General features: G+C 37.0%; 1 protein-coding gene across 2 annotated transcripts; it reads left to right on the top strand.

Annotated features, from left to right (window-relative positions):
- The first annotated feature begins 36,793 nt into the window (after positions 1-36,793).
- LOC115964089 lies at positions 36,794-59,516 on the top strand. 2 transcript variants are annotated; one of them, XM_031083404.1, is made up of 9 exons: positions 36,794-36,934; positions 37,481-37,517; positions 37,616-38,887; positions 42,846-44,211; positions 52,778-53,057; positions 53,740-53,847; positions 53,939-54,217; positions 55,497-55,640; positions 58,828-59,516. In XM_031083404.1, exons 3-9 carry the CDS (start codon positions 37,693-37,695, stop codon positions 59,014-59,016), a joined length of 3,561 nt encoding a protein of 1,186 aa, XP_030939264.1. In that variant the 5' UTR covers positions 36,794-36,934; positions 37,481-37,517; positions 37,616-37,692; the 3' UTR covers positions 59,017-59,516. The 2 variants fall into 2 exon arrangements, with proteins under 2 accessions (XP_030939264.1, XP_030939265.1); XM_031083405.1 differs by having other exon boundaries at positions 36,816-36,934; positions 37,632-38,887.
- Positions 59,517-62,570: the final 3,054 nt, after the last annotated feature.

Raw genomic sequence — 62,570 nt, 5'->3', positions numbered from 1 at the left:
CTGTCCAGCTTGTAAACAGTCAAGGACATTCCAATAGTCAAGACAATTATAAAACCAATGTGAAGAAGGCCATTACAAAAATCAAGGAGGCCATTAACATTAATTAAAATCAACTTAATACAAGTTCCAGCTGGTAACAAAATATTAAGCTACCATCTATTATTAAGCTACCCTCCTGTACAAAATAACTCTAGCACATCCTGCTTACAATCTTGGACCATGCATAAAGGACTAGCTCTCAGTAAACCTCAATGCATCCATATACCTTGATGCATTCGTAGTAGCTCTCAGAGTCTCATCAGTGATTGTTCTTTCTTTTTTCTGACTTTGTTGAACCCCTACAGTTGTTTCTACTTGGAGTGGAAGTGGTAGCATTAGAGTTGGGTGGTGCAAAAGGAACTTCTACTTCACTGGTGGTAGGTGGTGCACTTATCTGATTTGGTTCAATAGTGGGAGGTCCACCACTTGGACCACCCTCACACCCCTACAAACAGCAAAAACAAGATAATCAAAACTACAACATGGTTTACCAAAAAAAAAAAAAAAAAAAAAAGAACTACAACATAAAATAATAATAAATTTTTATATTTATTTTTTTGGGATAAGGATGCAATAAATTTTTTAATGACTGACACTTTCACATGGTAACAAGTTTACACATTGACTTCCTTGACTCATGAAGATAAAATAGAAAAGCACCAACCAACAGTCAATGACAAAGCCAATAACAGTCAAACAATAGTTATAAAAATAGCAAAAGTGTAAAAGCAGAACCAGAGGCACGACAAAAAAGGTGTCAATGTTGAGATTTTGTGGTCCCTAAAAAGGTGTCAAACACACAAGAGAGTTAGAGAGAGAGGGTAAACACCTTTCAAATCGGAGGTCTAAGAGGAAGGCTTTATCTGAATTCCTCGCTTCTCCAACGTTTTCCCTTGAGAAATCCTAAATACTGAAAGTACACCACATTTTGGTCAAAAATTTCAAACAAATGTGGCAGAAATTTTAAAACTTCAACAAATTGAGATATCACCATTACCCAGTAGTTGTGTTCCTCAAATTTTGATTCGTCCCTTCAAAAGTAACGGGCCAAAATTGGGAATTAAGCCAATTTTCCTAACTATATAGTTAGTAGGCATGGTCTCAAAAGTATACGTGGGGCCCAATAATTTAAGGGCCAAGCCCAATTGCTCCTGGGAAGTCCGAAGGCCCAATCCGAGGAGAGCTGTGGCCCAAGCTCTACAATACAGAGTACAAAATAATTTTTGGGAGGCAGCCGAGAACGGTTCAGTCCTCGGCAGATCCTGAATCCCACCGAAATAAAGGGGTAAAACAGGTATAGAGACGAATTCGTGAGGAGATCCAAAATATCTTGGGGAAGTTATCCTTACTACCCTTCCAGATAAGACCCAACACATGACAGAGCCGTACTCTGCAGCCTTATCAACCATACCCAACAATTCTGGGATTAGACTGATGGGACAAATGTCAGTCTTGTATAGATTGACCCTACACGTGGACGAAGGACAATCAACACGGACGAGTATAAAAGAAGAAAGTAAGTAAATCTAAAGGGGATCCCAGCCTACCCCCAAAAAGAGAAGGATCACATGGGGGAGAACATCTCAACAACACCGGACTTCACTGAAGAAAGTCCGTCGTTGGAGAACCGGGGAAAGGCCTCAATGGTCCTCGGATCAACTCCGAGGAGTCCCATCCCATAGGGTACGACGTCTTAGGGCTTAAATGTTCAAGCCCAACTCCTTTTTCTACCTGAATTCCTCTAAAACCAGGATTGGACATCGCCCCGTGACCAGCGGCTAGCTTTTTAAGCCCACTCTCTACAAATCATATTGTGAGGGATCTTTCGTACACGAGCCCAACATCCTTATTGGGTCGCCAGAGAATTGTGTCCTTATAATTGGCACCGTCTGTGGGGAAGCTTGCGCGTTGGCGCAGGTGGCGGTGGAGTCAGCTCTCTAGCAAGCAGAAATTTCTGGGATTTCCCCCGTCTCCGGCGACATATAGTTGTTGCTCCGACGTAAGCTTCTGCTAGGGGCTACGCCTCGCAGTGCTAAGGGCGCGGGCGTCTCTAGGGGCTTCCAGCCTCAGGCCAACTGTCCCCGCCTTGGTGTAGGGGCTGGTGGTTGAAAAATAAAACAAATAAAAAGATCACAAGTTTTGGACAGAACCAAGGCCTTGCATGGTCCTCGGACTCAAGCCTATGGGGAAACCAAGTACATAAAAGAAATCTTACAAGTTTTGGACAGAACCAAGGCCTTGCATGGTCCACAGACTCAAGCCTATGGGGAAACCAAGTACGTAAAAGAAATCTTACAAGTTTTGGACAGAACCAAGGCCTTGCATGGTCCTCGGACTCAAGCCTATGGGGAAACCAAGTACATAAAAGAAATCTTACAAGTTTTGGACAGAACCAAGGCCTTGCATGGTCCACGGACTCAAGCCTATGGGGAAACCAAGTACGTAAAAGAAATCTTACAAGTTTTGGACAGAACCAAGGCCTTGCATGGTCCTCGGACTCAAGCCTATGGGGAAACCAAGTACATAAAAGAAATCTTACAATTTTTGGACAGAACCAAGGCCTTGCATGGTCCACGGACTCAAGCCTATGGGGAAACCAAGTACGTAAAAGAAATCTTACAAGTTTTGGACAGAACCAAGGCCTTGCATGGTCCTCGGACTCAAGCCTATGGGGAAACCAAGTACGTAAAAGAAATCTTACAAATTTTGGACAGAACCAAGGCCTTGCATGGTCCTCGGACTCAAGCCTATGGGGAAACCAAGTACATAAAAGAAATCTGACAAGTTTTGGACAGAACCAAGGCCTTGCATGGTCCTCGGACTCAAGCCTATGGGGAAACCAAGTACATAAAAGAAATCTCACAAGTTTTGGACAGAACCAAGGCCTTGCATGGTCCACGGACTCAAAGCCTATGGGGAAACCAAGTACATAAAAGAAATCTTATAAGTTTTGGACAGAACCAAGGCCTTGCATGGTCCACGGACTCAAGCCTATGGGGAAACAAAGTACATAAAAAGAAATCTCACAAGTTTTGGACAGAACCAAGCCCTTGCATGGTCCTCGGACTCAAGCCTATGGGGAAACCAAGTACATAAAAAGAAATCTTACCAGTTTTGGACAGAACCAAGGCCTTGCATGGTCCTCAGACTCAAGCCTATGGGGAAACCAAGTACATAAAAGAAATCTTATAAGCTTTTGGACAGAACCAAGGCCTTGCATGGTCCTCGGACTCAAGCCTATGGGGAAACCAAGTACATAAAAGAAATCTTACAAGCTTTGGACAGAACCAAGGCCTTGCATGGTCCTCGGACTCAAGCCTATGGGGAAACCAAGTACATAAAAAAAGAGATCGCAAGTTTTGGACAGAACCAAGGCCTTGTATGGTCCTCGGACTCAAGCCTATGGGAAAACCAACTAAAAAAAAAAGGAAGGAAGAAACTACTATGGCATATAAACCTCAAAATCCATCCGAAGAGAACTTTTCGTTAACAGTTGGGCCAACCCTTTAATTGCACGGGTTCCCCTGGTCTGCCCTCAAATCCCCAGTGCCAAAGGGGCTGATACGATACGGCACAGTATGTTACCCCAAGGGCACGATCCAAGTCCGTCGCTGCGCGGCTGCTCTCTCGAATATTCGTCTAGCGTGCATCACGCAACGCTCAGCAGCTATCTCGGTTAGTTCCATGAATTCAATCTATTGAGGATTACCATGGTTATACTTGATAATATTTGTGAAGTTTAAACTAATAAGGGTTTGTATTAAAGTGTTCTTCCGCCCAGAGTATTGTTAAAGGCAGGCTTAGACTTAATATTCAGACCCAAAGTGGTTGTTGCAAAAAAAGAAAGTATGTATAAAGAAATAAACGCATCTTTTATTAAGACAAAAGAACAGTACAGTGTACAATAAAAGCTGAAACCAAATTACATTAGGGTTAACTGCGTAAGCAAAAGAAAAGTACAAAAGAGTAAAGATGATGCCGAGGAGATATCTCAGAGGAGAGGTTGGCTACTGTTCCAAGATGTCGTCTAAGGAAACTATTCCTCGACGCTTCTACATGCCCATAACTCAGGCAGCCAAAGAACCTGACCTCAGGCTAACACCATCTACAGAAAAGATGCAGGGAGCCGGAAAGTTGGGAAGCCCCCGCAGAAATTTGCCTGCTACAAGGCAGACGGCGCTGATGGCGGAAATTCCTTCTTCGGGCATACCAAAAATCTGGCATGACCAGAACCTGCTTCGGATTTTGACTAAAAGAGGGAGAAACATCCTTTCCCCTCTCTCGAACTGAAATATTCTCTTGGGTCTACGCCTCCTTGGCCCGTACCTCACTATCTGGAGTCTTAGGAAGACACGGCGCTTTTGTGGCGGAGAGAGCTCCTTTGCCCCAATCCTCACCTCAAACATGATGTACTAAGAGAAGAGACTGAAGAATTCGTGAGAAGATAAAGCAACTTTCTCTCCTATTTATTTAAAAGATGAGGTGATGGCATTTAATTCACGCAGCGTCCCAAGGAACGCTACAGACAAAATGTCTCCGGCTCGATTTCCAATGCCGTCTACAACCCTGAGATTAAAGGAGCCTCATGAAGGCGCACCTCGAATACTGGGACGCCAAAAAGTACCGCGTGACCAAAGACTACGGAAATGCCTCTAAATCTGTGGGCCTAATAAATTCGCGGCCCAGGCCCGTTCTGCATGGAAGCCCACGGACTATGGCCCACACCAAGGAATAACCGTTATCGAGGACAACTTCCTGCTCGGCAACTTATGAGACACCTGAGGAAAGACAGGTGCAAAAAGAAAGAGGGAGGGCATAAAGTTTTGGACAGAACCAAGGCCTTGTATGGTCCTCGGACTCAAGCCTATGGGGAAACCAAGTACAAAAAATTATTATTATTACAAGTTTTGGACAGAACCAAGGCCTTGTATGGTCCTCGGACTCAAGCCTATGGGGAAACCAAGTACAAAAAATTATTATTATTACAAGTTTTGGACAGAACCAAGGCCTTGTATGGTCCTCGGACTCAAGCCTATGGGGAAACCAAGTACAAAAAATTATTATTATTACAAGTTTTGGACAGAACCAAGGCTTGTATGGTCCTCGGACTCAAGCCTATGGGGAAACCAAGTACAAAAAATTATTATTATTACAAGTTTTGGACAGAACCAAGGCCTTGCATGGTCCTCGGACCCAAGCCAAGGGGGTAAGTATTACTTTTTATTGGTCTGCCTTATTATGCCAAGCACTTCCATTAAAGTTATGGCAACATCTTTTTATTATTAAGTATTTTGGTCTTAGTCGTCATTGATTTAGATGCTATATGATTGTGCCGAGCGGCGCTTACAAATTTATAAAACAGAGACAAAACATGCAAAATGAAATAGAAACAACTTTTATTAATATGAAAAATCATTACAATGTACAAAAAGGGGCTTCAACAAGCCTATACAAAAGAGGGGCTGCCGAAGCAGCACTAACATCCACAGTACAGATAAGCAAACGGTCAAGCGCCTTTTAAACTTGTCTTCAAAGTCTCTCCAATCTCTGCCTCACTGTTGCTCATACTAAGAGAAGAACTCACTTCAAAAAAAAAGAGAACGAAGAAGAAGGAAATAGTAAGGAAGAAATCAATGAAGAAGATGAAGGACATGAGTAAGAGAAGGAGGAGAAGAAGAGGGGGAGAAATGAAAGGACAAAGAGAGGAGCAAAAGAGGGAGAAGGACAGCACCAGGGCGGAACTGGTGCTGGGAAGACTATAAGAGGAAGACGGAGGAGGGCACCAGTGAGCAAAGAGAGGGATAAGCAGAAGCACTTCGCCCCTGCCTCAGCCCTGACTCCTAACACACCGGTGCCATGTTAGGTACGCTCGTGAGGAGCCGAGTGGTGCTGATATTGGGTGTTCTCGACTCAGTCACGCCAAGAATTCGACATGACGAGCCCCTGCTTCGGATTTTGGCTGAAAGAGAGGCGGGACAGATCTTAAGTCTGCGCCACCCTTGCCCCGATCGAGCCATTTCAAGCTTTATCGGAACATGGTGTTTTGAGGAGGGGCATGGTTCCTTCATCGTTCGTTATGGTAGGCATGTACTGATATGGTGCATAACAAACGGGCTAAGCAGGCGCTAGAGAAGGCTACGGGTTTCAGATCTCAGAAGGAAGGAGAGCAGTCTGCACGAAAGTGATGGCCTCCTGCTTGCCTTCTTATAGGAAGGGCAGAACGGAGGGTATTAAATGCCCTCAAGTTTCCCAAAGGAATCTGAAGAAAAAAGAGGCGTCCGTTCCATTTCCCCACCTTATCAGATAAGCCGCCGGACATAAATGAGCCTCGTAAAGGGGATTCATTAAGGGCGCGTCTGGGACAGCCAAGCGGCAGGAGTAGATCACGAGTAGATTAAACGGAATCCCTTGAAAACCGGCTAACTTCCTGAACAGGTGGAAAACCGCTCACATAAATGCGGGGTTGAACTAAATAAGCCACATTAAGGGCCCGGGTTCGCCAAAACCCTCCTTCCCAACCCGAAAGTCGGATAGAAGGGTTTTGAGGGGCTATTGTGGGGCCCAATAATTCATGGACCAGGCCCATTTGCCCTTAGAGAGTCCAAAGGCCCGAGCCGAGGAGAACTGTGGCCCGAGCTCTACAATGCAGAGCACAAAACAATTTTTGGGAGGCAGCCGAGGACAGTTCAGTCCTCGGCAGATCCTGAATCCCACCGGAATAAAGGGGTAAAACTGGTATAGGGACGGATTTGTAAGGAGATCCAAAATATCTTGGGGAAGTTATCCTTACTACCCTTCCAGATAAGACCCAGCACATGACAGAGCCGTACGCTGCAGCCTTATCAACCATACCCAACAATTCTGGGATTAGACTGATGGGACAAATATCAGTCTTGCAAAGATCGACCCTACACGTGGACGAAGGACAATTAACGCAGACGAGTATAAAAGGAGGAAGAAAGTAAATCAAAGGGGAGAGCCCATCTGACCTCCGGAAAAGAAAGATCACATGAGGGAGAACATCTCAACAACATCGGACTTCACTGAAGAAAGTCCGTCGTTGGATAACCGGGGTAAGACCTCAATGGTCCTCGGATCAACTCCGAGGAGTATCATCCCATAGGATGCGACGTCTTAGGGCTTAAATGTTCAAGCCCAACTCCTTTTTCCTACATGAATTCCTCTAAGACCAGGACCGGCCACCGCCCCGTGACCAACGGCTAGCTTTTCAAGCCCACTCTCTACAAATCATATTGTGAGGGATCTTTCATGCGTGAGCCCAACATCCTTATTGGGCCGCTAGAGAATTGTGTCCTTACAGTTTGTGTCTGTAGCATTACTCTAATATATTATATACATTAAATTTTATCTAAGTTTTGGCTATATAATATAATACTCCATTAACTTCCTATTAAAAAAAAATACTCTATTAACTTTTTACCCCCCCTTTTTTTAGAATCAAACCTTTTACCTATTTTTGGTTAAACTTCCATATACTTTTTTTTTTCTAGAAACAAACTAACTATTACACGCACATACTTAATTACACTCTCTTATCAAACTCAAACACATTACTTAACCCAAAGTACCACTGCAAAAGGAAAAATTATTAAGTACTCCCGAAGTATCATAAATGCATACCCCATCTCACATAATTGTGGGTCCCACTAATTAAATTCATGGTGGGACCCACAATTCATGTAAAAGGGCAGAGTACGTATTTATGGTACTCCGAGAGTAAATAATTTTCCCTACAAAAGGGCCTAACTCTTGTAGTAGTAGAGTGTATACTTTTTTTTTAGAGATGCAACGTCTACAACATTTTTACAACAAATCACAGGTGATTAGTTGTTATTGGTTCAAATTTGAAACAAACACTAAGATTACTTTTTTCCCTAACAATAACAATCAGTAACAATTTGCCAGTTAAGATTTGTTGTAAAAATGTTGTAGACATATCATTTCTCCTTTTTTTTAGTAAGTTTTTAAATCAGTTCTAAAAGGTAGGGCCTATAAATGTGCAAAACATTTTTTGTACAAAGTTTCATAAATTACTTCCATATTTGTGCCACATCTAAAGAAGTAAGTCTTATTTTTTTAGGGAAAAAAGAAGTTAGTCCATACTTCAGGACAATGTCATTTTGAATTTTAGACCGATTATTTATAATATTATTTTATCGCAACACATTATAAATTTATAATAACACTTTAAAAAGTTATTTTTTAAAAATTAAAAAAATAATATGATGTGACAAACAATTTGTATTGTTGGTGCACAAGTAGTTATAATAATAATAATATAAAATCAAATAATTAAACATTAAAAAAAACAATTAGCATTGTTGGTGCACATGTGGTTATAATAATAATATAAAATCAAATAATTAAACATTAAAAAAAACCACCTAAGCTTTTTAATGAAAAAGAAAAAGAAAAAGTCATTAGATTTAAATTTAAAAAACTTAAAAATTATTGGAAAGAAAAAAATTAAAGAAAATGAATTAAAAAAATCTCAATTTCTTTTATTTTCTTTTGTATTCTTGCACAGTTGCACTTTCTTATCTACCAAACACATTACCCATTGTAAGTGTTACAAATGTATGAGGCAGGTAATTTCTTAGTCCTTTACCGATACTTGTAGATTCAAGGGTACAAGAAAAGAGACACCCTTTGCGGCACAAATTGTAGCAGGAAATTCTATTCAAAACAAGAAACACAACAATCTAATCGTGACTTTCATTGCGCACACATTAAACAAAAGAATGAAGTTAATAAAATAACAAAAATGGTTCTTCTCCGGTTCACATTTTGTCCATGTGCTTACTCACACATGAAGCAACCCACCCATTTGGGAATCCCATTGTTCTAACCTAAAACACCACCACTGCCGTCACCACACTCCCACCACAACCACCACCACGATAAATTATGAGGTTCGATTGGTTCTCATTCGTCCTCCCAACTAATAAAACGTTGTCACTTATAAAAATGTGACATTACTTCGTGATTTTTTTTTTTTTTTTGTATCTTTTGTGCTGCTTAGGAAGCTGATATACATATTTACATAGGTGATATTGTTTCATTGGTTGAAATGACCACTTTAGCAGCCCTCCTAGTAGACTTAATAATATCTCAACCACCACCACAAAGACCCTCAAATCATGGTAGTCCCCACCATTACCTGGCTCCACTTGCGTTAGATCCGCCAAAACAACAGCAGAGACAACGACAATGACAACGCGAGGCTGCTACGTTGTGATGAGGGCTGAGGCGTTGAGGAAGAAGACGGAAAAAAGGGAGTGGGGTTGTTGTTGCATTGGTACTTGGATGACCAAATTGTATTAATCTTATCATCCTGGCTGAATGTATCCATCATTAGTTGATTTTGCTAATAAAGGTTCAATAAGCTTCTTCTATAAAAAAGAATTTAAAAAAAAAAAAAAGATGCTTCTTGTTGGATATGTGTATGGTTTTGACAACTGTGTGAATCTGTGATTACTGTATGGTTTCAGATAACTGTGTTGCTTCCGGTGTAATGTGTTTGGTAGCTAAGAAAGTGCAAGAATACTAAAAGAAAATTATTTTCTTTAATTATTTTCTTTCAATTAAAATTTTCAGATTTTTTTATAAAAAAATTTGAAATTACTTTTTCTTTTTCACTAAAATGCTTAGGTGGCTTTTTGAATATTAATTATTTGATTATATATTATTTTTTTTTTTTTTTATACAAGATAGAAATTCTACTCTAGCCTAATCTAAGTGTATATGTGTGTGAAAACTCCCTACATCCTATACCCCGGCCCTTACTCCCTACACCTCACAAGCACTTATACCTATGGAATGATCATCACACCAAGGGTGTGCGGTGGTATTATATTATTATTATAACCAATGTGTGCATCAACAATATAAACCGTTTGTCAAATAAGTATTTTCGTTAATAAGTTATTGGTAGGGATCAAATTGATTGCAAGTTTAAAATAACAGTAACTAAATTAATTGCTATCAAATTATAGAGACCAAATTGACCATGACTTTAAAATATAAAGATTAAAATGGTATTTTCGCAAATCAGTTACATCTTTCTAAACATTTATTTTTTGAAAACACTAAAAAATAACTTCTTTTTTCAATGCTTCCAGTCATTTTTTCGGTGTTTGGTTGACAACTATTAGTTGTGTATGTCACTTGATCTTACTGGCCATTAGCTTAATCGCGTATGTTGTGATATCTATGAAGATTTTTATATGGTCATGAATCATGATGTGTCTTTGTTTCTCAAATGGTAGATTGCACTTTTGTGCAAATATTCGGAAGATGATCCCGATGTCAATTTGGCGAGAATAATGGTAAATCCGTAAATATGTCTTTATCATCATTGGCGTATTACCCTTAACCGTTTGATTAGTGGAAATATCATATGTCTCTTGTTATTGCCATCTATCATTTGTATAGTGGGCAATTTCTTTTTTAAATGATGAATAAAAAATGGACAAGGGGCAATATAAGTTGGCGTCTTTCACTTTAGTGAGCATGAGTCGAGAGCATAAAGTTTGTTCCTAAACCATGACCATTAGACCAACCACCTCCGGTGGTGGTATGTTATAGTGGGCATTTTAATATCCCATTTGTAAGTTAGATTTTGCAGTTGAATCCTCACAATCTTCAATTAGCCCAAAAATAAATAAAAAGTTACTATCATTTTCTCTTTTTTTTTTTAATTTTTTTTTTAAGATAGAAATTATACTCTAACTTAATCTAAGTACATATGCGTGTGAAACTCCCTTTTGGAGACTTGAACTCCAAATTTTACCCCCACTCCTTACCAATACTTATACTTGATGGACCGTTATTGGTTCCTTTTAGATATTATATCACAGCTAATTATTATCATATTTACTTATGATTAGAACAACCTACACCTGTTTTGCATATTTTGTAGGCCGATGGCAGGCAAGTGGTACTAGACTGCTAGTGGAAATATCATGAGACTACCAGTTGATAAATGCAGTCAATGGACCCTCAGATTTTGCTTTCTACTTTCCAGATCCATTTGACTAAAATTTACAATTGAGGTTTTTTTTTTTTTTTTTTTTTTTTTTTTTTTTTTTTTTTGAATTGAACTAATATTTGCATTTGTTTCTAAAGATTTTGCTTTGAAAGGGAACTAATTTGGATTACCTTCCACTAAAAAGGAAAGCTTTTTTTTTTTTTTTTTTTTTTTTCACTCTAGTGCTCTAGTTTTAAGTTTTTAGTGTCTTTCATTTGCTGGTTTGATAATCATGTTAAGTAATGCCTTAAAACTTGAGTTCTAGTAGTGGGCATTTTAGTTGGCCTCGAACATGCTTCTTAAAATTATTCTCATTTTCTTTTTAACATGTTTTCCAGATTGCTTCTTCACTTAGAAGATCTGGAATGCCTAGAATGGCAATGCTGGCTGGGCCTTCTGCAGTTCTTTTTGTAGATGATATTGAAGAAGCATTGATAACCACAAACAATATGGCTCCGTCCTTGTCTAGGATTCCCTAGACGTTTCGGGAACTCTTTTCTGATAATTTTTGAAGTGTTTTAATGTTAAAAAAAAAATGCTTGTAAAGTGTCAAAATCTTAAAAAAAAAAAAAAAAAAAAAAAAAAAAAAAAAACCAAAAAACCTGTCAACACTAGTGTTAATAGCATACTCAATAGTTCTTATTGCTACAATAACTATGAATTAATCAACTTGATAAATAAAATAATTATGAATTCACATTGATTTCCATCTTAATTCTCACATACTAAATGTCGCCAATAAAATAGTAATTAAAGAACATAATAATATGGTGACAAAATAGAAAACTCAAAGAAAACTGATGAGTCAGAAATTTACGAACGTTGTTAAGATGATATCGTCATTAACCAAGAGACGATGTTAGGCATTTATTACGCTCATTGATGACAACACGTAACGAACGGAGCAACTGTCACAAAATGAGTTGTGAACTTCAGACAAAGATTTTGTAATGCACTAGCCGTTGAACATAAATACATCAATTTATTGCCCATTGATTAGGCACATAACTATAAAAGAGAAGGTAACAAAAGTTAAAGGTACACACAAATAATCTACCAAAATCACTCTCTAGTTTATTTCTCTCTAAAATCTTTCTCCCTTACTAACTTATGCACCGGAGGCGGTTTTACTAACGTCATACCGGCGTGTTACTCTTCCAACCAGTTCATTTTGCAGGTTTTCCTCCAACAAAGACAACCCCAATCATAGCTTCGTCCATCCGCTACGACGAGGAGCTCAAATGTTGGTTTTTTGCATCATCAGTTTGGTATCATCTGTGGGGATGCTAATCATTCAAGCCATCTTTTCTAATGAAAAAAGAGTTCCTCGAAGTACGAGATGGAAACAGAAACTACACAACAACCAAAAGTTGTGCAACAACAACAAATCCAAGCCCTCTTGGCTAATGTGGAAGAGTTGATTCGCCAGAATGAAGAACTGTGAAAGATAGTGGAATCCCAAAACGCAAAGCGTCAGCGACCAGATGAAAACCAAAATGAAGAAAAATCAAACTCTCAAGCCAACAAGCGAGATAGGACCTCAAGAGAAGATTCCACCAAGATGGAGAATGAGCTTCGCAACATGAGGAAGGAGATGGACAAACTAAAAAGTGCTATGAAGGACAAAGGCAAAGAAAATTTGGATGGGATGATTTGAAGGACAGACTCACCATTCACTACCGAAGTACTGAACCGTCCCCTCCCACCGAAATTCCGTCTCCCACAGTTGGAGTCGTATGATGGTTCCAAGGATCCCTTGGATCACATCGAATTATTCAAGACACTGATGCTATTGCAGATGACCCTAGACAAGGTGATGTGCCATGCATTCCCAACAACACTAAAGGGAGCAGTCAGAGTATGGTTCAGCAAGATACCCCTTGGAACTATTGCAAATTTCGAATAAATCAGTAAGGGTTTTGTTCGTCATTTCATTGGGGGGCAAAGACACAAAAAGCCAACTAGCCATCTTCTCAACATTCAACAAGTAGCATAAGAATCACTAAGATAGTTCATTATCGGATTCAATAAGGAGCTACTGCAAGGAGACGAAGCTGAAGATCAAGTCATCTTAACAACTTTTCAAGCAAGGTTGCTACTCGGGGATTTCTTCTTTTCAATCACTAAAAGTCCACCAAAAACAGTCGCAAAGTTGCATTGAAAAGCTCAAAAGTACATGAATGCAAAAGACGCGATGCTCATAAAGGAAATGAAAGGAAAGAGGAAGAGAGACGAAGGAACAAGCAGCAATCACGATAAGAAGAAAAAGACACAAAGTGTTGGGCAGACACAAGGAAAAAGAAGAAACTTCTAGATAAGAAGCCAAAGTTCACCAACTTTAGATCTCTAATAATGCCAATTGAGCAGGTCCTTATGCAGAAAAAGGACTATCCCTCCCTGCAATGGCCGAAGCCAATTAGTACCCCAATAGAAAGAAGAGACAATAGCAAGTACTATAGGTTCCACTAAGACCACGGGTATTATACCGATAAGTGTAGGCATTTGAAAGACCAAGTGGAGACTTTAATCCGATAAGGAAAGTTATAGAAGTACGCCAGGAAGATGGAGCCCCACAGATACCAATAGAAGGACGATCAGGATAGAACTTAGGGAGCAGGAGATAGCAAACCTCGTGCAAGAGAGATAAAGACGATCTTGAGAGGACTAATAGCAGGCGGAACACTGAAGTCCCTGAAAAAAGCCTATGGGAAAGAAATAAACAGTGTCCATTCGCCGCTCCCTCCAATGAAGATGCCAAAGAATGACGAGCCTGATATTGTTTTCTCAAAGAGAGATGGTTGCAGCATCAGGCAACCCCATGACGATCCACTAGTAATCATGCTCAGAGTAGAAGAATTCAACATCCACCGGGTGCTCTTGACAACGGAAGCTCAGCAGATATTATCTACTTGCCTCCGTTTCAGCAGATGAAACTGGATAAGAAAATGATTAGGCCTTTCACCTCTCCTCTGGTAAGCTTTACTGGGAACAAAATCGTCCCTAGGGGTATCGTCACTCTAACCGTAATTGCATGCACTTACCCAGCATAAGTCATCAAGGAAATTGATTTCCTCATAGTTAACTGCCCTTCAATGTACAACAACATCTTGGGAAGACCTACACTTAACAGGCTAAAAGCAGCAACGTCAACATATTACTTGAAGGTAAAGTTTCCAACAGCCCACGAAGTAGGAGAAATTAGAGGAGACCAAGTTCTGCAAGAGAATGCTACCAAGCTGCCTTAGCTTTTAGGGAGAATCACACGTGGGTGATCAACGAGCTAGAGCCCATCCCCGAACCGTCAAAAACACCACAAGAAGTTAAGATCGTCCCAAGAGATTCAACGAAGGTATTGAAGATAGGATCAACATTCCCAACTCCAAAGAAAGAGAAGATGATTTCCTTCTTAAGGGGCAAACCAAGATGTTTTCACCTGGAAACATGAGGATATGCCTGGAATTGATCGGAAGATCATACAGCATCATCTTAAAGTCAACCCAAAATGCAAACCTGTACAGCAGAAGTGGAGAATATTTGCACTAGAGCACAACAAAGTTGTAACTGAAGAAGTAGAAAAGCTACTAGAAGCTGATTTCATCAAGGAAGTCTTCTATCCAAATTGGCTAGCAAACGTGGTAATGGTGAAGAATAGCAATGGCAAATGGAGAATGTATGTCGACTTCACAGACCTAAACAAAGTCTGCCCAAAAGATAGCTTCCCCTTGCCGAGGATTGACCAACTAGTAAACTCAACTACTAGACACAAGCTCTTAAGTTTCATGGACACATTTTCTAGATACAACCAGATTCTTATGGAGGAAGACGATCAAGAGAAGACCTCGTTCGTTACCAACTAAGGGTTGTACTGCTACAAAATTATGCCATTTGGACTAAAGAACGTAGGAGCCACCTACTAAAGATTGGTGAACCGTATGTTCTCTCACCAGATTGTAAGGAATGTGGAGGTGTATGTAGACAATACACTGGTGAAAAGTAAGGACAAAGCCAACCACTTGGACGATCTAAAAGAAACCTTCAGCACACTACGTAAGTACAATATGAAACTAAACCCTACAAAGTGTGTTTTTGCTATTGCTTCAGGAAAGTTCTTGGGATTCATGGTGTCCTAACGAGGTATAGAGGCAAATCCAGACAAAGTGAAAGTAATAATCGAGGTCAAATCACCAAAAACAGTGAAGAAGGTGTAAAGCTTGACAGGAAAAGTTGTAACCCTAAACAGATTTGTCTCTAGGGCAATGGACAAGTGCATGCCATTCTTTAAGGTATTGAAAAAAAATCTTTCAATGGACTGACGAATGCGAGGAAGCCCTTGCCAAGTTAAAGGAATATTTGACGTAACCACCTCTGTTAAGCCCCTCGGTGATGGGAAATAAGCTATACCTCTACTTAGCAGTATCCAACAGAGTAGTAAGTTCGGCACTGATCAGAAAAGAAGGGAACATCCATAAGCTAGTCTATTATACCAGCCAAGCATTCCAGGGAGCAGAAGCAAGCTACCCAAGGATGGAAAAGATAGTTTTCGCATTATTGGTCGCCTTCAGAAAACTTTGTCCTTACTTCCAAGCACACCCCATCGTCATCATGACAGACCAACCCATAAGAAAGACGATGAACAAGATAGAGGCAGCAGGACAACTCATTCAATGGGCAATTGGGCCAATTTGACATTAAATATCGGCCTTGAGCAACAATCAAAGCTCAAGTGCTAGTGGACTTCATTGCAGAATTCAGTTACCCCTGTAAGGAAAAAGAACCCCCCATGGAAATATGGACGATCCAAAAGGATGGGTCAGCCACAAAGAAAGTGGGAGAAGCAGGAGTAGTTCTCATATCTCCAGAAGGAGAAACATTGAAATATGCAGTCAGATTGCAATTCCTAGCAATAAATAACGAGGCAGAATACGAAGCACTACTAACAGGGCTAAGTCTAGCAAAAGCTCTAGGAGCAAAAAGTCCCATCGTCCAAGCTGATTCTCAACTAATAATTGGGCAAGTGAAGGGAGATTATGAAGCCAAAGAAGAAAGAATGCAGAAGTACTTGAAGATCGTCCAACAACTATCACAACATTTTGACAACCTAGACTTTATGCAAATCCCTTAGGCCAAAAATGCAGAAACTGACTTCCTAGTAAGATTGGCTTCATCAGACGACTACAATGTGACCTCCGAACTATGTATAAAGATAAAGGGGCAACCAAGCACAGAAGGTGAGAGAGTTTTGAAGATAAAAGAACAAGACGAGTGGGTGACTCCCATCGTCCGTTACTTGAAAGAAGGATGGCTCCCTAAAGATAAGGTGGAAGTAAGGAAGATACAGACCAGGGCAACCTGCTTCGTCGTCATTGACGACGTGCTGTACATACAAGGATATTCATTCCCCTATCTAAGATATGCCAGCTAAAAAGAAGTGGATTATTTGCTCCGCGAGATACATGAGGGAATCTATGGAAATCACGCTGGAGCAAGATCTTTAGCAGGAAAGGCGCTCAGAGCAGGATATTACTGGCTAACTTTACAGAAGGATGCATACGACATCGTCAAAACATGCAATAAGTGTCAACGCTTCGCAAATGTCCAGACTAGACCAGGAGAGACGATGACACCCATATCTTCACCATGGCCCTTCGCCTAATGGGGAATTGACATTATGGGCCCATTCCCTCTAAGGAAGAAGCAACTTAGATTTCTGATCGTTGCAATTGATTACTTCACAAAATGGGTAGATGCAAAAGCAGTGACGATGATAATAGAGGCCAAAGTCACAAATTTTGTATAGAAAAACATCATTTGTAGGTTTGGAGTCCCACGTGTCATTATATTAGACAATGGAAAGCAGTTTGACAATCCCAAATTTCGAAAATTTTGCCAGGACTTAGGGGTCAAGAACCACTACTCTTCTCCAAGACTCCCTAAGGCCAACGGCCAAACAGAAGTGATGAACAGAAGCTTACTCAAAATTATCAAAACTCGGCTTGAGGGAGCAAAGGGGGCATGGCCTAAAGAACTACAAAAGGTTCTCTGGGCATGTAGGACGAGCACAAGAGTTCCAACAAGAGAAACATCATTCAGACTAACATTTGGCACTGAGGCTGTCATACCAGTGGAAGTGGGACTGATGAGCTTCCAAGTCAAAACTTATGAAGACTAGAAGAACCAGCAGGAGCTTAACAACAACCTGGACCTAATTGACGAAGTCAGAGAAGAAGCTATGAAGCGAATGACCAAACACAAAGAAGCAATGGCCAGATACTACAACAGAAAGGTTAAGGTAAGAAGGTTCAACACAGGAGACCTCGTCCTTAAGAAGGTATAGCAGGCAACAAAGGACCTATCCCAAGAAAAACTAGGACCAACCTGGGAAGTCCCTTACGAAGTAATCCGTCACTCCAGGGAAGGTTCCTACTACCTAAAGTCTTTAGACGGCTAGGAATTGCCTCGACCATGGAACATAGAACACTTGAAGAAATACTACCATTAAGGAATACTTTACATTTCAAGTTACTTAGTCTTCATATCAAGTATGTACGATTGTTATTACTTTCGTCATTCATAGATCAATAATATGTGAAAGCACTATCCATGAGTACTTATCAATGATTATCCACGAGTTATTTATCAGTATTTGCAACACCTAGGAGTTATCCTTGGGAGACGTCCTAAGGCTCTGTCATTAAAATTTCAAATCAAAAGCTATCCAACACAGCCAACGGCGTCATAGCCATCAACATTGTTAATACAAAACTATTAAAGTCAACTAAATCGGAGCTATTTAAACACAGCTAATATGATCGTCATTCAAGCACGAATAAACAAAACAAAAAAAAGGTTAACCTAAAGACTCTCCAACACCACGACTTTAAGTCACGAGTACAACGCAATATCATCATTCAAACATAACTCAACAAAATGCTGTTCAAACACAGCTAAAAAATACTAACACAACTAAGATCGTCATTCAAACATGACTCAATGAAAAGTTGTTCAAACACAGCTAAAAAATACTAAATTGTTCAAACACAACTAAGATTGTCATTCAAATATGACTCGACAAAATGCTGTTCAAACACAGCTAAAAATTACTAAGTTGTTCAAAAACAACTAAGATCGTCATTCAAACATGACTCAATAAAAAGCTATTCAAACACAACTAAAATATATATATATATATACACACCAAGTTGTTCAAACACAACTAAGATCGTCATTTAAACATGACTCAATAAAAGATGTTCAAACACAGCTAAAAAATACTAAGTTGTTCAAACACAACCAAAATTGTCGTTCAAACATGACTCACTAAAGAGTTGTTCTAACGCAACTAAAGATAAAGCGTTGTTCAAATACAAGTTAAGTGTAAAAAGTTGTTTCAGCACAACTAACATCATCATAAAAGGTTGTCTAAACACAACCAAGCATAAAAAAAGGTTGTTTATTATGGCTAAAGCATGAAGTCCATAAACCTACCTATCATTGTCAAAGAAATTGTTTAATTGCCCAAAATAACAGGCCCAAAGAAATTGTCCAATTGCCCTAAATAACGAGCCCAAAAGAGATATTGTTCTTGCCTTACAAAAAAAAAAAAAAAAAAAAAAATTCTGGAAAGAAAAAAACATATAAGTTACTACTCATCAGGGACAGGGTCTGTAAGGGAGCTCCTTTTCAACATCACCCATAACTAGGCCAGAAAGGTCCAAGTCGGGGTGATGCTTTGCCAACCACTTCCTAAGAAGGTCGAAGCCTTCCACGTAGTACTCACATAACTCATTAGAGTACTCGTCGGAGTTTTTGAATTCCTTCATCGCCGTGGCCCCGACCTTCAGCAATTTTAGCCCTAAATCACCAATTTGCTTGTCCTTTAGCTTGCAAAAACCTTTTACCACTTGCAGGCTCTTCTCCAAGGTTGTCACACTTTCTTTGTCATTTTCAGCTTCGACAGTAAGAATGACAACCTTGTTCTTAAATGTCTCATTCTCAACAGAAAAGGATTTAATCATAGGCTTGGACGTGGCCACCTTCTTCTCCAAGTCCAGGAGTTTCCCAAAAACAAATAGAGACTCCCCTAAAGCCTACAAGAAATCTCCCTTAGCAGGGGCAAAGAAAAAGAAGGAGTAAAGATTATCAACACAAGCTTTTGAATGTGAGACGACATCACCTTGCTGGACGACTTTACCATCAGAGGACGTAGGTCATCCACAGAGAGTGCCTCATAAACCTTCAGAACAGCCGCGTTAGCATCGTCCCAGAAGATAGGAAGGAAAGATTTGCCACCCACCTTCTTCTTCTTCCTAGCCTCCTTTCCAACAGAGGCAATTACCTCCAGAGACAAAGTGGGAGAGGCAGGATGCTTTGCTAGCGAATGAGCAGAAGGAGGAGTTACCACAAGATTTTCCTTAGAAACGTCACCCGTCTTTGAACGTTTCTTAGATAGGAGACCACTGACGAGGCCACCCTTGACCTTCTTCTCTTAAGCCTCAGCTAGTTTTTGCTTACTAAACCTAGTCATCATTCCTAAAAGGAAGGAGAAAACATATATATATATATATATATATAAATATATATATATATATATAAATATATATATATATATATATATAAATAAAAAATAAATAAAATGAAAGAAAGAAAGAGAAGATAAAAGCTCAAGATTTCAAGAGAGAAAAGGGAAGAAGCACTTAATCTTCTTCACAACTTCCAAATTTCTCTAAACCTTAGTAGACGATTCTAGACCCAAGAAATGAAGAAATAAAGTTGAGGAGAAACGAGCTAGTCAAAGTCCTTAACGGTCTCCAAATATTCCTTTACTTTTTCAGCACGACATTGATATCTCTTCTTCAAATGAGGACACTGGGAAACTGCAAACAAAAGCACAAGTCATATGTCACTCATAAAAAGAAACAAAAAACAACAGAAAGACGAGAAGGACGTACCAGACACGAGAATTCCCTAACTATGAAAAAACTTAGGGGCTTCGTCCAAGTCCTTACTAGGGACGAACTCCCAACCACTTCTAGAAATAAAAAAGAAGTTTGGCTTCCAATTTTGGAGAGACAACGAGTAATCAAGTATTAACCTAGAAGCCCTATCCCACAGCTTAAACTCATAATAGTCGGGGTCTTTTGGTTTTCTCAGACGATAAAAATGAAGGAATTCGTCCTTTCTGATGACGTCACCATCATTAGCAGACATCCATACTACCATACAGGAGACGATGATCTACCAAGAGTTGGGCACTAACCGTGCTGGAGCAAGGTGCAAATAAGAAAAAAGTTCCCTAACAAAAGGGTGAACAGGGAAACGAAGACCACTAGTGAAGTGGGCCTCGTAAAAACAAACTTCATGAGCATAGGAGTGACTGGCCTTATCCTTGTCATTCGGGATCCTAATCTTTACCGAATCAGGGAACTAAAACCTATCCCTGATTCGCTTCTCATCCTTTCCCATTAGGGAACATGAAATTGTCCAAGCTTTATAAGGAGTGGAAGGAGAGGTGGTCTCAGAAATCACACGATCATCAGACGAGGATAACCCCGTCTCCAAGTCACTAAACCTAACCTTGGACATCTTTAACGACCTAGCCACCTTAGCAAAGTGGGAAACCAGAGGGAATAATGAAAAAAGGACAAACTTATATGGACAGTCCTCCCCCATGAAGAGACTAACCCACTTGAGACACTCTCCCTTTACAGACTCAAGCAAACAACCTAGACAAGCGAAAAGAAGAGTTATTGAAGGACAATCAACCCTAACAGAAGAGTAATCTACCATGGAAGAGCAGGAAAAGAAACAGGAGCGTGAAGAACTTACTAGGGAACGCAGGACAGAGAAAGGAAGCTTAAAGGAGAGATAAACCCTGGAATAAAAACTAAATAAGGAAATATTGTAGAAGAGAGGAAACATGAGGAAAAAATGCGAAATAAGTGGCCAAAGCACGTGCGGGAAAACTGAGAAACGTCTGCACGTTGAACACATCCTAACTGTGCACGTGGCACTCAACTGCTCAAAAATCAACTCGTCATAAATGTGCAGTACATGGAATACGAAGCATCAGACGAATATGTTCTCATCTCGTCCAACAGACGAAGATTCGAACAAGGGGGCAGTTGATGAATAAGAAATTTACGATCGTCATTAAGATGATACTGTCATTAACCAAGAGACGATGTCAGTCATTTATTACGCTCATTGATGACAACACATAACGGATGGAGCAACGGTTACAGAATGAGCTGTGAACTTCAGACAAAATTTTTGTAATGCATTAGCCATTGAACATAAATGCAGCAATTTATTGCCCATTGATTAGACACTAAACTATAAAAGAGAAGGTAACAGAAGTTAAAGGTACACACAAATCCTCTACCAAAATACTTTCCAATCTATTTCTCTCTAAAATATTTCTCCCTTACTGACTTAAGCATCAGAGGCGATTTGGCTAACGCCACACCAGTGTATTACTTTTCCACCCAGTTCATTTTGCAGGTTTTCCTCCAGCAAAGACGACCCCAATCACAGCTTCATCCATCCACTAGACGAGGAGCTCAACTGTTGATTTTTTGCATCATCATGTATAATTCTTTGATTTATCATAGACTCCAAGCACGTTAAATGCTTAGTATTCCTTGTGAAATAATTCATTAGTTTTGTTTTGCCTAAAATCAATCAATTTCATTAAACTACCTTAGACAATTAATTCTTAAGTTCTTATTGTTAAATCATCTGACTAAGATCATCCTTCGTATGAATTTTAGTTGAGTTATAAAATAAATATTGTTAAGACTACCAATAGATTTGTTGTATGTGGATCCCTGCCTTAATATATTGTTATTTTTCTCTCAATTAAAATTACCTTTACTAAACCATCAAAATCTCTTCAATTAAACTTTATTATTTTAGTTTTATTCTCTTATGGTTTGCTAATCAATTTCCTTTTCCCTGTGGATTCGACCTCGAACTTATCGAGTTATTACTTCGCGAAAATCCTACACTTGGGAACATTATTTAAGTCACAGCATAAAGCCACAAAGAGCAAGTAAGTGATATATACAAATTCAACTAGAATACATAGTAGAGATTTCCTAAGAGAGATTTACTAATTTAAGCATCAAAGGGTCCTTGGCTAGCACTAACCTGGTGTCTTTTATTGTTACTTTGTTTACTCTTAATAGGAAGCACAGTTCGTCCATCCGGCTTAGACGAGGAACATATTGACGACACATTTCGTGTTTCATCAGAAGAGATTTAGTTTTCTTCTATTTGTGTTTGGTTGGGAGGATGAAAAAGTAGAGAAATGGAAAAATTATTTGTTTGGTTGAGAAGAAAAATGAGATGATGGAAAAGTGAAATTAGTATAAATTTACAATTATGTCTCTATTACGTAAAACAAAAAGCAACCCATTTTTAGCAAAAAAATTGTGTAAGTGCAAACAAAAAAGTAACACATTTTTTAGCAAAAATAATTATGTATGTGCAAGTGGACAAAAAATAAAGTGCAACTGGATGAAACAAAACCCAAAAAGAAAAGAAAAAAAGAGGCAAGAACAACACCCATGTGCACATAGGCATTTTGGTCAGCCCAGGTGCACAGTTTCCCCTCACCCCCAAATTTTCTCCCCATTTTGGGGAATTATATTCATTAATTGTTCTAGCAATTTAGTTTTAAAATGAAAGCTCGAAAATGTGTTAAAACACAAGAGCTGTTTAGACCCCAAAATTAAAAATTACGGCTTGATAGATTTTACTCTAACTTATACTAACTACTGAAAAAAGTAAATGCGAGCGGATAAACAAATAAACTACTCTAAGCCATATTCAATATAGCACAGCAGTAATATGAAAGCTAAAAGAGTAAGGAAGAAGAATGCAAACACAAGATAACACACCGATGTGTTATCGAAGAGGAAACCAAAGTACTCAGTGTAAAACCTATCCGCCGCCCTCCAAGCGGTAATCGATCCACTGAACAATCAGTTGAGATACATAGGTTAGCAAGAGACCCTCCAAGCCTAACCTACCCGATGCACCTAAGCCCTCCAAGCTCCTACTCTAACAAGGCTTCTCAGAACCATGTCTTGTCTAACTCTTTGGATCCCGCAATATGCCCGATTGCATCCGTCAAAGCCTGGCTTCTTCCAATGCTTCCTAGCAGCCCCAAAACCTCACTGAAAACTCTAAAAGAGTGTGGTAAGTGTTTGAGCTATCAACCTCTCAATGGTATGGAAATGGAGATATAGGAGTTGAGGAAAATCCACAAGCAATTGTGTAAGAATTGTGGGTATAACAATCTCTAACTCTCAAGGTTTGTGGCTAGGGTTTTCTCTCAGAAGCACTCCTCAACATCTGTGGGTAATGGGAGTATATATAGTGTAGGTAAGGATAGAGTGTATCAGAATTGACAGTTCAGCAAAACAGAATGCGTGGGTATCTCGCGGGAACGCCTTACCTGCGAGACCCTCGCGAAACATAGTTGTCTCCATCTGTCTTGACTCTTCGCATTCCAATCATGTGCAGGACATATGCATTACCTCGCAGGATGCTCACTCGCGAGCTACCCGTGAAAACACTTTAGTCTTCAATGCTTTGAGTCTTCACACTCTCCTTCTCTCTCACACACAACCCTTACAAATAAATCCTACATGAAATACAAGGTACAAAAGATTGAATATAATTACAATCAAATTTGGCACGGAATAAAAGCCAACAAAACACATAGTTGTAAATTACAACTTTACATAAAAAATAAATTTTCTAGAAAAACTCAAGAACATCACACACCCTAAAGGCAATACTATGGCATAAGTAATATCTAACAAGATTACCACATTAGATATTAGAAATTATAAAACCCTATTCTAACAATGAGAAAATTCAAGAATAGACTTATGAAAGAATTAGAAAATAACTATCAATCAAACAAAACAATTAAGAAAGAGAACAATTGATTTCAATAATCAAAACGTGAAAAACATGCTTTGATTGAATAATGGACAACTTACAACATTGGAGATTCGCCCCTAACCCTAGCTTAGATTCTTAAGCTTTTATAGAAAACAAAAACTCTCAAAAATTGATAAAAATAAGGTTTTCTAGCAGCCCCAAAAATGTGATTGCCTTTGTAACCCTTTAATATGTATAACATTCAAAACCCTAAAACACATGCTCCCCAAAAGGGAAATATATATAAATGTCAATTCTCGTTTTTCAATAGTAGGTCATCTTCCAGCTTTGTTTTGGCCTTGAAAATGGCAGATTCTGAAGTTTGGGCAAACTAAATAGTTTTAGATCTTCAAGTCCTTTTTTTGTGGCCATAATAATCAAGTCAATCTGATATTGGAGTAAAAAGATATGGCTAAAATACCAAAACTGGTCAGAATATTTCCATGTCAGGATTTTTTTTCATCTTTGGCTTAAACAAATTTCTCTCTTTCTTTTGTGTTCCACACATGCTTGACTCATTAAATTCTTCAAAAGAAACTTCTCAATTGATCTTCACTCTTGTATTCTCTTGGCTTCATGTCTGTATGCTTAACTCATTAGTTTTAATCTCCTACAAGAGAAAAATAAACGTAATGGGTATATTTTAGTGAAACTTGCAAATTCTCATATCTACGTGTAAGTGTGGGAATAAATACAAAATAGATGTGATAATGCCTGTCAAAACTAAGATAATATTGCACTTTTAATACGACTCAAAAGTTTTGCTCATGATTTGCCAACACTCAATCTATTGAACCTAACAACAATATTTCTAGTAGTCAAAGACTCAATGATCCACCTAATAATTAAAATATACATTATTTTAATTGAAGTACACTATTCTTATCTTGTACAATCATTGCCAAAAAAAAAAAATGATAAACCTCCTCAAGAATAAATTATAATTAATCAATTGTCTATTTAGGATAAGCTTTACAACTAGCTTTTTGCTTTTTTGGCTATTGTTTGTAGGTCTCACGTGTTGATGCCTCGTGGCTATGACCACCCTGAACGGTGACGTGTGCGCTCCAAACTTGTGGATATGGGAAAGGGACAGATGCAAGTCCCTTCTCTTCCCCTTTTTAAGATGTGCACGGTGATGTGAACTATGATAGTGAGTCATTTTTATTATGGTTCGGCAATCACCACTAATCATTGGGTTTTTCAAAGTCTGATTTTTCACCTAACTTTGTTTAGATTTTACTACCAATCTTATGTTAAGAAAAAGTCAGTTTTTTTCTAATATAAATGTATAATAAAAAATCTTAATCATTGGATTCGGAAGTTTAGTTACGTGTAGGGAAGGTGTTAGACACTCCACAATGTTTGTCATGAGACAGTCATTTTTTAGTAGATTCTTAAATTATGGTCATTGGTAGATAAAATCAAGCTATTGGTAGTAGCTTTCAAGGCTTTAAAGAATTTGGGCTTTTGAGCTTTGATCTGGAAAAGATGTGTAACCTTTATCAATGTTTTGCTAGTAGATTGGAATTACTGTCGTAGAATTCCACGAAGAAAATTTAGCAAAATTTCACTTTATTTTCGTGGCAGAAATTCAACAGCACTTAGGATCAAGTGCGTCATGGCACAAACAACGTGATCCTCAACAAAATCCGGCAAAATCTCGTGTTCGGTGCGCCATAGCACATCGACAGGGTTTTGTGTCTGCGTATACAGCGTGCACTAATATATTTGGTCTAAGGCACACCGAGACACACCAAAGTACCAAAACATGGAGCATGTCGTGTACACAATGAAACCACATGTCACAAGCTGACATGGATAGGGGCAATCACACACATGGTAGATCATGCACCCAATAAAACATGGATACATGTCTATAATATAAGCCTTGAATACATACTTACACTCCAAGATCAAGAAGCATCCATGATTAGGGAGGGATTGCCACCTAATCATGAACGTCCATCATCCGAAGTGCATGATACACTTATACATTTACAAGGCATGCACAATATATCCATCACACAAAGCAGAAATGTAGATATATCCACACCCAAAGGGTGTGGCCCAAAGCAAGGTACATGAAAGGAACCCTAATCTAGGAAAGCGACTAGATATGGTTCTAAAGGAAAGTCTAAGTAAATGGTGGACCTCTTGAGGGGCTAAGCTCCTAAAATCTACTAATCTATGCCATTTTGCTCACCTTTTGGAAGTAGGGTGCATGCTCCATCCACCACATGCAAACAAACAAACAAGAACACAAGGCAAAAAAACAAAGAGAGATAGACATGCAAGTAAGCAAGCAAAAAAATAAATGGAAACATGCTAATAGACAAACAAAGAGGAGAACGCATGCTAACAAACAAACTAACACACAAGCATATATAGATAAACGTCACATATGTAGGTTTGGATGGTGTCCATAAATCCATTGAATTGAATTAAGGATGACACAAATGTCAATAAGCAAAGCTCCTAAAAGTGGGTCTCGAGATTTCGTGTAAATGGACCGATGTGAACCCACACGAATCCATATCTTAAAGCAAGGCTTGGTGACATAAACAAGATAAGCAAGCAAATATGCATAAGCAAGACAAACAAAAAAGCAAGGGTGCAATCAACATATAGAGATCACACATGATGGCATGAAGCAAGTGATGCTACAAGCACATACAAGGCATAAGCAAAGATGCAGAAACAAAGGAAAGCAAGGCTTGTTATCATCACATACAAGGATAGAGGCCAAACATGTCATAACGCACACTCAAGACTAACATGAGAAACCCAAACATGCAAAACTAAGCACGAGATAGAGAGGTAAGTTATAAGCATACCAACATCATCATCATATGATCTCTAACAAGTGATTGTACCATACAAGCAACAATGAGAAAAGATGCAACCAAACATAGACAAGAAAGGCACTAAGGTACAAACAAACTTGCTAAGAAAAACACAAAAGGTGCAATCAAATGTATAAAGAGACATAGATAGCATAGGAAGCAAGCTTGAAGATGTACAAAGTTAGATCTAAGCAAGCAAGCATGGATCTAAAGAGGAACATGAATCTAAGCATAAAGCATCCAAAAATTGCATCACATACAAAGGATCTAGGAAATAAACACATAAAAAGCAAGTAAAAGCCAAACAAGCAAAAATATGTATTTAAGACACTAATCAAACCCTTTATTGGACTTAGGTGTTTGGATGTAAACCTTGACTAGAGAATCAAGATCTACACCCTACCCATGACACAAAACACAAATACAAAGCACAAATAAATATCAAAGCCTTTAGCACTCAAGCATAGCATCCAAACATGCAAATATGACATAAAGAGCATAGACAAGGAAATTTAGGTACATCCTAGCCAAGAAGGCTAAGCTAACATCATCAAAGCAATAAAAGCATGATAGAGAAAGTTATAAAGCATGCAAGAAAACTTAAATCAAAGAATTAAAGGCTATAATTTAAATGGGTGTAAATAATAGCTAAAAAGCTACATCTATACTCTCCAAACCTTAAAACCAAGGTGGAGGAAATGGAAGCTGGAACGCTAGCTCTTGATTTATGGAGAGAGAGAATCAAAGATTGTTGGTGTGTGTTTTAGGAGAGAATTGTAGAGAAAATGGAGAGAAAACAACCTAGAAATGCTCCAAAGACCCCAAAAATTCTTCTTTTTTAATCTGGAGGGGGGCGGGGGCTTTTCATACTTTTTTGGGGAACATGCAACTGGTGCATACTTCGGGAATCATGGGCACACACATACTGTGTGTCAATTCATCAGTTTTCATAACTTTCCGACTTCCGCCTTCGGACACCATTTGAAAGCCTTCTCAAACTCCGATTGACCTAATTCCAGTGGCATAGAAAGATACATATGTCTAGTTTTTGGATCATTTGACTTTTTGAAAATCAAATGACGAACCAAAAAGTTATTGGCCCCAAAAGCGAGTTGACGTGCTTAACACTATTTTCATGATATCTCTACCGTCTTAACCTTGATTTTGACCCATGAGTAGTCATATTAAAGGTAATTCAATACTCTTCCAATGACCTTGGAATTTTCCCGATCAAACGGTCGAATCAAAAGTCAACCCTCAGTCACCATTGACAAGTCAACCCTAGTCAAAATTGGTCAAAGTTGACAAAAAGCTCCAACAACCTTGGATTTGATATAGAAACATGAAAAATGTCATTTTGTTAGAGTTTTGAACAATTTTGACCTTTAGTTAACTCTTAATTGAACAGGGACATTTTGGCCATTTTGACTTGAAATGACACTTTGAACTCTCTAATGCCAAAATGAGTTAAACCATGATGATCTAGATATTTCTATAGTCCCCTAGTGAGAAAATTATTTTTTTTAGAATTTTTGGGATCCAACACACAAACCAAGGACGAACAAAATACGATATTAACACCACACAAAGACGAATGTCATTTGCTTTTTATTTTTTCCTACTATTTGCACGCATTTAACTCTTTCCCGCAATTAATATATTTTTATTTCTCTTTTAGCTTTTCTCATACGATATTTTCAGTAAAAAAATCAATTAGTTAATCAATTATCTACAATACTTTCAGCAAAAAACAAAAATCTAAATAAGTTATTCCCAAATAAACACAACTTAACTTTTATTAATCCATTAAATGTCTAAACAAAGCTAAGAGTCTTATAGCTTAACCAGTTGGAATCTCTTGCTGTTCTCAATTGATACATCTAGAGTTCAAGTTGTTGGGAAATCAATCACACTTCATGCATGATAAAAGGAACGGAAACAAAGCTAGTTCTACTTCATATATTGCATATTCACAATCAAATATGAATCCGAAATTCGCAAGAGAAGAAATATACCTTGGGTGCATCGACTTTGAAAAACAAGAACTTACCAAGATCTCCAATCTTTAATCAAAGTTTTTGAATCTTCATTCAAATCTTGAACAACCTTCAAAGTATAATTTGAAGCATTCCAACATATTTTAACCTTGAAACCATCTTGATCTTCACCTTAATATCCACATGTTTGGCCTAGAGGGTGGGCTCTCCTTGTCAAAATTCAAACCTTAGTCATGTACCTCATGGAGTAATGAGAAAACCATTTTCTCTCCTCTCTTTTGTAGTAGGCGTGAAGCCCGTAGGGATTTTCTCTACTTATCTACTTCCTTCTATTATGCTTGTGGTGCGCTAGAGAATAATATATGATGAGCCCAGTATGGGTTTTTCATTATGTGGCTTTATGTGGGACCAAATAAAATAATAAAAGTGTAACTCCAATGGGCTTTGGAACTTTTGTCACCTCATGACAGACTCAAACTTACTATTAATTATATTGTATTCCACAATGTGTCCCTTATAGCTTCTTATTATTGTATTTCACCCTTGCATGAAATCATTCACAATGAAAAAAAGTGATAAGGATATTGTCACTTTATTAACGTTACATCTTGAGTCCTTGAGTCTCTAATTTAAATTCTTGATTATTCTTATATTCTTATGGAATCTACTTGTATTGAATATAAATTTTAGTAACTCCTTACTAAAATTGTTAGGCCTAACATTTTGAATAATAAATTTTCATTAAATATATCTCAAAGGGATGTATAGTGTCTCTTATCAAGGTTATGAATTTCTTCTTGAGGAATATTGTTTCCAACACGATCCATGCAATTACCTAACATGATGACTGTACAAGATCCTACTCCGGCATACATCAAACTATCAAAGTAACTTGCACTTCATGCTTGTGTCCACATTCCTCTCAGGATTGAGAGTTAATGCGTTTAGCAGTTATAAGATCATTTGTTTAAGTGACAGTAGTTTATTGAACTACAAATCTCACATTGGTCAATTTAATGCATCCAAAACACTTAAGACACACTAGCATATCAATCAGAAGTCTCTACTTCCATGATCAAGATAGATCATCATAATTGATATGTTATAGTGTTTGCAGATGAAATGCCCTATTTCATCACTCACTACGAACTAGTGTTTATGCGTTTACAAGGAATTTATGATTTAGACTTCATATATGCGAATCTCATTCTCATACCTAAATCATATATACTGCATTTCATAGACTATGACATCAGAGTGTCCCAAGATCCAGCAAGCCCAACCTGATGTTAGTCCAGGCCTAAAAGATTTCCTTGAAGACTAGAATAACAGCCTATTATTTTAAAACATTTTTTTTAATTATTAATTAAGTCAATTTGTCTTTATTTAGTGTCTCCTAGGATGAATCGAACTTTATGTTTTATTTCTCCTAGGCAGACAAGTAACTTATTGTGTTTTTAAGTTTCTAAGAGTCATATTTGACTTTGGTCAGATTAAGTGAATGTATTTATTAGGTGTAAATACACTTTTAGTCCTTATATTTTGGATTTTTTCTATTTTAGTCCCTACATTTTAATTTTACCACTTTTAGTCCCTAAATCAATTAACGCATTTCATTTTGGTCCTTTCCGTTAGCCCGTCGACGGAAATTGCTTAGGTGGCAAATTGATGATGACGTGGCCAATTAAAAAATAATAAAAAATTTTAATTAACATTTAAAAAATGCCATGTCAGCTTCTAAATATAAAAAAAATTTATTAATCAATTTTAACGAAATTAAAAAAGAAAAAAAATTTAAAACCAATAAATTACATCAATTCAGATCTAATTCATTTTGAACAAGAACACACAAAAACACAATCACAGATTTAAACATCAACACAAAAACAGATCACAAACACAAAGAACACAATAACTCTCTCAAGCGCTCTCTCTCTCTCTCTCTCTCTTCAAAAGCAAGTTCAGATCTCTCTCTCTTTAACTCACTCTTTTTCTTTTCCTCTCTTACTGGTGGTGGTGGTGGAGTCATTGCACGATGAGGAGAGGAATGAGTAGCGGTAGACAAATTGTGTTGTCTTCCGTACTCGGCGTCGCATGACATGGCGAGTCTCTCTATTTCTATATCGAGAAAATTTTAATCTGGGGCTTTGATCTTGTAGTACTCGATGGCATGGATCAGAGATCGAAGATGGTCAAGGTGTGAAGGGGCGAGGTCTTTGAGATCAGAGCTCGGCAACGTGGATCGGAGCTCCGCAGCGTGGAAAGGAGCTCGACGGTGGGGATCAGAGCTCCGCGGCGTGGATCAGAGATCGGAGATGGTCGAGGCATGAAGAGATCGGATTGATCCCATTATTAGGAGGAGGAAGTGTAATTTGAGATAGAACTCATTATTATTGTAAAATTCCTCTAATTAATTTTCTAGGCAACCTTCATGTACTTTCCCGAAGAACATGAAGAACATGTTACTTTGTTCTTCTGAAAATAATGAGAAGAAAAAAAAGTAATTACTCTTTTTAATTGGTTTATGTTTGTTATTGTGTTCTTTGTGTTTGTGATCTTGTGTTAATATTTAAATTTGATTTTGCGTTTTTTGTGTTTGGTTCTGGGTTTGTGCTTTATGTTTTTGTGTTGATGTTTAAATCTGTGATTATGTACTTGTGTGTTCTTGTTCAAAATGAATTAGATTTGAATTGATGTATTTTACTGTTTTTAATTTTGTTTTTTCCTTTTTAATTTCATTAAAATTGATTAATAAATTTTTTTATATTTAGAAGCTGACATGGCATTTTTTTAAATGCTAATTAAAAATTTTTATTATTTTTTAATTGGCCACGTCAGCATCAGTTTGCCACCTAAGCAATTTCCGTCGGTGGGCTAACGGAAATGACCAAAATGGAACGCGTTAATTGATTTAGAGACTAAAAGTGGTAAAATTAAAATGTAGGGACTAAAATGGAAAAAAGCCAAAATGTAGGGACTAAAAGTGCATTTACGCCTATTGAATATTATTTTCATTTTCCTATACTTGGGGGGCTGTTCCAAGCTCTATTTAAGCTTTTAGGTGAATCTAATAAAAATCAGAGTGTATTTGCATAATTAAAAACCTTGTGTTTTTCAGAAGATGGATTTCTTCTAAATCAACTCTTCTCTCTTAGGTGGATTCCTTTGTGTGGCGAGTCTCAGTTTTTGTATCTCTTGGGTGGTGTTAATCTGTATCCCATAGAGTGGTGAGCCAAAATAGTTCTGTATACTTAGCTAAATTCCTTTGGGTGGTGTTATCTGTATCCCTTTGCGTTTATTTAGGTGGTGAACTTATCTATCCTTAAAATTATTGAGTGTTTTTTTATTCCATAAAACTAGAAAATACAAAATATATTCATTTAGCCTATTTCCATTTATTATATTGGTTAAGTTTGGGTTGCCCCTTACAAATCCAATATCAGACTACGTATAATGTCCAAAAAACTTACGCACAAAGAGTCTAAAAAAAAAAAAAAAAAAATTATTAATCGAATTATGTTGTATAAATTGGATTTTAGGGCATATGTTCCAACGCAAATCCCCTTATATCCAACCATATAAGTATATAAAAAAAAAAAATGTTGAATTTCTATGTAATTGATATTTGACATGTACATGCCATAAAGTTCTTTTCCTCTCTTTCTTATTTTGATTTTCTTGGATTTTATGATGTGAGAAGATAATGTTGAATTGTGATTGAGTTAGTAAATAGGATTCAGGATGGAGGAATTTTTTGCATTTAAAGTTTGGGTTTTTTTTTTTTTTTTTATAAGAGTGCTTATGCATATACATGTTTGTAAAAACGCCAAAAAAGGGCTTTTGTTTATTTATTTATTTCCTCTATGCATAATGTTTCATTTCCTTAGTTATTTAATAGGCCATTGTAATGCTTTTGATGTGTTTGGATTCAGCTTCTTGCAAAATGCAAAAGAACTCTTGAGGTTTATGTCCATGAACTTTGCCTCTCATTAAATGGTAGTAATAGTTGCTCTGTTTGCTAATACAGTCAGGTGACTTCTACACTCAATTAGTATCGTGAATACTATTGATATCAAAGACAAAAGTTCAAATTATATAAAATACAATTCTTCAATTGGCTCAAGAAATTTGTTGATTTCTGAAGGGTGCACTAGTTGGTTCACACAAGGGGAGTTGTCGTTTATACAATACATCTGGTACTAGTTTAGAAAGCTCTGTGTGTGTGTGTGCATGGTTGGTTTTGTCAAGTTTTTTGTGCACTAACTGTTCAATAGCTACAAGGAATAGAGAAGATGATAATGAAGAAAAAGATTGAAACATAAAGAAATCCACATGCATTCAGAGAAAAAAAGGGGTTACAGATTCAAAGAGTTCTCCAGTCTCCACCCCTCTTTCTTCCTCTGACAGCAGAACCTCATTTGTGCACTAACTGTTAATAACTCTTTATCTGTTCATACTTTCTTAATAAGTTGTAACAAAAAAGCCAAATCAATCTGCAGAACAAGAAGAAGAAATCTCATCACAAGAAAATCTCTGGTTCCCAAGTAACCTGGTGGCTCTACCATCTTGTACTTTTTATGAGATTATTATAAATTCAACTACAATTAGCTTGCCAATTTCTTTATGTTTTACTCTCTCCTTGTTTAGTTGATTTTCAATAGTGTCTACTTTTTGTAGGAGAACTGGTCAAAACGTTTGCGATACAAGTTTGCATAAAATCTAGTGCTTTCAAAAGAAAATGAACAACATTCCAAGATTGTAGAAAATGCTAGGAAAATTCCACTACATGATTATTTTCAGCCACTTAAATGACAGTGATTTGTATAAATTGATGACTAAATTTTCTAAAAAATGCTGCAATTTAGTAATTTTTTTTTTTTTTTTTTTTGTGAAAGGGAGATTGAATTTATATCATTCATGATCACAAACATATGTGTTGTGTGCACACATGCAATGTAGTTGAAAATTAGATTTGTGAAGAATTGGAAAATTAAATTTGTTGTGGTGCTTTATGTGACACCATTCAGAGCAGTGGCATTTCAACCTTGCTATCTCTTGTAACCCCAGGGGCTGACACTTATCATTATTGTCGAAATGATAAATTGAAGGACAATTATTTTGATAATTTTTTTTTTAAAATAATCAAAGTTTGACCAAGATCGCCATTTCTCAAGGCTATTACACTTTCATATATAAGAATCTTTAAGAGTTATAAAACAACTTCATCAAGAAATACAAGAGATAGATTATGTCTGGATTGCTTCTTCTCAAGTGGTCATTCACCACATCGTATTATTTATGATACTAATACATATGTCAATAGGTCTTGCTTACACTAAAGAGTTAGTGTGGGTTACTGTTAGCCGCCCATGTGAATGAACCAAGTAGAGAGAGATGAAAATTGACCTTTTAACAGCCAATTATGTTAAGATTGACCTTTTGTGGCACTGATATGTCTTCAACAAAGAAAACCTTTCATGACTGTTAGGGCTTTCTCAGACTTAGCCGGTGGAGGCTCTGCTGACTCAAATGAGACTGACACTTTTCATTATGGTCAAAATGATAAACTATGAAGGACAAAAATATTTTGTTTAAAATTTTTAAAAAAGGTCAAGTTGTTCGTTTTTGGTAAAATTGGTTAATTGAGTTTAATTGCTTTTAACTTTACTATTAGTAATTATTTGGTTGGGCTAATTTTTTGGGATGTTTATTTTGTTTTAGATTTTAGATTTTTTTTTAATAGCTTTTAAAAGGAGGAAAATGCTAGAGCTACACATTTTTTTAAAAATTGCTATTGTAATGAGCGGTTATTAGTAAGTAAAAAAGTGATTTTAGTGGTGAGCCCAAATGTAAAAGTATGTTCAGATGTGATATTGATACTGCCCAATGTGACAATGAAACTGTTAAGTGTAAGAAAAAAATAGGGTACCACCGAATGTGACAAAAATATTGTCAAAAGTGATGTTGGTATTGCCCAATATAATAATAAAACTATCAAATGTGAGAAAAAAGAAAGAAAAAGGGTACCACTAAATGTAACAAAAGTATAATCAGATACGATGTTGTTATTGCCTAATGTGACAATGGAACCATCAAATGTAAGAAAAATAAAAAAAAACCACTAAATGTGATAAAAGTACTGTCAAATGTGGTGTTGGTACTACTAAATGTTACAATGGAACTGTTAAATGTGAAAAAAAAGGAATCACCAAATGCGACAAAAGAATAGTTACATATGATGTTAGAATTGTACAATGTGAGAATGAAACTGTCAAATGTGAGAAAAAAAATCAAAAAAATGTGACAAAAGTACTGTCGAATGTGATGTTGTAACTGCATAATGTGAAGATAGAACTGTTAAATGTGACAAAAAGATAAGGGTACTACAGAATGTGACAAAAGAACTGTTAACTGTAATGTTGGAACTACACAATGTGAGGATGAAACCGTTAAATGTGAGAAAAAAATAAGGGAACCATCGAATATGACAAAAGAATTGTCACATTTGATGTTAGAATTGCACAACGTGAGAATGAAACCGTCAAATTTAATGTTTTGGTAACTTGGTATAGCAGGTTGCTTACTAGTGGGTACCGTACCCTTTTTTTTGGATGGGGTACATAGAATTACCCATATATGAATAGACCTTAAAGTTATCATACACTAATAGTTTTCTTAATACTCTTTACTTTAACTTGACCTTAAATTACCTAATCATCAAGGTTATCTATTTTTAGCTTATGGTCCTAATTGGTGCGGTACACTACATAAATTTTTTTATTAAAATGTTTTCTCGTAATTAGGTGTTGGGTTACATGTAAAATGTGGTTAAGTTTGTAAAATATTTTTTGTTACATATAAACATCTTTATAAAAAGTTGTAAAACGTTTTACTTTTAAAATTTTTGAAAAATATTTCACAAAAATACACAGTGGCTCTCCCTACCCCCATTTGGTGGCTACGTTGCTGGTCTAATGGGTTTGGCAATCAATTATGGTGGTTTGGTGGCCGAAGCCATTGTTTTGGTGATCAATGTTAGTGGTCTGACCACTAGAGACGCCATTTAGGTAGTTGTTTGATCACTAGACCTCTGGCACCAATGGCTTTGGTTGCTAAGCCACTTTTGCTTGAAAAATTTTATATGCCACACCAAAATACTTGAAAAAATTTACTAAATATGTTTTACATGTAAAATATTTTATTTCAAAACAAATGGAGAGTAGGTATGCATTTGGCAATTGTTGAAAAAAGTTTTGTTCTTTGTCTTAATTTTTTTGCAAATAATTTAGCTTTTAGTAGCACGATTAATTTCATCACAAAAAATATTAACATAAAAGGTACCAAAAAGTATATATTTTGATATGTATTATACAAATAAGTTATCAAAAATAAGGATTTAGATATACAGTCCCTTTTATGAATTAAAAAAGAAAAAAGAAAAATATTGTTCTTAATTGATTTGGTTTGGTTATAGAATGGACTAAATAAACACTTTTTTTTTTAAAATTTTTTTTATACGAGATAAAATTCTACTCTAGTATAAAGACTTGAATCTCACTCTTGAAAACTTGAACCTCGATTCTTACTCCCTACACTTCACAAATATTTATATTTTTAGAATGATCATCGCACCAAAAATATGCGATAAATAAACACCTATTAAAAGCCCCTCTTCACGTCATATCTATGGAATTATAGGGAAAAAAAAACCTACAAAAGGGAAAAATGATAAAAAATTAAAATGGAATTTGAAGGAGGAGTGTAATAATGTAAAAAAAAAAATAGTGAATAACCTCCAAAAGCATCGAAGATCCTCCTTTGCCTTGGTCCACCACCTCAAAATTCAGGAAGCAGGTGCCAAAAGACCCTAAGGCCTAAGCTCTCTCTCTCTCTCTCTTCTCAGTCTTAAAACCAAAACATAACATATACACAGAGAGAGAAAGAGAGAGATTTAAAACAAACCCCCCAAAAAAGAAAAAAGAAACTCACAGACAATCACAAAGCAGAACATAACATAGCAGCAACCTCCGGCCACTCCACCCTCTCAGGTAATCCTCCTCCTCTCTGTTATTTTCTTTATTTAAAAAAGAAAAAGAAATATACGCATTTTTTTTTTATTAGCTTTCCAATTTTGAACCCATTCCTCTCTTTCACCAACTTCCCAACAAAATGTCAGATCTTGATTTCCAAAGAAACTACTTTTTTACCCTTTTAAAAAAAAAAACAAGTCTTTTGGAAAATGAATTCCCACTTTAGTAGCCCCAAAATACGTGAGTTTAGTGTTAATGAAGAATAGGTGAATGGGATACTTCTTCAAATGTATAATCTGCTGGTTTTTTTTTTTTTGGAATTTTCTATCTGTGGATCCGTGCTGTGAATGCCTGATTCTCCGCTTTTTCTCTCATTCGCTGTCACTTAGATATTAACGTTTTTCATAGATACCCCCAAATAAAAAATAAAAAAAGATTTAAAAAAAAAAAATTATTTTTCCTCTGTTTGGTTGCTCAGAAAATGTAGGAAAACTGGGAAGAAATTTTTTTTTTTTTAAATTTTTTTAATGGATTTCTGAATGTTAGGGTTTTCTTGTTGTTCAGGACTCAAATGTTGCCACTTTATTGAGCCTTGTACGAGGTAAGTTTTGTACATAATACATTTTCGAAAATTTTAATTTTAATTTTTTTGTTTTTGTTTTTGTTTTCTTAAGGAAATAGCATTTGATATATGTTTAGAATGAGGTTTTGTTAGGTGTGGTGGATGCTTCTTGCTGAGACCTACTACTTGTAGGTTTTAGTGGTAAAAATAAGAAATGGCAGAACCGAACTCGGTAGATGTGATTCTGGAATTTCTGCAAAGAAATCGGTTTACGAGAGCCGAGGCAGCTTTGCGCAGTGAGCTCAGCAATCATCCTGATTTGAATGGTTTGCTTCAGAAGCTTACGATTGGAGATAAAGATAAGAGCTCGGGTAATATGGTAGAGGAGGATAATGGGGAAAAACTGGTAGTGGAAAGTCAAGGGTTGTCTCGGGATAGTCGTGAAGTTTCGAAGGAATTAATTGTGAAAGAGATAGAGTGTGGGACTGGTAGAAATGGGTCTGAGAGCAAATGGAAGAATGCTGCTTCAACTGGTGATCGGAACAAGAATAATGAAGTGGCTGGGACAAGTGATAAGAACTTTAGTTTCCTGAAAGGTTCAGAGGACACCGTGCTTGATTTGTATTCGTGGAAGTTCAATCCTAGTAATGGTCCTGCTGGAGCTTATCAGAATGATGGTGGTAGTAGTACTAATACTAGTAGCTTTTCGGAGCTTCTGATATCAGAACAACCAAGGTATCGAACGAGTGACGTTCCTGATGCTGGTAAAGTCCCTGTGAAGCCAAGAAGTGAGGAGCCCACAAATTTGTGGCTTGGAAGCACTAGCAAAGGTATTGTGGAAGCCAAGCATGAGAGGATCCAAACAAGTGAGCCCAAAGAACCTGTTCAGCAACATAAGACCAGTAGCACATACTTCATAGGAAACATTTCAGATAATCCATGGTCAAGAAGTGAGGATCCCACAAATTCATCTTCTGATACTTGGAAAGATTGTTCTGTCAAGACTGTTTTTCCATTCTCTAAGGGGGCTGTGTCAACCAGTTATGATAATGCTGTTGTCGTTGACAAAAAAGAAGGCAAGAAAAAGTCAGAAATGAGTGATATCAGGGCAGCAATAAAAGACCAGGTGGATGAGGTGGGAAGAGCTCTGTACTTTGTCAAGTCACAAGGGGTTCCCGAGCAAAAGACTATCAGCAGCCTGAGTTTTCCTTTTGCATCTGAGAATCAGAAGGAAGAGTTTCCTAGGTTGCCACCTGTTAAACTTAAGTCGGAGGACAAGTCATTGAATGTTAATTGGGAGGAAAAGTTTGAACGGGATGGACCTGCTGCAAAACTCAGCGGTGCTGATAACCCCCTCCTTATAGGGTCATACCTGGATGTTCCTGTCGGACAAGAGATAAACTCTGCAGGTGAGCCCATATGATGGATACGATAATATGATTTCTTTGCTTACAAATCTGGTGTGTCTTTGTTATGGAATTGAACTAGGTAGTTGATTATTTGGGTTTCATTGCCTTAGTGTACAACCTACTTTTTACATCTCTGAACTTGCCATTTCTAGTTCTACCTAGTCATCATATTTATTTCATTTTCTTTTTCATGTTTCTAGTGTTGATCTATCTGTTTAGGCCCTTGTGCTTGTAGCTAACTATTACTTCTTGAGCTAGTTAGATGTATTCAACTTATCATAATCAGCATTATTGTTGTATTGAAAATCTCCTTGTGTAAAGCAGTAGCCATTTCAAGTCATTGGTGGCTACAGCAGTGGCCAGTGAGGTTGAGGTGTAGTGTTAGCCTTCAGTTAATAAAATGTTTAGATGTATGATTAATGAAAGGAAAAGGAATTCATTTACCAATCCACCCTCAAAAGGATTTGGCAGAATTGGAAAATGATTGTTATTTGATTTATGGGGTTTGTCAGAAGTTTATCATTTTAATTTAAAAAAGAGATGCTGTCTTGCTCTGCTTTTTTACAACATTGTTCAACCGTATTCTCTATTATTGTTTTTACCATTTTCTTTTAATTCGTTTTCAATAATAATGTTTTATGATTTTTATCATGAATAGATAATTTATTGTATATGGAAATATGCTTTAAACTGGTGAACTTATTTAAAAGAATGTTGTTTCTTTTATTTTGCATGTTTATGAATAATATATGCTGAAACATTGTAAGCATGAGACCCAGGTTTTGCTGTCTGTGGATCAAGGAGCTAAGTTTCGTAAAGCTTCAATTGAAACTACTCAACTTGTTTTTGTTTCTCAGGAAAATTCAACGGTTTCCACAGAGTAGTTCAACCTCTATAATGTTATGTAGTTATTGTCTGATTGTCTGATAAACTTGCTAATCTGTCTATTTCTGTAAAATTTATGCTATGATTGCTCATTCATGTTGAGATGACATTAAGTATTAGCCTAAGCTGTCCTCTCAGAAATTTATGGAATATTTTGCCATTATACATTGTCATAGTTCTTTACTTGAAACACATGACAGAAAGTGCACATATGTGCCTGCTTTGCTTATAGACTCTCAAAATTTGTATGTAAGTAAATGAATGCAATAATTTTATGCATTGCATTGTATATTACATAGTTTGAACTTTTTTTTTTTAATATAAATTTTTTGACATACTATATTTGTCATTACTGTTTTTTTTTTTTTTGTTGATAAATGCTATATTTGTCATTACTCGTTACACACTTACCCTCCTCCATGTTTAATAGGGGAAGTGCTATTTGGGTCCGTTTGGATTGAACTTATTGTTGCTGAAATTGAAAACACTGTAGCAAAATAATTTTTATGTGTGAATAGTGTCGTGGGACCCATTTTTAATGAAAAAGTTGCTGAAAAGTAGAATTTGTGGGTCCGTGAACAGTGCACAAATACATTGTTCACGGTTGACTTGGTCAAATAGTGCGGTTGGGAAAAAAAAAAAAAAAAATCAGAAAACGCAGCCCAGGATTCAGTGGAAAACGCTGAATCCAAATGGGCACTTTGAGCTATAGCTTACTAGCAATAAGCATGAAATTAGGTTTTGTAACATATTTATGAGCATTGCCATCCACTTCCTTTATAGGCATTACCATTGATCTGAAATATTTCTTTTCCATGCGGGTCAAACCACATACCAAAAGAATTGTTATGAAGTGTTGGTGGGTTATATTGAATTTGAAATCTAATCACATTGTATCAACCCCACCTCTTCTCTTATTTTTGTATTTGAATGTTCTTGTACCTTTGTGTAAATGTCACATTATTAGCCTAGTGGCCCTAGCCTGTGATTCTGCTTTTACACATGGTTTTTCTTGTATTTTTTTTTTCTACTTATAAAATTTTGGTTTAATTGCAGAAAGCCACCCTAAACTATGGGGTACTTGCACTTTGCACCCCAAAATATGAAAACCTGCGGCAATCACTACCCCAACTATAACAAGTCTTGCAAATAACATTCTGTTGTTGAATTGAAGGTTAAATTAACATGCATGTGCAAGTCACGTGACACTCTTAGAAACTAAATTTAATGATTTTTCCCTCCAACAATTTAAACGACTAAAATACCTTACAAATTTCCTAAATGGACTAAAAATTACTCCTTATGGATTGTCTTCCAGCACAGGTTTGATTTCCCTCAAAAGTCCTTAACTCTCTCTCAATCCCAATCTGGAACTGTCTGCCCATTGCCCCCCCCCCCCCCCCACCCCCCCCACGGCAGGTCTTATGTTGTTTGACCCGTTCCATGCTGGTGAAACTTGATACTGAAGAGGACCAACAAGATGTCATCATTAGTGAGATTTTTTAAATAAGAGTTTCATCCCTCAAAGGGCTTAGTGTAGTTAGAATGGAACTCTAGGGTCGTGTGGTTGTGATGAGACTTGAGTTGGAAGAACAAGAGGTGTTTAAGCTTGCTGTGGCTCAGCTCAGAGGGGTTGAGGTAGGAGAGTACTTAGTATGCCCCAGAGAGTTCGGTGGAGGGCATGAAAGCCCCAATAAAAAGGTCTTTCTTTTTGACCTTCTTCATGTCAAAGAGCACAGGAAAGCCGTTGGTGTCCAGTAACACAATGGCGTTTGGGTTGGAAGCTATTAAAGGACTGGGTGGCTGGAATGTTGGCTCTGAAAATTGTTACTTCAAAATTCATCATGACCTTGGTTATAAAAATAATCAAATCAGTCTTTGATCAGATCAATGAATTATGAAAGGGACACCATAGTGTCTACCTGCCTTGTCAATCACTTCTAGTTTTGTATATTCAATATTTGGTTGAGGGTATTATGCCATTTTATAAATCTATATGCCAATGGGTCATCTCTATGTTTTATTTTTTGGGTTCATGATAATGGCATCCCTTCGATGTCTTTAGTAGATTTTATTTATTTCCTTTGTTGTGATCTGTATTCTTTGAAGAGGGTCTGTTTATACCTATTTATTTACACCCAAAAAAAAAAAAAAAAAAAAAATCAAGTTAGGGGAGAAAATGTATTTTCTTCTTATTTTTCCAAACCTGAATATGAAGAACAAGCCTTTTAGTCTTTTAACCGGCTGGAGGGGTACATCACTAAATTTAGTTTTTGGAGTGTCACCTGACTTGCACATGACCGTTAACTTTAACCATCAATTGGACAGCAAGGTGTTATTTGCAGGATTTGTTAAATTGGGATGGTGATTCCAAGTTTTCATAGTTTGCTGTGCAAAGTGCAAGTAACCCTATAGTTTAGGGTGGTTTTCTGCAATTAACCCTAAAATTTTCATTTATATAAAAGATAATGTTGCAAAATTTTCTTAATGATGACTATCAAATTCTTCCCTAATTCTTCAATTTCTGAACCTTGTGATTGGGCATTATTTTATCTATTTTATGCATATTCATTATACATTATGTGCTAAATTTTATGTAAATTGTTGAAATATGGAAGCTTATGTCATTGGTCTGGCTGGTTGTATTTCATTTTAAAATCCAAATTATAATACATTCTTTTGGGTACAGATGTGTGCCTGTATGTCACATTGCAGATAAAATCTGTTGATTTCTTGTCATCTCTCATTAAGATGGGTTGTGGTGAAGCCTGTATTCTTATTTATTTTGAGTGGTTGCATTGTTTAAGCAATCATGCTTGATCACTTAGCCTTGAGATCTGTTGAATTTATCTGAAACAGGTCCCAATTATTTGGTTTTATCAAATTCTTTTTAATCACTTGGTTTTGAATTTCCGATCCTTCTTTCCCCTTTCCTCCTTGTATTTTCTTTTCTTTTTTATTTCCTTTATGATTAGCAAAGAATTATCAATGTCTGATCCTGGTTTTATCATTTAATTATCTCCGTTTATGTATCTTTTTGCATAGTTAACTACAAGTTCTGATTAATGATCAGGTGGAAAAAGGATTGCAGGAGGTAGTTGGCTATCTGTAAGTCAGGGAATTGCAGAGGATACATCTGATCTGGTTTCTGGTTTTGCAACTGTTGGTGATGGATTAAGTGAATCTATTGACTATCCAAATGAGTATTGGGACTCTGATGAGTACGATGACGATGATGATGTTGGATATATGAGACAACCTATTGAGGATGAGGCCTGGTTTCTGGCTCATGAAATTGATTATCCAAGTGACAACGAAAAGGGCACAGGGCATGGCAGTGTTCCAGATCCACAGGAAAGAGCTCCAACGAAAGATGAGGATGATGATCAATCTTTTGCTGAGGAGGATTCTTACTTCTCTGGTGAGCAATATTTTCAAGCAAAAAATGTTGAACCAGTTACAGCTTCAGATGATCCTATAGGGCTGTCAGTGACTGAAATGTATGGGAGGACTGGTGAGAATGATTTAATTGCTCAATATGATGGACAGTTGATGGATGAAGAGGAACTGAATTTGATGCGTGCAGAACCTGTCTGGCAGGGCTTTGTGACTCAGACGAATGAACTCATCATGTTAGGGGATGGGAAAGTTATGAATGAGTCTGGGAGGTCGCGGCTAGATGATATTTGCATGGATGATGATCAGCATGGTTCAGTTAGATCAATTGGTGTAGGAATCAACAGCGATGCTGCAGATATGGGTAGTGAAGTACGGGAAAGTTTAGTTGGAGGTAGTAGTGAAGGGGATCTAGAATACTTCCGTGATCATGATGTTGGAATTGGTGGGTCTAGACATCATCATCATGACTCAGAAAAAAAATATATTGATAGATCAAGCAGGGATAAAAAGAAAAGTAGCAATCAAGAGGCCAATAAATATGTAGTTGGGAATGATAAGGGTGTAAGTATGCAGATGAAGAGTCACACTGATGGATTTTCATTTCCCCCACCATTGAGGGATGGGCAGTTGGTGCATACAGGCTCTAGTAAATCTTTATGGTCAAACAAGTGCAGTGCTATCATCAGCGATGAAACTGATGAGCGTCTTAATGCTTTGGTGGGATCTGATGATATGCTTGCTTCATGGAAGCGGAAAAGCAGTGATTCTTCACCTGCCAAAAGTTCCAGGGATGAAGAAAATAATGCTACAGCTGCAAGATCCACAGATTCTAGTCCCTCAACACTGTCTAATTATGGTTATGCTGAAAGAGAGCATGTAAAACGAGAAGAGGAAAAAACTGGAACTGCAAGGGAGGAAGATCCAGCGGCATCACTTGAGGATGAAGAGGCAGCTGCTGTGCAAGAGCAAGTAAGGCAGATAAAAGCTCAGGAGGAGGAGTTTGAGACCTTTAACCTCAAGATTGTGCATAGGAAAAACAGGCACGTGCTTTCCTATTTTTTCATCTTTCTGCTGGTTGTTTTATTTTCATGGACTTGATATGCTGCTATTTACGTCTAAATCAAATATTGGAATATCTTATTACTTTGAAAACTGTGGTATTATGCTCTTTATTTATTTATTTTCTTTAGAGTTAGATTGGTATTAGGTTTTTTTTTTTTTTTGGGTAGATTTAGATTAATAATCTCTCTCTCTCTCTCTCTCTCTCTCTCTCTCTCGACTAAATATCTACAGTATCCTAAAATCTCTGTGATGATAATCAGTCCTTGTTACTGGTTTATGTCTGATTATGCCTTACAGCTCAAACCTTGATTCCAACTTCTTTCCATATCATTAACTTAAGAAAACAAATTACTGAAAGCAAGCATAGCATATCACTGGTTACATACAAGGGTAGTTACTGTCAATTAAACTGAGATAGAGGTATTTGATTTCTTTTCCCTTGTACACTCCTTGTGCACTAGGGTGTCCCCTTTTTATCAATATATCTTATTACTTATCAAAAAAAAAAAAAGAATTAGATGGACATTTCCAAGTTATTTTTTCGAGCTTATAGATCGGCTGATCATATAACCATTAACGTGTTCTAGGTGATTTTTGACGATGATCTCTAGCTCAAATGGTGCCTCTTCCCTCTGTAGGAATTGAGTGGAGGGTCAAGTTAACTTACCAATAAAAAAAAACCTATGATTCTTGGTGATCCTCTTTTCTTGAGTATGCAGTGATTTTTATTATGCCTCCTACATTTTCTTTTTCATATATTTTTTGTAAGCCTTTAATGTAAAAGCACTTGTGGTTAGCTAAATTACATTTTGATGATTGAATTAGCAAATATAATTAATTAAATATATATAATTCATCAAAAGAAATTTTTTTTTTTTTTGATAAGTTTTTGGGCAACGTGAAACCTTCCATCTACACCGTGAAACCGCTAACATGACTAGCATGTCTAGCAAGATTATGAACAGAGTTGCCTTGTCTATGGGTATAGGATAAAGTAACTGCGTAAAAGGTTTCTGCAATAGTCTTGGCTTCAGCAATCAGGTGGCCAAACGAGGTGAAAGATTCTTCTTCACTTCTAAGAGCATTGTTCACAATTTCTAAATCACCCTTAAGTATAATAGAGGGAAACCCACAATCACTGGCAAGTTGAAGAGCATGAACAGCCGCTAAGCTCTCCACAGCTTCAATCGAGGATAGAGGAGGCATCTTATCTACCATTGACGCTAATACTAGTACCAAGTGGTTTCGAATAACAACCTCCACTCCCGCTTCACCTTATTTTAAAAAATAGAGCACCATCGTAGTTCACCTTAACTATAGGTTCAAGAAGAGGATGCCAACGTACAACTCCAGAAGAGCTGATCTGGGGAACAATCGAAGGAATTGGAAGAGCATGAACAAACTCAATTAGTGCTGAGTTTGCTTGCGTAGTAACCTAGGAAATCGGGAAAGCTTCATCATTAGTTCTCAACTGGTTTCTTTGAAACCATATGGTCCAAGCCAGCGTTGCAAACTCATCAAGATGTTCCCCTAAGTCTATCACCTTCTGAATTGCCTCGACGAACCTAGAGAAGTGTTGAGTCCCACGAAAACTCCATTTGGCATTTGAATCCCATTCCACTGAGATACAAGGACAAGACCATAGTGCATGATTCACATCCTCTAGGAACTGGTGACATTGTTTGCAATCATCATCGGTCAGCACTTTTCTTCAAACTCGATTAGTTTTGGTAGGGTTGGCGTTCTTGCAAGCTCTTCATAAGAAAATTTTGACCTTATTGGGAACCCTAAGACTTCAAATACTTATCCAAATACCAGGGTATAAATTTGAGGACCCCATCTGCATCTTGTTGGGCCAAGTCTAGGGTAAGAGACTTATAGCCAGTCTTGACAGTGTAAGTACCTGAAGAGGTATGAGGCCAATATAGGCAATCTTCAGGAAAAACATTGCTTAATGGGATACTCTTTACTAGTTGAGCTTCCCGTGGTGAGAAGAGCGTAGCTAGTAAACTTTCATCCCAGCTACGGGTTTGGTGGTTGATCAAAGAACTCACTCTATCCGCAAAGAGGTCATCCACAACAAGAGATAAGACCCTTGGGTGATACTTCAAAGGTAGCCAAAAATTGCCCCAAATACTTGTAGATTCTCCATTACCTACTCTCCTCCTAGCCTCCCGCTTAAATACATCTCTTCCCTTAAGTATGCTCTTCCAAGCATATGAGCTTGATTGGAATCAAAGGCCTCCATGATGGAGCGATTAGGAAAGAATTTTGTTTTGAAAATCTAGTAGAAGAGAGAATTTTTATTGTGAAAAAGACAGCAAGCTTGCCTTGCTAACAGGGCATCATTGAACAATGACAAGTCCTTGACCCCCCCCCCCCTTGATTTTGTTTTACACATCTCCGACCCCTTCACCTAATGAATCTTCCTCATATCACCCTTCTGTCTCCACCAAAATTTCCTGACAAGACTCAAGATCAGAGCAAAGCCTCAACGATAGTTTAAAGCAGCTCATAGTATATGTAGGTATGGCCTGAACCACCGCTTTAATGAGGATTTCCCTTCCTGCTTGAGATAATAATTTCTCCTCCTAACCTTGTAACATCTTCTAAACCCTCTCTCTGATATAATCAAAACTTACCTTTTTACTTATTCCAACTAGAGCTGGCAACCCCAATTACTTCTCATAGTTTCTAATTTTCGGAACACCCAAGGCATTTTTGATAAATTGTCTTCTTTCTTCGGAGGTGGATTTGTTGAAAAAGATAGTCGTCTTATTTTTATTTATGGTAAATTACAACTTACCAACCTGTGGTTTGGCCGAAATTTAAGTTGCTTATTTGTGATTTGAAATTTGACACTTTATCCACCTGAGGTTAGCTTAGTTAGAGTTTTGTAATCCACCTCTGTTAAAAACAGGGTTAAAAATGTAATTTTGCTCTACTTTTATGTCTCTTTCCTCAAAAAAAAAAAAAAAAAAAAAAAAAACGAAATCAAATAAAATCAAAAAGAATCTAGCGGAACACTTGTATCATGAGATTTTAAACTACAGGTAGGCAACTTAAATTTCGGTCAAATCTTAGGTGGGTAAATATCAAATTTCAAATCACAAATAGACGACTTAAATTTTGGTCAAACCACAGGTGGGTAAGTCGTAATTTGCCCTTTTATTTATCTTGTCCTGAACAGGAGCCATAAACATCCAAGATACCCAAGACTTTTTGACATTCTTGATGGGAAGATCTGCAAAATAAGAGACTATCCTTTGCAAAGAGATGGGTTAGGTGGTGGCCATTTCTACAAAGAGAGAAACCCCGAATGTCACCTTGTCTAGCAGCCTGGGAGATAAGACCATTCAAAACTTTTGTACATAGTAAGAAGAGGAAGTGTGAAAGAGGGTTACCTTGCCTGACGCCCCTTGAAGGTCTAATCATACCTTTAGGTTCCCCATTGATTAAGATGGAATAAGAGTTTAAGATGGAATAAGAGACAGTAGTTACACATGTCATAACCAACGAAATCCATTTCTCTTTAAAGCCCATTCTTCTCATCATTGACTTTAAGAAAGGCCATTCAACTTTGTCGTAAGCTTTGCTCGTATCAAGTTTGCTAGCCATGAAACCATCATCCCTAGTATTATGGGACTGTTGGGCACTGTCATTTAAACAATAGTTTTCAGTATTTAAATAATAATAACACTTTTGACACGTATTTTTATAACTCTCAAACACGTATTTCCAAAACACTGAAAACTGAACAACAATACTTAAACATTGTTGCTAAACGAGCCCTATGTTTTTGTAAGCTGTGTAGGGTCTCTAATGCAACCAAGGTATTGTCTGAAATCAGCTGGCTTTGGTAAAGGCGCTCTGATGCTTAGTGATAATATGGGGGAGTATTTTCTTCAACCGATTTGCCAAAACCTTCGAAATTTTTTTTGTACAAAACATTGCAGAGACACGTTTAGGATGTTCAGGTTTTTGTACTTAGAAACATGTTCAGGATTTTTCATCTTTGGAATAAGAGTAACAAATGTGTGATTGAGATGAGGGGGGAGGGGAGCAAAATTAAGGAAATCAAGAATGGAGATTGTAACATCACTGCCTAACAATTGCCAATAGGCTTACCATCAGGGCTAGATTCTTTCAAGGGGGACCATCTGTCGTATAGCATCATGAATTTCCCTAGCCATAAAGTCAGCACAAAGCTTCCGGTTCATTTCAGGACTAATGAAACTGTGAATAGAGCCTAAAGTTTCCTCACAGTGGGTGGGGGATGCCGATGAAAAGAGATCATTGAAATAATTGATAAAGGAAGTTGAGACCTCCTCCATATTCTTACTCCAAACTCATGAACTAGTACGGATTAGTGCAATATGGTTTTTTCTATAACACTGGGTAGCTCAATTATGGAAATACTTTTGAGTGTTTATCACCATATGCTGCCCATAGAGACCTTGAATGTTGGAATCACATCTAGTTCTCTTTATCAAGGTCATTGAGTTCCATCCGAATACTTCTAACCTGATCATTAACCCTAGAATGGATAGCTACACTCTCCGCTTGGATCAATTCTCTCCTCTTCTTCGCCAACTCCCACCTAATATTCGGAAAGTGAGTCTGACTCCACTAAGCTAGAGCTTTAGAGCATTTCTCAATCTTATATGTTGTATGAGTTGCTGGATCATTAGTAGCTTGGGTAGACCATACAGCATCCACAGTTTCTAAATATCGTTAGTAGCTTGGGTAGTTCATATAGCTTCCACAGTTTCTGAACATCCCTTGTCTGAAGCCACATCTTTTTGAAACGAAAGGGTTTCCTATAAGGGATAGGTTCCATCCCACTCGGTACCAAGAACTTGAGAGGAGATGGTGAACATTTGTACTAGCAAATCTAAGTAACCAATCATTATTTGCAAAAGCTTTATCCAAGCGTTCCCATACTGAATGACCATCCCTAAAATGTTTTTGCTAAGTGAACTGTGAGCCCAAATAGCCCAGGTCAAGGAATCCGCATTCATCAATGATGTCTTTGAACAGCTGCATTTGAGTGACACTCCTATTTCCACTCCCATCTTTTTAGAATTACTCACTAGTTCATTAAAATCCCTAGCACAAAGCCATGGTAAATTCAAACGGCTATTGAATTGTCGAAGCCTAGACCAAGCTTCCTGTCTTCTATGCGTTATGGTTTCTCCATAAAAGCTTGTAAATCGCCAAGCATCTTCCTTACCTTTGTTTATGATAGTCTATATGATATTTGGAGTAAGTCTCAATATCAAGCATGATCGAGTCTTTCCAAACGAGCACTAAATCCACTCTATGATTAATTCTAGGAACAAAGAACATATGCTCAAAATCTATTTTATGTTTAGCTTTTTTTAGCCTTCATTTGCCCATGTCTTGGCTATAAATACGACGAAGGGATCTTTAGCCTGTACAAAATCGACAAGCTCCCGCTCTGTATGTAGGTTCCCAAGCCCATGATGGTTCCATACTAAACAACTCATGGCCCTAGGCGGGGCTGCCTATCACCCTCCATCTCTTTAGATTGAGTAGTACCACTACAGAAAACTCCACAAAAAAATCCTATTGGCATCACCCTCTATCTCCACCATCTCACCACTGTCAAAACCCACATAGCAGCATCCATTAGTTTATAAGCAACAAATCACAGACCCCTAACCCACAGACCCATATGCTAATTGATGCGGGTGATGCAAGAAAATTATTATTTAGTATTATTTATGTTTGTAAGTCAATTGTATTTTTATGTTTTAGGTTCTAGTAGTTTATTAGACTATTAGTATTTTAATTTGGAAGCAAGGTTATTTTTGTAATAAGGCAATTAGGGTTTCCTAGCCAATTAGAACTAGGATCTAGCAATCCTTTATAAGCAACTTATTGTATTCCTTGAGGAGATAGTTGATATTTTGATGAATGAAAAAATGGCCGTTTGGTCTCTTTTGGTCTGGTGTTGACTCCTAGTGGTTTCCTTGTTTGGTGCTGACTTCAAGTCAGGCCTAGGTGTTGACTTTTAGGTCATATCCCTTTATTTTATTGTTGTTTCAGTTTTGTTTTGGTTGTCTTGGGTCACTGATTGCACACCGCGCCACCTTCATTGCTCCGTCAATAGCCACCAACAGCAGCTCGCAACCTCCAAATACCAGCCGCAGCTCCACATCAAAACGAACCCCCACCTGTGCCACCAGGAAGACACCTACCTTCCATGTTGCCATCCAACTGCAATGTGAATCCCTCCCCTCTGGTCTCATAAGGTAACAGTAACTAACCTTTAAAAAAAAAAAAAAAAAAAAAAAAACACCAGCAAACTTCTGTTTAAACAACCTGGTACATTGTAATTTGTAACCCCAAACACAGTGTTTCACAACTTAACCCGACCCATCTGATTAAAAAAATGAGGCCCCCCTTCAAGTCAGCTTTTGACCCCACCCAAGCATCAAAAAAAGAAGAAAAGATCACAATAAACCTTGCCTGACCACCCAGCACAAATTACCATAAGAAAAAGAGAAAGCCAAGCCTCCCACACAGTCAGCCCTTTACCCAATTCCGAAAAGAAGTCAGATTGGCCCATTAAAACCAGAAGGCAGAAGCCAAACCGTGTGCATCAAGTGTTCTTCAACTTTCAATAGCAAGTTAGGCAGTCAAGATTCTTGTTCATTGAGCTGTGCTTCTATAATCCAAGGGATTTTTTCAACTGGATAAATGAGATGGAGCAATTCTTTTGAGCAAGAAAATTTTGCAAATAACATAAAAGTCAGTTATGCAAAAGTTGAAGTTAACAGGAGGAGTCCAACTTTTCTGGGTGATCTTGAATATCTCCGCTCTATAACTATAAACCTGCCATTACTGCTTGGAAAGATATGAAAAAAAATCTTTGTGATGAATATTTGTCACCATACTTTTGAGCTAAGTATATACCCCGAGCTCAGTGTGGTAATTTTCAAGATCGAAGTGATGGTATGAGGAAATGGAATAGCCAGCCAATTGCATGTTTTGAAGAAAATACGATGAAGTCTCATCTCATTTCATGTCCTCAGTGCACTTTTGAACAATCTACCTTTCGTCAAGACTTCAAAGAATTAAAGGAATTATTTGAAAAGCTCATGGAAGGTGTTCAAGACTTGGTTGCTCAGGTGAATCAAGTGAAGCCTCCGAGATTTTGGTAATGGAGAAATGTCAAGTAGCACTAGAGTCTTGATAAGCACCAACAAGTGTTGCTTTAACATGTGTGCAACAAGACAAACCTATTGAAGAGCAACAAGAAGAATAAAATTTTAGAGGATGCGCATGATGTGAAAGTTGACGTGAAAGTTAACGTTGTTGAATGTGCTACTGATCAATTCTCCATAATGCCTAAAGATCTACAACTTGGTGAAGTCGAAAAGGTTGATAACGCAATGTTTCCAATGGATCAATATGAGAATGTGCTGATTCGACACATTGATTTTATGATTCCAGAAGAGTTTGATGTGGTGGACAGCAAGTTTTTACTTTTCTTTGTGCCCACTAAGGTGATTCTAGACTTGAAGTAAGTGTTGCTTGTTAGCATCCTAATCCCAATGCTTTAAAATTGAGGTTGAGTTTTCTCCTACTAGAGGGGAATGATGTAGGAGACGCAAGAAAATTTTTATCTAATATTATTTATGTTTGCAAGTCAATTATATTTTTATATTTAGGTCCTAGTAGTTTATTTGGCTGTTAGTATTTTAATATTTGGAAGCAAGGTTAGTTTTGTAATAAGGCAATTAGGTTTCTTACGCCAATTAGAACTAGGGTTTAGCAATCCTTTATAAGCAAACTATTGTACTCCCTAGGTGCTGACTCCTAGCTCATATCTTTAATATTTGGAATTAGTTGATATTTTGATGAATGAAAAAAATGGCCTTCTAGCTTTTTTGGTTTGGTGTTGACTCCAGTTCTACCTTAGGTGCTGACTCCTAGTGGATTTCTCGCTTGGTGTTGATTCCAAACCAGGCCTAGGTGTTGACTCCTAGGTCATATCCTTTTATTTTCTTGTATTTTAATTTTATTTTCAATTGTTATGGTTGTCCTGCGTCAATAATGGTGACCTTCTAATGATCGCTGGCAATGTGTTGTAGGTGGTGGTAGCTTTTAAGAGTGTGTGTGTGTGTGTATATATGTATGTATGTATGTATGTATTTTTTTTTTGTTCATCTTTTCTTATGTATTCCATTTCATGGTATAACAGCTGGCTCACTGGTATTAATATCTTTGGAAATGTAGCATCTCCTTAATGCTTCGTTTTTGTTTCTTGCGGGGCAAAATTTGTATAAAGTATTTCTTGTTAATGTAGTTTTGATTTGCAAGTTGTAACAACTGTAAGCATAATGTGGCATATGGTCAATTTGGCACTCATATTGCCCATAGCATATGCTGAGAACTTATTTTACCATCACTTAACCTGCAATCATTTCATGCTGCCAAAGCAAGCAGGCCTGCCAGTATGTGATTTTATCTCTTCCCTAACAGACTATCTAAACTTACTTTTCTGTTGCTCAGAACTGGCTTTGAGGAGGACAAGAACTTCCATGTTGTTTTAAATTCAGTCATAGCTGGCCGCTATCATGTTACTGAGTATCTTGGTTCAGCTGCATTCAGCAAAGCTATACAAGCACATGATCTGCATACGGGCTTGGATGTCTGTGTAAAAATTATAAAGAACAACAAGGATTTTTTTGATCAGAGCCTTGATGAGATAAAGCTTCTCAAGTATGTGAATAAGCATGATCCCGGTGACAAGTACCACATTCTTCGATTGTATGATTATTTCTATTATCGAGTAAGTGAAAATGTAATTCAACTTTCTATTATATTTCTTTTTAAATGTGTTATGAACTTTTACATTGGATTGCTGATTGGTGCATGTCTGTGTACTAGGTAATTTAGATGTTAAATTAATTTGTATTTCCCTTCACGAAATCCAAATAAGAGTTCGCTGAAGTTATACAAGTACCTCACATTCCTGTAGGGTTATCTTCTAGATCTGGTTGTCAGATCCTGTCACAACCTACTTAATCCCTAATAATATCTTATTTGTTGTGAAGTAGGTCTTCAACCACTCGAGAAATTTAGGTAGCTTTTATCTTGTTGAATTTTTTCATGCAGTTGTCTGTGGATTTGTTATCAGGCTCCAAGTTCAGGGCTATTTGTCATTGTCTTCATGAGTGAATGTCTCTATGTCAAGTGTCTCTACTACAGATTTGTTGATTATAAATCATTCATGTTATCTACCAGAGGCAGCCATTATCTACCTTGGTGATATTCAAGTGGGCTGCAATATGGCATGCTTTTTCATAGATGATTTTTTCAAGGAAAAACTCAATTTCTGCTAATATATCTGGGTCTATCATATCTCTAGTGAGCTGCATCTGTCATATTTGGTCTTAGATGCCGATGTCCTACAAACGATTTTTCTATTGATGCTATAATGACGGGTAGCTAAGTCTCCCTTTATTTTTCAGGAGCATTTGTTAATAGTATGTGAACTTCTCAAGGCAAACTTATATGAGTTTCATAAATTTAATAGAGAGTCTGGAGGGGAAGTTTACTTCACAATGCCAAGATTGCAGGTTTGTGGGGGTATTTTTTTTTTTTTTTTCTCCATAGCTTTTTATTTGTTGCAAGGCTTGCATATATACCCATTATTGTTGGATTTTGCAGTCAATTACCATTCAGTGTCTTGAGGCACTTCAGTTTTTGCACGGACTTGGCTTGATACATTGTGACTTGAAGCCTGAGAATATATTGGTGAAAAGTTACAGTAGATGTGAGGTGAAGGTCATTGATCTTGGTAGCAGTTGTTTTGAGACAGATCACCTCTGTTCCTACGTTCAATCCAGGTCTTACCGAGCCCCAGAAGTTATCTTGGGACTTTCATATGATAAGAAGATAGATGTATGGTCACTTGGCTGCATCTTGGCAGAACTTTGTACTGGCAATGTAAGTGTCATTCAACAAAACATGCACATATGTATGTATATTTGTTTTTTATTATATGGAGTCTAATTTACAAAATGTGCTAGATTTCATTTTGCTGCCCCAAATTTATTAGTTTTGTTATTTTCATCTTGTAATTATTACCTCTACTACAGCCAATGACCTTTAGGTCAAATGGCATCATCTCTTGGTGTTTCCGATAGAGACATGTAGGGTTCAAATCTCCCTTCTCCCGCTTAAAATATATCAAAATTATTACCTCCACTGCATGTAGCCTTAAAGATTGTTTTGAGCTTGTTTGGACCAACCAATTAACTTGGAATGCACTGGAACTTATATTTATGTGCTGAAATTACACTTTTGACCCTTAAAGTTTGGGGTTGTTTTCACAAATATGGATGGAATGACCGTTTTGAAAATGGAATAAAACTCGGAGGACCAAAATGAAAAAATATCTAATTTAAAAGACCTAAAACAACCCCAAACTTTAATAGTCCAAAGTGTAATTTAGTCTATTTCTTATGAAAAAATTGTGAATCAAAAAGCAAACTGTCCTTTTTTTTTTATATAAAAAAAATTTATAAGTAATAAAATTTTTATTGAATGAGAGGAATATGAAATTGTATTTTTTGGCTATTGCATCTGACAGTCATTAAAACTGTTGTCAGCTAGAAGAATCCAGATTTCTTCACCTTTAAGTTAGTACCTTCTCAAGTAAGCCCAACCAAATTTATTTGTAAGTACAAATTTCTAATACCTAGCCTACAAAATACAAATTCCTGAAGCCCCATTAAAATATAAACTTTTTGTTGATTTGATGAGCTCCGTTGGTTTCTGGACACCTTGTTACCTAGTTGCTGGAAATAGTTGAGGTGACTTATGGCCATGCCCTAATCAGTACTTGTGTTTGGCTGTCTGCATCATAATCAAACTCTTCAAACACAGGTTTCAGTCATCACCTTTCTTTCCTTTGAGGCTTGTATTTTTTAATGCTTCATGTCTTTTGTTAAGACATTTGGCATTAACTTTATTAGATATTGACATGCAAAAACTAGTGAATGGTGCCTGTTTAATTACCTTTTCAATGCAATGCTAATGCTTTATGTTATTGTTATTACATTTTTACTGTCACAGAGGGCTGACAACTATGGGAATTTTTCCTGTGCCTTGATTGTTTTTCTGCATCAGTTGATGTGCATGATATATTGACCATTTTCCCCATTAATTTAACAGAGATTTATTGTGGTTGATTTTTTTCCCAATGAATTTTGCCTTGGTGTAGGTACTCTTCCAAAATGACTCGCCTGCAACATTACTTGCTCGAGTTATGGGAATTATAGCTCCCATTGATCAAAGCATGCTTGCCAAAGGACGGGATACATACAAATATTTTACCAAAAATCACATGCTTTATGAACGGAATCAGGTAAAAGTTGTATTTCTAGGATATTATCTTGTTTAGTTTCTAGAAATTGAATATTTATTACTTACCAAAAAAAGAAAAAAAAGAAGAAATTGAATATTCGGCATTCTCCAATGCTGCTGATGCTAGTTATATGCTTATAGAAGTATATAGTGGAGAGGAACCAAGATTCGGTCTCTGACAAAAAAACCACTAACCAAAATGGACTGCAACATGCAGGCAACCAAGAAGCATGTTTTTGGGTGTACACAGGACCACATGCAATCACCCTCCCTCCTTTCTTTTCCCTCTCCTGGGCAGCTGGGAAAAAGCAGAAAATGCTTACATATTTGTGCTTGTATATTTATGTCTGTTAAACTATCGATTGTCCCAAAATATTAAGCTATTAGAAAATTGTGAATTTAATCACTTAACCATAGTTCAACACTCCCTAATGCGAGAGACGTAATAAGATTTTTATTTAGTATTATTTATGTTTGCAAGTCAATTTTATTTTTATGTTGTAGGTCCTAGTAGTTTATGAGGCTATTAGTATTTTAATTTGGAAGTAAGGTTATTTTTGTAATAAAGCAATTAGGGTTTTCTATCCAATTAGAACTAGGTTTAGCAATCCTTTATAAGCAGCCTATTATACTCCTTGAAGGGGATAGTTGATATTTTGATGAATGAAAAAAATGGCCGTTTGGTCTTTCTTTGGTCTGGTGCTGACTCCAAGTCCACCCTAGGTGTTGATTCCTAGTGGTTTTCCCGCTTGGTGCTAACTCCAAGTAAGGCTTAATTGCTGACTCCTAGGTCATATCCTTGTTTAACAATCCTTTATAAGCAGCCTATTATACTCCTTGAAGGGGATAGTTGATATTTTGATGAATGAAAAAAATGGCCGTTTGGTCTTTCTTTGGTCTGGTGCTGACTCCAGGTCCACCCTAGGTGTTGACTCCTAGTGGTTTTCCCGCTTGGTGCTAACTCCAAATAAGGCTTAGTTGCTGACTCCTAGGTCATATCCTTTTATTTTCCTGTTGTCTTGTGTCCACTTCTTGTTATACAAAGGCAATTTCAATTCTTGATACTTTTGCCAATGTCAAGTGTGATGTTGGACCTTGAGTATGATGCATTGGTTGTTGAGATGTTTCAAAATTTCTTTAAAATAATTAGGTTCAACCATCCACTTGCTATATTTTCAGCCATGGAAACAATTATGACTCTAATCATAGATGAAAGTGAAGAAATTTCCTTGGATCTTCTCAGCTCACTTTTTCCTAGTGTTAGAAAGGAAAATCAGAATGTTTCACGTACTTTGTGGAAATTGGGGGAGCAAATAATCGTTAGGATTAATGCCTAGCTAGAAAAGATAATGACATCCACTCAAAAACTAAGTAGCAAGCTTGAGGGTGCACATGATTTGAAAATTGAAGTTGTTGAATGTACTTCTGATCAACCCTCCATAGTGCTTGAAGATCTACGTCTTGGTGAAGTCGAAGAGGTTAAAACCACAGTGCTTCCTATGGTTCATAAGGTACAAGATGAGATTATGCTGATTCCACACATTGATTTTGTGATTCCAAATGAATTTGATGTGGTGGAATTCAAGGTTTTTATTTTCTCTGTGCTCCCTAAGGTGATTCTAGATTTGAAGCAAGTGTTACTTGTTAGCATCCTAATCCTTCAATGCTTTAAAACTCAAGGTCAAGTTTTCTCCAACAAGAGGAGAATGATGCAGGAGATGTAAGAAGATTTTTATTTAATATTATTTATGTTTGCAAATCAATTGTATTTTTATGTTGTAGGTTCTAGTAGTTTATTAGGCTATTAGTATTTTGGAAGTAAAGTTATTTTTGTAATAAGGCAATTAGGGTTTCCTAGCCAATTAGAACTATGATTTAGCAATCCTTTATAAGCAACAATGGGATATTTTGATGAATGAAAAAAATGGTCATTTGGTCTTTCTTAGGTCTAGTGTTGACTCCATGTCCATCCTAGGTGCTGACTCCTAGTGGTTTTCCTGTTGTTTAGTTTTTGTTCTGGTTGTCCTGCATCACTCCCTCTAACATGTGGGCCTAACTCCCCCTTAATAAGTGGAGCCCAACACGTGAGATTTTTTAACATTTTAAATGAGAGGTAGATTGGAGACAAGGATTGAATTCAAGATCTCATATTCTGATACCATGTTAAATTACTGATTGTCCAAAAAGTTTAAACTATTAGGAAATGGTGAATTTAATCACTAAACCATAATTCTAACAATGTTCTTTCACAATTTATTGCATGCATGGTATCCTTTTTTTTTAATAGGTAAATATTTGCTTACATAGCTACAAGGAATTGAATGTGTGATCTCACCCTCCATCTCTTGTATATGGAAGGATTTATGGTTCAGTCCAATGACCATTGGTATTGCATGTTAAGGACGTTATCTTTAAACACCCTACTGTCAAAATTGAATGCCTTTGCATTGTTCTTTGTCAAGTGGATCTCCTATAAAGCTTTGTATTCTTCTTGTTTGCATTCTCCTTTTCCATATATTTTGGCCAGACCTGCCAAGATTGTTAACAATGACATCTTTCCTTTATGTTGCACTCACTGGCTTGGCTACATTGTGCATGATCATGACACATCAAAGTCCAATTTCACTTGTGTGTGGAAATTAGATAGCAATCTAGGTACTTGTAGCTTGTGTTTTCATTTCTCAATGAATGATGGAGCTCCAGGAGTTATCTTCATGTCTTCTTTAGATATTAAGTTTATCCTTGGGTGGCACCTGCTATGCTAATCGGCTTCCATCAGATGATGCCCTTCTCTTATTTTTGGCACTTCATAACTTGTTTATCTCGAGAATTTGGTTCATTTTGGTATTAGTAGATGAAGTGGCTGTACTTGTTATGAATTAGTTGAAATTACTTTTATGCCTTGAATTTTAATAGAGTTAGAAATTAACTTTATCCCTTTACCTGTACTTGTGTTTAAATTGCTAAGGGCTATATATTTATCAAATGTATCCAACCATAAGCAGAATTTTTCCTACTTAACAGTTTTGATTGTTTATTCAACTGTAATTGCATCAATTTTAATTCATGGCTTGTATATGTGATGACAGAAATAGAATTCAGGTTTCTACTTCTTTAAATATTATTCAAATGCTTTTGGTCTTTTATTTATATGATATGGAACATAGTGCTATTCTACTATTCTCCAGGAAACAAACCGGCTGGAATACCTGATACCAAAAAAGACATCCTTAAGACACCGGTTGCCAATGGGAGATCAAGGCTTCATTGACTTTGTTGCTCATCTACTTGAGATAAACCCAAAAAAGCGGCCTTCAGCTTCAGAGGCTTTAAAGCACCCATGGCTATCATACCCATACGAACCTATATCATCTTGAGCCATTTGAAGATTTTTTTTGCCGGCAATGATATGCTGCAGGTGCCCTCGTGTTTGTGTTTGGGTGTCTTCTTAACAGGGGAAGGAGCCACTTTTATTTCTGGCTGAAATTGGTCGTCTGTTTTAGGGGGTCTTCAAAGAGAAATTGGCCCTTACATCTGTGCACAATGCATTGAAGGTTGTGTTTGGTTTTGTTGGTGATACCTATCTTTCCTTCCCCTTGCCAAGTTGTAATTCCAACTAACCATAATCAAGAATGTAATTTTGCACGCTCTCTGTATTCTTGGGGGTGCTTTGTTTGATCTGGTGGAAGAAATCTTAAAAATCGTGTTGTACATGATGTGTGATCATTCTTTTAGGTTATCTAGTAATATTTTGTGGAATAGTTTTCCATCCAATTTTGACTGTTTCATGACACAATTTGCTGCATTATATCATGTATGAGGCTAACACTAACAATGTGCTCGTCAATCAACATGATGCTTTTCCGCAGCAGCGCAATCTTTCGTTAGTTTATTTCCTGTTCCTATTGGGGGTCTACCTTTTTTTTTACTGGCTGCCTGCCATTGTTAGCTTGCTATCCAATTTTGATTGTTTCATGACACAATTTGCTACATTATATTATCTGTGAATCAACACTGCTTTTCTGTAGCGGCAATCATTCTTGGTTTATCCCTTTTATTTGCCGTTCTTTTGGCAGCATGCTGTGGTTTCATTTGAGGTTAAATAGTTGTATTTTACCCAGTTGGGCTGGGGTGATACTTTTGTAAAAAAAATTTAATCTCAAATCGTAAAAATTTGTACATGTAAATCGCAAATTTACATATATATGTTGGATTCTTTTGGTAAATTGAGTGGTTTATGCTTGGTCAAGGGGAATGGAGTTGATACTAAAGAGGCGTCCTCTTTAACAGCAGCAATACAATCTCAATAAACTAATCTTCTACTTTCCTGAAACCCCGTGGATGCTCTTCGTTGCAACTCACTGAAACCAGCATTCTGGCTCTAGATTCATTTGTTGGCCTTATAACTTCAATATCTATAGTGCTGTAAAAATAGGAGTAGGAGGTGCTAGCTACTTTTGCCTTTTCATCTAATGGAGGTTTTATAGATTCATGAGGTCTTTATAAACATGGATTTTTAAGAGAACCATCCCTTCACCTTATCAAATAATCGATCTCCCATGGTAAATATCAAGGAAAGGATTGTTAGAGACTTGGAGCTCCTTTTGGAATACTCTCTTCCCCAACGCACTATTCAAACACTGTCCCTTTTAATGCTCTAATCATGCTCCAATCTTGCTATATACAGGAATCTCAATCTCTCATAATGGTCCCAAACCTTTCAAATTTGAAGTAATCTTTGTGGACCTTGGTTCCCACTCCCAACTCATAGTCTGGAACAAAAGCACCTGTGGGAACATTCAAGATAAGCTCCAACAAGTTAAAAGAGAGCAAGAGAAAAAAAAAAAAAAAAAAAAATTGTTAAAGGCGTTCCCCCGTCCTCTCCAAGCTTGGAAGCATATAATTTTTTGAGAATTGAAATCCAGTAGCTTCTGATCAGAGAATAATTAATTTGGAAGCAAAAGTCAAGGGTGCAATGACACCTCATTAATCTTAACACCAAATTCTTATACTTATCCACCTTCATAAGGAGAAGAAAAAAATCAATAGATTTTCTAAGGAACAACCATTGAAACTGGATACTAGGCAGAGATGAAATTGGATACCGTTTTGTGAATCACTTTCAAAATTTGTTGACCACTACGGCCTCCTCCTTTCCACCGGAGCCATGCATGCACCAGCACAATTAAAGAAAATAGTTGCTGTGCAAAATGCAAGATCCAAAAGAAAGCCCATTCAGCCTTGGTGCATTCAAAGTTTCTTCCCTAAAGGTATGTCTCTTATCTTTTTTTTTTTAAACATTATTGGTCCATCCATATTCTCATTTTAATGTGATAAATGCTGCCTTTAGCTTCTTTGAGCAAGGTCATTTAATGACGACTTTCAGAGGTAGGTGAAACAGTGTGTGTATGAGAGACTAGATGTCGGTCCCTCTCCCTCATGTTACATCTCATGGGTGCGTTACTTGCTCTAGCTGTGCTCGCGATTCTTTTTGTGTGGGGGGCGTGTGTATAAGAGTATGAAGTTACCACTCATTATTGGAATTTGGTAGAGGTGTGACTGGTCACCTGAATTAAAAAAGAAGTGGTTTATTTCAAAACCAATTCCTTTAAGCTTAAATTAGATAAAACTATGTTTGGAACTAGAAATTTTTTTTTGGGGGGGGGGGGGGGGTTTAGTTATGCGTGGGCAAGGTGTTAGGCACCCCCATGATGCCTGACCATAGTCAATACCTAATTCTGATTATTCCTTTAAAATGTGTGTAATGTAAAATAAAAGAAATAATTTCCCTGTCTTGGGGGAATATGTTTCATGATATAATGCATTTAGATATCCATGGTTTTGATTTAGAGGAAAACAAAATTGATTTTCGTTTGGAAATCATTTTGAAAAACCTATGATTAGCAGGGATTAATGTCGAAATGAACTGAGAATCTAAAAGCTTCCCATAGTGTAGTCAGATTTTGGGAAGTGTCCAAGCGACCATCAAGATTCCATCATTTTGTAGTGAATGTTGTGATTCGTGTGTTGATGATGTTTGAACTAAGTAATCACACAAAGGAAATCTCCTTCATGATATCTTTTTCTAACGAGGTTTTTGAAAAGGAAAACCCTTATATTGAAATTTCTATTAAGAAGGGAGTTAGTTTTTCAAATGGATAAATCATATTCATGGTCAAATTTTTAGTAGAAAATTAGAAAACCGGGTTCAAAATGGAGTTTTTGACAGAATTTCTAATTTAAAAAGAGAAATTTTGAAAACCATATATTTTAATAGAAAATTAGGAAATCTAGTTAAAAGCAGTATTTTTTTACAGAATTTCTTCTTGAAAAAGGTAATTTTGAAAAATCATATTTTTAGCGGAAAATCAGGAAATCAAGTTTAAAACTGGATTTTTGATATAATTTCTACTTTAAAAAGTAAAGTTTTGAAAAATTAGATTTTTTAAAGAAAAATTAGGAAACTGGGTTTAAGACAAAATTCTAGACAGCATAGTTTTGTTATAAAAAAAAAAAAAAAATCTTGGTGGAGAATCAAGAAACTGGTTGAAGTTTGTTTTTTACCGCATTGTTGAGTTAAAAATAGAAAAGAAAAGGAAATTCTGAAAAATATTATTTTTGATGGGAAACAACATTTTTCTAACAATTTCGGAGATTTTCATCATTGGCTAATGAGATCATGAGAGAGGGGGTGGATTCATGTATTTATTGTCATGTTATCATAAAAGGGTATTAGAGAGTGTACCTGACTAGCATCTACCTTGAAAAAATGGAAAAAGAAGATCACTTAGAATGGGCACATAGTGCAATTCAGTTGTCTCTTGCAGACATGTTTCTAAGAGAAATTATAGACGAAGATACAACTATGGGATTATGGCTTAGGTTGGAGAGTCAGTACATGACTAAGTCTTACAAATAACTTGTACATGAA

The sequence above is a fragment of the Quercus lobata genome, chromosome 10 (genome assembly GCF_001633185.2).
Source record: "Quercus lobata isolate SW786 chromosome 10, ValleyOak3.0 Primary Assembly, whole genome shotgun sequence".
Classification (NCBI taxonomy): domain Eukaryota; kingdom Viridiplantae; phylum Streptophyta; class Magnoliopsida; order Fagales; family Fagaceae; genus Quercus; species Quercus lobata.
The sequence above is the reverse complement of the archived record's forward strand: the minus strand, read 5'-3'. Positions and strand labels throughout refer to the sequence as shown.

Excerpts from the sequence above, each read along its gene's own strand:
- LOC115964089 (XM_031083404.1), top strand. The coding sequence starts at position 37,693 with ATGGCAGAACCGAACTCGGTAGATGTGATTCTGGAATTTCTGCAAAGA. Across the intron at positions 44,212-52,777 it reads ATTGTGCATAGGAAAAACAG|AACTGGCTTTGAGGAGGACA; the intron begins GCACGTGCTTTC and ends TCTGTTGCTCAG. Across the intron at positions 54,218-55,496 it reads CAGAACTTTGTACTGGCAAT|GTACTCTTCCAAAATGACTC; the intron begins GTAAGTGTCATT and ends GCCTTGGTGTAG.